The sequence below is a fragment of the Sciurus vulgaris genome (assembly GCF_902686455.1).
Source record: "Sciurus vulgaris genome assembly, chromosome: 4".
Classification (NCBI taxonomy): Eukaryota; Metazoa; Chordata; class Mammalia; order Rodentia; family Sciuridae; genus Sciurus; species Sciurus vulgaris.
In genome coordinates, this window is record NC_136464.1 from 113,180,138 (window position 1) to 113,252,226 (window position 72,089).

The window sequence follows — 72,089 nt, forward strand, 5'->3', positions numbered from 1 at the left end:
CATTCGACAGTGATATTTTAACTACTTTTCAGGAAGCAGAGTTAAAGCTCTATCCTTAGGCAATGGATTTGAGCACTGATGTCATCCCCACTTCTTGATCTGGTTTTCAGGTAGCTTCCCTATGCCTCACTAATCTTCTCTGTGGGGCTCTCTCTTTGGTGGTAGAGTCTGTTTCATTCCTAGTCTCTAGCACTTCTCTTCCTGGATGTTGTTCTGGTTCATGGCTTCCATTCTTCTGGATGATTAACTTGCACTCGTTCTATTCTCTAACTCCAACACTCTCTTTTTCCTACTTATGCTCAACTAAGGACCTTGTTTCTTTTATCTCTGGGAAAGTAAAATCTATAAGAAACGAATTTCTGTTCTCCTTCAACCAAATCTATCAATCTGTATCCATACCACGCACCCTGTATTCTCTCTTGTTGCACTGGATGAATATCCCTTCTTCTAACTTAAACCAACTCCACCTAGGCCCCTGAATCATGGAACTTTTTGCCTACCTGAGGACTATGGTATCATCATTTCCCCCCTCTCTGTTGAAATATTTCTATAAATATACATTGTGATGGTATAATATTTTCCATTTTCATTCTGCCTTAAATCTTGAGCCCCCCTATCTTTCCCTCTCTCTCCTTCCTTTTAAAGAAAAGTCCCTGGCGTTTACTTTTCTTCTCACATTATTTCTCAAATCTTCTCAAATTGGTATTGTACACTTAGCCACTATACTGAAACTACTTTCATCAAGAGAACCAAGAATTTCCCTGCTACCAAGTCCACCACATGAGTCAGAGTGCTTACTTATTCGCTTACCAGTGGAGTTTGGCCACCTTGTTCCCCTACCCACTTCTAGAAACACCACTGCATTCAGCTGTGCCTTGCTAGAGATTTTCCTCTTTCAAGGTCATTCATTCCAGACTCCTTTCTCAGATCTTCCTCTTCTTCCTGACTGCTACATAATGAAATGTTTAAGAGCTCTACTTCTGATTTTTTTCTTATTTTGGACATTGATTTCTTAGTTGATCCATCCATTCTTGATGCTTTAATCTTGATGTGCTGATGACATCAGGATGTGTTTCTTCCGCTTGCAATTTCCTCTCAGTCTTATACTTGGATATTCAACTATCTCCTCCACATCTTCACTCAGTTGCTTAACAGACTTCTGAAATTCAACATGCTCAGTGAAACTATCGAGTCCTTCTTCCATACCGATTCTTCTGTTAGTGTCCCTCATTTCTGTAAATGGCTCCTATTTCATCCAAATTTTTTAATCTTCAAAACTTGAAGGTCATCCTTGACATCTTTCTTTCTCTCACACTCCACATCCAATTCATTAGCAAATGTTGATGCCTTTACCTTCAAAACAGATTCCACGTATAACCTCTTCTTACCACTCTGATGATTAACACTCTAATTTGAGCTGTCCTTGTTTCTCATCTTGTGTGAGGCAATAGCATCCTAACCAGTCCTGCTTCCATAGTTGCTTTCCTGTAGTTTATTCTCCACACAGAAGCTTGATATTTTAAGAGTGTAAACCAGATTATTCCATACTTTGCCTTATATCGCTTTATTCTTTTGTTCATATCACTTGCCTTTAGTGGGCATTGCACCACTATTTGATAATTTACTTTCTTTACTTCCAGACTCTAAGTTCTATGATAGAGGGACACTGTTGGTCTTGTTCACCTTCATATCACCTGTGTCTAGGAGAGGAGCCTGATGTAAGTATTGAATGAATGAATAGATGAATGAGTGATCTCAGAAGTGGCCTCCTCCTGGGATGATGTAATCGTCTATTTCCACTGCTTTCTCTGTCTTCTTGCTTATAGTAACTTTCCCACAGATCTTTTAAATACATGAAAATTTAATGTCATGTACTTTGTTCTATTGTCCTTTTCAATTCATTTAAATATAGTTTAGAATGCTGGGTAATGGAATAAAGTATATAATCAGTAGACAATTAAATGACTTAATTTGTTTAGGAACAAAACTCTATCATCACTGTTTTACTGGGGGAAATAAATTTGAGTTAATTTCATCTTTCAGAAAATTTTCTTTGAACGTGAGCTATGGTAAATACATAGGTACCTGCTTGTACTGTGTGTGCACATGTGTGTGTGTGTGTATGTGTGTGTGTGTGTGAGAGAGAGAGAGAGAGAGAATAGGTATAGTGTATTTGGGAGCTATCACTTACATAATGAAAGATATAATTTCTGCCATCAGAACCTGTGTGACCTCGTATGGTTTGGGTAAGTGTTCCTGAAGGACTCATGTGTTAAAAAGACTTGATCCCCAGTTTATGGCCCACTGGGAGGTGATGGAACCTTTTAGAGTGGAACCTAGTGGGAGGTCTTATCATAGGGTGGGGTGTGCCATTGAAGGAGATATTGTAACTCCATCCATATTTTAGTCAGATTTTCATTCCTGGGACCAAAAGACCCAACAAGAACAACTTAAAGGAGGAAAGGTTTTTTTTTTGGTTCATGAATTCAGAGGTCTTAGTCCATAGATGGCTGACTCCATAGCTCTGGACCTGAGGTAAGGAAGAACATCATGGTGGCATGGTGTGGCAGAGGAAAGTGGCTGAGGACATGGTACCAGGAAGCAGAGAGTGAGAGTGCTCTGCTCATCAGGAACAAATATAAACCCCAAAAGCATGCCTCCAGTGACCAACTTCTTCTAGCCATACCTTACCCCCTTACAGTTACCACCCAGTTACAATCCATATCAGTGGACTGGGGAAACACATCATATCTAAACCATAACAAGACCCTTCTTTTTCTCTGTCACATTCCAACTATGAGGTGAATGGGTTTGTCATGTGCTGCCACCATGAAGTGCTCCCTCATCATGGATCCAAAAGCAATGGGACCAACCAATCAAGGACTGAAACCTCCAAAACTATGAACCAAATATAAACCTTTTTCTCTTTATAAAACAGGGAACATGTTCATTGTGAGAACATAATCAAAGGCAAGTACAAAATATAATTCATGACCCAATTGTGTTGGGCACAATATTTGCTTGTTATGTTCATGTGTCACGTTTCCCTCTTTTTCTTGGAACTGTTTGTGCAATGGGTTGTTATACACATTTACAACAAAATGATGACTTTTTCACAGACAGAATTCTATTGGTTTAACTTAAGAACATATGGCAATTTACATATAAACTGCTTTATGTTTGGAATAATAAAAATGTCAGGACAAATAGGAAATGTTAAACTTGGTGATATTTTCATACCATGTTAATATATTGCCCCATTTAAAAATTAAAATTATAAAGGAATGTGATTGATAGTGCACAATGAAGTTGCCAGAGATACTATGCAACAGCACTGGAACTGTATGTTCACTTTCTGGCTGACTGCTGTTGTATTTGGTAAATAATTCGATGGCTGCAATGTATTCTTTCGTCTTGTAACCCCACATGAAGCCTACCTAGAAGGCTGGAGAATGTTCTGGATGTATTGACTTATGTGTAAACATGTTTCCTTTGCAGCCTTCCTCATAGGAATGGAGTGAAATATTGGTTAGCTTCTTCCTTCTATTTTGCTTCCCTCTGCAGAGTTTCCTATGGTTTGGTGCTTCTGAGGTCCCCAAAGAGGGCTCATTTTCAGATCGCTTTCCCAGGTTATACAACAAGAGTACAAGGTCCTTTGAGTGCAGACTGAGGAGACTTACACGGGCCTCTTCAAATGGAATAAAATAGACTAGGCCAAGAAGGAGATGCGGCAAACAGACATGTCTCAACAAAGAATGCGTCAGACAGGCAGTAGATCTTGTATGATTTACTCAAGGCTCGTGTTTTTATTCCTTCTAAATTTTGAAAGAGGTAAAAGATATGTGTGAACACCTATGAGTATATATAAAAACAAATGTGTGCATAAAATTTTGTATCTGAACCATCTGAAATAACTCAGGCCTGTCAGCTGGATTCCCTTGAAAAAAGAATTGGTGAAGAGAAATTCTTTAAAGTAGTTATAGTCTCTTTTGGGATAAGAGAATGAATTTTGACTTGTGTTTAGAGACTACATTAATATGAGCAGTACAAAGATCTAGATAACATATACCAGCTATAAAAAAAGAGATAAAACCAGAAAAATGGAAATTTTTGCATCAACTCAAAACTTGGACAGGGGTCAACAGGGAGTCGTTGAGCTGTGCTTTCCAGGCACAGAGGTGCCTGCTGCTCTTCTTGATGAAATGCTGGTGTGGAAGTAAATCATTTGCATTTAATGCCTTTGGAGCAGACAGATAGGTGTCTAGTTCTGGTGCTAATTATAAGTAATACCCTCCTGGAGCTGCTCAGTACTTAAGTCTGGGCAATTACTCACAAGTGTGCTGTCCCTCACAGTCCAGCTAGGCAAGGTTCAGATTCTGCACCTCATTGCTGGGAGGTTGCTCAGGACTTCAAATAGTAAATTCCTTCCTGCAGCTCCTAGTCTTCTTTACAACCTTTTTGCCAAAACATGGGGGCTAAGCCAACTCTTATGGTTTAGACGAAGTGCCCCCAAACACTCGTGTGTGAGACAATGCAAGAATTTTCAAAGGTGAAATGATTATATTATGAGAGATGTGTAACCTAATCAGGGGGTTAATCCACTGATATGGATTCACTGGGTGCTAACTGTAGGCAGATAAGTTGTGGCTTGAGGAGGTAGGTTACTGGGGGCATGGCTTTGGGGTTTATATTTTGTCAGGATCTATTAATTTAAACTTCTCTCTTCTTCCTCCTCTTCTCCACTACTACAGGCAACTGGCTGCTTAATTAAATATTAGGGATATAACTGAGAGCCTGTATAAAATCAATGTCATGGCTGTCTTTCAAGAAAGAAAGACAGATGAACAGAAAGCAAACAAGCAAGCATTTATCCTTTGGTGCTTTTCCCCTTTCCTATGGTGCCTGTATGTGCGACATCCTCAGCTATGACTTAACAGGGCAACTGTAGGGCAGAAAGTGAGAAGCACATGTCTTGGGGCTGGGACAAGGTGCTGTCGGGTTGTACCTGTGTGAAGCTGGTTGGTGCTCACGTAGATACTGTCACTGCCACAGCAGCAGAAATATGGGACAAGTAGGGCAAGAGACTCAGAAGTGATATATAAATTCAATACACATGAAATAACAAATAAGTAAACAGAAACAAAATAAATCCAAAAAAATCTAGAAGCATTAAAAATGGGACAAACAAAAAATACAGAATATATACAAATGGTCCAAGTGTCAAATATCACATGTTCTCACTCTTTAATGAAAGCTAAAAATGTTGATCACATAGAAGCAGGAAGTAGAATAGAGGTCACTGGAAGCTGGAAAGGACAGGGGGATGTGAATAGGAAGGTGGATAGTGCGTACCAGAGTACGGTTAGAGGAAGAAGAGTTGTTGTCACATTCCATAGCACAGTAGGTTACCCAGAGTCTATAACAATTAACTATACATTCCAAGTGACTACACAAGGGTTTGAAGGCTCCCAACACAGAACTGAAAATAGTTGAGCAAATGGAAATGCTGATTAGCTGGATTTGATCAGTACACATTATATGCATATTTCAAATTATAATATTGTACCCCACCAAGAAGTACAATATTATGTCAATTTAAAAATTCCAACTATATCACACACCTGTATCAGGCATGCACCTGTAATCCCAGGGACTTGGAAGACTGAGGCAGAAGTGTCAAGTTTGAGACCAGCCTCAGCAACTTAGTGAGAACTTGTCTCAAAATAAAATAATAATAATAATAATAATAATAATAATAATAATAATAATAATAAAGGGGGGCACCTGGGGATGTGGCTCAGTGGTTAATCACCCCTTGGTTAAATCCCTAGTATATATGTACATATACATACATATATATATTTAATATACATTAAACACACTAGCTAAAGATGAGACGATCACATTACATTTAAATTTTTTTTAATCTTTACCAAAAGTCTTTATTTTCTTTTCACAATGCTTTGAATTTCTTTCTAGTAATTCATTCCAACCTGAAGCATTTCTCTTTTTTTATCTTTTAATTTTTTTTTCAGACTGCATTTTGATTCATTGTACACAAATGGGGTCCATCATTTCATTTCTATGGTTGTACACGATGTAGATTCATACCATTTGTGTAATCATACATGTACATAAGATAATGAGATCTGTCTGTCTCATTCCACCATTTTTCATACCCCCCTTCCTCTCATTTCCATCTACATAATCTAAAGTTCCCCATTCTTCTCTCACTCCCCAAAGTAATAAGAGAAATGCAAATTAAAACAATTCTAAGATTTCATCTTACTCCAATTAGAATGGCTATTATCAAGAACACAAGCAATAATAGAGGTTGGCATGGATGTGGGGGGAAAATGTCACACTTTTACATTGCTGGTGAAGTTGCAAATTGGTTCAGCCACTCTGGAAAGCAGTGTGGAGAATCCTCAGAAAACTTGGAATGGACCCACCTTTTGACACAGTTATCCTACTCCTTGGTTTATACCCAAAGGACTGAAAATCAGCATATTACAGTAACACGGCCCATCAATGTTTATAGCAGCTCAGTTCACAATAGTTAGATTGTGGAACCAGCCTAGATGCCCTTCAACAGATGAATGGATAAAGAAACTGTGGTATATATACACAGTGGAATATTATTCAGCCATAAAGAAGAATAATATTATGGCATTTGCAAATAAATGGATGGAATTGGGGAATATCATGCTAAGTGAAATAAGCCAATCCCAAAAAACCAAAGACCAAATGTTTTCCCTGATAAGTGGAGAATGACATTAATAATATTTTGCCTCACATCTAAAATATGAAGGCATGGAACAGTTTAAAAAATGGAAAAAAATATATACCAAACAAACATTAAGTAAAACAAAAAAGATATAAATGTATTATTATCACACAAAATAGACTTTAATCAAAAAAGAGAAGAAATACAGAAGGACCCTAAATAATAAGATGCTGAAATAATCTGGAAGATAATATCAACTTTAAGCTTGTATGCTTCTAACAACGTATCTTAAATACATGAAGCAAAAACTGATAGATCACAGGAAGCTCAGACCATCATAAATAATGAAAAAATTATTACATCTATCTCAATTGATTATTATGTCCATGACAAAAAATTACTAAAGATATATAAATTTTAGCAACACAATGAACAACTTTGATCTAAGAGAAACCACCACCAGACTCTTAAAGCCCACAAGGGGCATTTGTAAGAAAGAACATGAACTACATTAAAAGCAAATCTTAATAAATCTCACATAATTGGGGTTGATAATATATACATTGACTTATTTTTTATTTTCTTTTTCTTTCTTTCTTTCTTTTTTATTTTTATTTTTGTAGTTCTTGGGATTGAACCCAGGGCTTTGTGCATGCGAGGCAGGCACCACCAAGCCACATTCCTAGTCCTATGTACACTGATTTGTAACAATTCCCGATCTTCAGAAGTTCTGGAGCCTTGTTGCAATATCCCTGAGCAAAAACAACTTTTAGGGTCACTCCACATGGAGCGGCTGTGGTCATGCCTGAATATTCAGCCTTGGGTTAATGGTGTTGGCAAAGGGGATAGATAGGCTTTGCTGCAAGCTCTCTTATGACAATTTACTTCCAACAATGCCTGGGTATAAATATGTAAACTTCTTTTGCAGAAAATGCAAAGGAATTAAAATTGGAATGTGTAGGCAAGGGCTGGAAAGAATTCAGTTAATCAACAGCTTTGGGTGCCCAGCTTCTAACAAGAAGAGTTATTGGGAATCTAACTGAGTCAATATGAAAAGATATTTAGTTTGTTAGAGAGGAATGAAAAATGTTTAGGTGTTGAACTGTGTCAGAGGAGGTCATATCGTATGAGTTAATGTGAAACTAACCAACTCTGCAATGGCTGTTTCATGCTGTGTCTACAATTTAGGGCCATTTCTTCCAGGTGGTATATGCTGTACGTACAGCCACATACAATTTTAATTTTCTGGATAATATTCTCATTTTGGTTCATTTCACTGCTTTTTCTTCCTGTCCAATCTGTATTGTTGATGCAACACTTTAATTCTCACTCCTCTACATTTTGGTTTTTACCTAGATAATATAAAAGTGAATTGACATACATATACATCAGGAACCTTCTTTGATTATTCTTCCTTTAAGGAGGGTTGATAATTCTGAAGGCAGGGAATATTAAGTGCTGGCTGGGCACTAAACTTTACTACTGACATTACCTGTTAAGTATCTGTAAAGGAAATAATAAAAATGGCAGCTTTTTAGAGCCCATTTGTGACTCATAAAATATGGGTTAAAACCTCCCATTTTATTACACTTTTACTTCTGTAATTATTACTGTAAGTGATAGAACAGAGCAGGGCAATCAAGAAATCAAGTCTCTCAACTCCTACAAAGAGCTATGTATTCTCTGAGAATGACACAGATCTTACATTTGAAGACTAGGTATACATGTCTAAATAATAGAGGGTGGAAATAAAAAGTAAACAGAGATAATGAGAAACTGTGAAGTAGAGATAAACTCTGGATAAAGTGAAGTCATAAAAAATATGCCCAAATCAAAGATCTGCTGAAGTCCTCAATCATGCAACCTACTCATGCCCTGCTTCACACTTAGGGGTGACCACAGGAGATTTGCTCAAACGTCTCCACACCTTAATTTGCTTAATCGGAAAATGGGATAATCATTGTACATAACAAAGTTTGTGCTGTGAGGACTAAGTGATCTCCTGTGTGTAAATAGATAAGCACGTTTTTGAGATAGCAAGTGGTAGGTAAGTGCTAGTTAACATCAATTATTATCATGGTTTTATTAAAATTAATATTGATCATTGTTTTCTTTTCCATGATCCATTAGATTGTCTTGTGTGGATGTCTAATGTGATATTTATGAAGCTATTTTCGTAGTCCTTCTGTTTTCTTCTCAAGTATCTATATATACTTGAACTAGTAATCACAACTGTCTCTTCACAGTAAAAGCCTGTTTTCTCTCACTGTTTTAACTGGGAGTGGATGTGAAGAGTGTAAATCTAACTATTAGTTCTTTCAAGTACTGTGTGAATGCCTGCTAACTTCTAAGCTTTGTCTTTTAGTTGTAAGAATAAGCCATGGGCCCTGATTTCAAGAATTTATGGTGTAATATGGTATACATATATAGATACATATATTGTCAAACAATAGAGAGAGCTACAAAGAGGTTGCATGGGGAGGGGAAGTGCCTGGATTAAGATTCAGATTTAAATTAAACCAATATTTAACCAATAAACTACTGGATTTCAGACACTTTTCTCAGCATTCACTGCTGTTTTGTATTGAACCAATCACCCACAGCTTTAAATTGGAACATTAGTTATTGTGATATGCAGTAATCACTTTAAAATCCCATTGCAGCAGTGTTATTTAAAATAGTTCTGTCTGTGTTTCAAGTCAGGAGAAGAGATAAAAGAGATTAAAAAAAAAGTTTGCAGTGCTGCTTAATAGAATTACCTTACTTGGCTCCTCCCAGGTCTTACATTATAATTCATCTATTCATCCACTTTGTTAACTCATTCAACAAATGCTTATGAAGCTCCTTTTATGTGCCAAAATCTGCTAGGCTTTGAGGAGTTAAAGATGAATGAGTTACATTGCCTAGACTCAGGAGGCTCACAGTTTAGTGAAAACAACAACAATGCGTTTGGGTACCTGATACCTGGATGCCTTTGTAATTCTTAATTTTCTACTGTACACAATCCAGGCTCCTGGGCTAAATATCCACACCCAGGGTGTGGGTTCTCTTTTCTATTGTCATCTCATCTATTTCCCCAAATTAATTACTGCTAGTTTGAGATTGTTCTTCTTTCAGGTCAGAATTTCAATAGGGACATCTTGAAGAAGCGATCGCTTAAATACAAAATGAGGAATGGATGTGCTGGAAGACTTTAGTTAGGGTACCTGCCTGGGCTCTACCTGTTACACAACAGAGGATCTGTGTCATATGGTGAAAACAAATGGATCTTGGCAATGGATAGAACTATTTTATCTCTTGCTCCTGCATATCCTGGTGGCCTTGGACAAGTTGCTTTTCCTCCCTTTGTCTGTTTCCTCATTATTACAAAGGAATAAGGATTGCCATTTCAGAGAACCATTGTGCAAGTCAAATAAAGTCAACATATGCAAATTGATTAATGGTATGTTCTACATGTTGCAGACAATAACAGATCACAATGTGGAGAGAGCAACAATAGATAAGGCTAATAACTAAAATATAGAGTGCTCTGGGGATTGAGGTTGTGAAGGAGGAAAAAAGCAGGGACAGGAGGAGGGTAACTTAAGGATGATTCATGATTTTAAATACTGTGGTCAGAGAATGCGTTGCTATAAAGGGGATGTTTGACTAAAGCCATGAAAGAAGTGAGGGAAGGGAGTTCCAGGAATAGGGAACAGCAATGCAAGCCTGGTGCATTTAAAATATGCAAGAATACTACATGGCTAGAGAGAAAGGAGGTGGTGTGTGTGTGTGTGTGTGTGTGTGTGTGTGTGTGTGTGTGTGTGTGTGTTAGAGGGGACGAGGTAGGAAGCAGTGGGAGATGGAGATGAAAACCAGTCAGGGGGATTTCGGGGATGGCATTTTGCAGATCTGTTGGGCCCTTGTCAGTCATTCTGAATTTGGCTTTTACTCTGAAGGAGACAGGAAGCATGGAGAGGTTCTTGTGCAGAAGAACATGATCACCCTTACATTTTAAAAGGGTCTTTCAAGAGGGGTAGGTAGTATGATCAGACAGTACATGTTGAATATCTTTAAAGTAAAATTCTTGGGGGCAAAAGGAGAACTGTTTTGGAGTTCAGATTTTTTTTTTTTTTTTTTTTTTTTTTTTTTTTTTTTTTTTTTTTGGTACCAAGGGATTGAACCTAAGGGTACTCAACCTCTGAGTAATATCCCAGCCCATTTTTTTGAGACAGAGTCTTGCTAATTTGCTTAGGGCTTTCCTAAGTTGCTAGGTGGGTCTAGAACTTGAGATCTCCTGTTTTAACCTCCTGAACTGCTGGGATTACAGGCATGTACTGTGCCTGGCTTCAGATTTTTTGGGAGGGGGCGGGGTAGATTTGTATATATATGGTGACACACATAGATGATGGGCTCCAAGTCTAAACATAAAATTTACTTATGTTTCTATACAAACATAAAACATAGCCTAAAGGTAATTTTATGCAATCATTTTAATGACCACCTGTCACATGAAATCAGGTATGGAAGTGTCCACTTATGGTATTATGTTGACACTCAAAAAGCTTTAGATTTTGGAACACTTAAACTTTCAGCTTGGGAATGTTCAACCTGTATAATCTAATGCAATGGTAGAACTTAGGTTGTAGATATAAAAATTCAACTTTGATTCTTTTCAAACTTAGATTTGAAAAATTTTGTAATTAAAGGTTGGGAAAAATTCATTCTGGTTGATGATCTTCTGAAAGACTGAAGGGGTCAAAAGCAGAGCAGGGAGATCAGTTAGAGCCTATAATCCTGGGGAAAGGTGGTTCCTTGAAGAAAGTGGGGAGAGTAAAGGTGGGAACAGAGTTTTGAATCTGGCTGTCATTTGGAGGGAGAGTCATGAGAATTTAGTAGAGGATTGGTCGCAGGGTATAACAAAGAGAGCAGTTAGGTTTGACGTCATGTTCTTCAGCCTGAGTAACCAGACAGATGTAGTTGCAAACAGTAGACAATAGCCAGACTGCTATAGTCTGTGCTTTAATTGCAGAAGAGCCCTTGCCACACTGTAAAGCAGGTGAATTTATTTGTCTTTGGGTTGTCTTTGCCCAAGGATCTTCTTTGTCTTCCTCAGCCCCAGGCATCTAGACACCCTGCATGGTCTTTCCTAGCCTGATTCACTTATGTTGCTCATTGCATGCTTCCATCCAAGACTTGATATTGCTATGGAGCAGAAATAGCACTGAACTTGGAGTCTGAAAACCATAGTTCTGTGCCTCAGATACATAGCTGAACTTTTCTGAACCTCAATTTCCTTATTCATAAAATGAGGCTAGAGATGCATACATCAGTGGGTGTGGGAACTGAGAAAACAAGTGAGAGAACATTTAGTTTGAAAGTCTTATGTATAGTAGGGTTCTTCTTTGCTGCTCTATGTTCCTCATATTTTACTCCCCACTGGAACTTGCCCATTCTCTCCCTCATTATCCTCAAGTCCTTGATTTGCTGGAAAGTTGCATGGAATTTCTGAAATTCTATAGTAACATCCTCGAGTGTGCAGCACTGGACTAGGAGCTAAGATGTGAGTTCAAACCTTGCTTCTTCTCATCCTGGGCCAAATGATTTTCACAAGTTTCTCACACTTACTGCAAGTTAATTATTGCCCTGATAGTCTCTAAGTTGCCGCTCTTCCAGATATTGCCTATTAGGTACTTGCCCTCAGATACCACATTTAATTCTTACAATGACACTATGATCTTCCTATTGTGAAGGCTCTATTCTTACTTGTTTGGTCTAAATAATTTTGGATTTAAAGGTATGATTTTCAGATCAGTGTATTTATGCTTGAGATGTATTTAGGAATATATTCCATTAACAGATATTGATCAAATGCTTAGCTCTGGCTTTGAGTGGAAGTGGACTTTTTAGAGACTCCATAGTCATGCAATTCCTGTTTTTCCTTAAGACTTTCCATGAATACTCACCCATGACAGCCAGTGTGCAGAGCTGGACAGGGTTTATAGACATGCCTAGAAGCTGGTGATGGGCTCACAAACTGAGAGAACAGTGAGAGAAAACTAACAGTAGAGTTCTTCGATTCTTCAAGGGTTGGGGGTGAGACCTGACTGGAAAGGGTGTTTTTAAAAGAGATCAAGAGCATCTTTTTATGAAGACTTGAAGACTTTTGTAAATTATTAACATCTTTTGGGATTGTTTAAAACTTTTTGTTGAGATTGAGAGAAATGGGTTGAAAAGTTTTCATGCCTCATAAGGGATTTATGGTATTACTGCAATGCTGTTCTAATTAATTCTTCTTTTTTTTTTTTTTTTTTTTTTGGTAATGGATTGAACCTAAGGGTGCTTAACCACTGAGTCATGTCAGCCCTTTTTATTTTTCAGGTTGAGACAGTCTCACTAAGTTGTTTAGGGTCTCCCTAAGTTGCAGAGGCTGTCTTTGAACTCGTGATCTTTTTGCTTCAGTCTCCTAAGCCTCTGGGATTTAGGCATGCACCACTGAGCCTGGCTGTTCCAATTCACTTCTAAACTCCTTTTTAATTTTTAAAAAATATTCATCTTCTTCATTGTTTCAGTTTTAATGTTTTTATTGGTATATTATAGTTATATATAATAGTGTGTTCATTGTGACATAAATATGTGTATAACATGATTTGCTCCCTTTTCCTTCCCCTGACCCCCTTTTTCTACTCTACTGATCTTATATTTATTTATTTATTTATTTTTTAATTGGTGCATTATAATTATATAATTTTAAAATGGGATTTGTTCAAAAGAGTTGAAATTAACATACCATAGGTGATACATGCATTTAATGTTTATAGCAGGCAGTTCACAATAGCCAAGTTATGGAAACAGTGCAGGTGTCTGTCAGCAGGAAAATGGATAAGGAAAATGTGATACACACACACACACACACACACACACACACACACAAAATGGAATTTTACTCAACCATAAAGAAGAATGAAATTGTGTCATTTGATGGTAAATGCATGAAACTGTAGAACATCATGCTAAGTGAAATAAACCAGAGGCAGAAAGTCAAGGGTTGAATGTCTTCTCTTATGTGGAAGATGGGGAGATATAAGGGAGACAAAAGTGGGGGATCAGGGGTGCAGGAGGACTCTGTGGAAATAGAAGGGAGATCAGTGGAGTAGAGGAAGGGGATGCAGGGGCAGAGGGAGGAGGAGAGGGAAAGGGGAGGAGCTGCAGAATGAAATTGACCAAATTATGTTAAACTCTCCTTTTTAAGCTCATTTTCACTTCTCATTTTCATGTTACTAAAGGGAGAATACTGTCATTCTGCTATTGACTTTATTCTCAGTGACAGGAAGAAGAACCAGTTGCCACTGGAAAAGAAGAAACTGGAGAAAAATTTGATAACTTTCCTTTGATTCTGTTAACATGGCCAACTGCAGGTAGGCAAAAGTAGCTTTATTTTTCTACTCACTTAACTAACAATCATTTGAGGTTGACCTGCATACTTGTGGTTGGTTTTAATAGGTACAACAGGTTTGTTATTAAGAACCTTTGAGTTGTCAAATGTTGCGTTTTCACATCTGTTAGCTTAGATAATAAAAGAAACCGTCAAATTTAATTGTAGAGATAATCTGTGTGCTCTAATTTGTTTATCAAAAATATAGGTAATTGCAATGAGATTTTGGGGAGATGGGAGGGCGTGTCCAGCTAATACATATGATTATGCACTCTGTAGCTCTATCCTGTGTACAGATACATGAGTACAAGGCCTGTTATACTTCATTAACAGTGTCATTCACAAAACATCAGAAATACCAAAGCAAAACTAAAATTCTCAAAATAAAGAGCAATCAAGAAGTTAAAAATGAACATTTTATCTAATCTATTTATGGCTACCACTGTATGATATAATTTTTACAGCTTCATTGAAGTATAATTGACATATAATGAATTGCATATATTTAAAATGTATACTTTGATGAGTTTTTAATTTTAATTTTATTTTGATTCATTGTACACAAATGGGGTACAACTATTGTTTCTCTGGTTGTACATGTAGTAGAGTCACACTGTTTGTGTAATCATACATGTACATGGGGTAATGATGTTTGTCTCATTCTATTATCTTTCATTCCCCCCACCCACTCCCCACCCCTCTTTTTCCTCTATACAATCCATTCTTCCGCCATGCTTCCCTTCCTCCCACCCCCATTATATACCATCAACCAGTTATCAGAGAAATCATTCAGCCTTTGAGTTTTGGGGATTGGCTTATTTCACTTAGCATGTTATTCTCCAACTTCATCCATTTATTTGCAAATGCCATAAATTTATTCTTTAAGCCTGAGTAATATTCCATTGTGTATATACCACAGTTTCTTTATCCATTCATTTTTGGAAAGGCATCTAGGTTGGTTCCATAATCTAGCTATTGTGAATTGAGCTGCTGTAAACATTGATGTAGCTGTGTCACTGTAGTATGCTATATCCTTTGAGTATAGGCCAAGGAGTAGGATAGCTGGGTCAAACAGTGGTTCCATTCCAAGTTTTCTATTTTTTTTTTAAATTTATTTTTATTGTAAACAAATGGGATACATGTTGTTTCTGTTTTACATGGAGTAACAGCATACCATTTGTGTAATCATATATTTACATAGGGTAATGATGTTTGATTCATTCTGTTATTTTTTCCTTCTCCCCCACCCCTCCCACCCCTCTTTTCCCTCTATACAGTACCTCCTTCCTCCATTCTTGCCCCCCTCCCACTCCCCATTATGTGTCATCATCCACTTATCAGTGAGATCATTCATCCTTTGGTTTTTTGAGATTGGCTTATCTCACTTAGCATGATATTCTCCAGTTTCATTCTTTGCCTGCAAATGCCATAATTTTATTATTCTTTATAGCTGAGTAATATTCCATTGTGTGTGTGTGTGTGTGTGTGTGTATGTGTGTGTGTGTGTGTGTGTGTACATATATATATATATATATATATATATATATATATATATATCACAGTTTCTTTATCCATTCATCAATTGAAGGACATCTAGGTTGGTTCCACAGTCTGGCTATTGTGAATTGAGCAACTATGAACATTGATGTGGCTGTATCTCTGTAGTATGCTGATTTTAAGTCCTTTGGGTATAGGCCAAGGAGTGGGATAGCTGGGTCAAATGGTGGGTACATTCCAAGTTTTCTAAGGAATCTCCAAACTGCTTTCCAGAGTGGCTGCACTAATTTCAGCCCCACCAGCAATGTAAGAGTCTACCTTTTTCCCCACATTCTCTCCAACACTTACTGTTGTTTGTATTCTTGATATTCATCATTCTAATTGGGGTGGGATGGAATCTTAGGGTAGTTTTGATTTGCATTTCTCTTATTACTAGAGATGTTGAACTTTTTTTATATATCTGTTGATTGCTTGTAGATCTTCTTCTGTGGTGTCTGCTCATTTCCTTAGCTCATTTATTGATTGGGTCCTTTGTATTTTGGGTGTAAAGTTTTTTGAGTTCTTTATAAATTCTGGAGATTAGTGCTCTATCTGAAGTGTGTGCGGTAAAGATTTTCTCCCACTCTGTGGGCTCTATCTTCACATTGTTGATTGTTCCCTTTGCTGAGAAAAAATATTTAGTTTGAACCTATCACATTTATTGATTCCTGCTTTTATTTTTTGTGCTTTGGAAGTCATATTAAGGAAGTCCAGTCCTAAGCTGACATGATAAAGATTTGGGCCTACTTTTTTGTTCTATTAGGTTCAGGGTCTCTGGTTTAATTCCTAGGTCCTCAATCCATTTTGAGTTGAGTTTGTGCAGCGTGAGAGATAGGGGTATAGTTTCATTTTGCTGCATATGAATTTCCAGTTTTCACAGCACCATTTGTTGAAGAGGCTACCTTTTCTCCATTGGAAGTTTTTGGCACCTTTGGTTATCATCCTGATACTAAAACCAGACAAAGACACATTTAAGAAAGAAAACTTCAGTTCAATATCCTTAATGAGCATAGATGCAAAATTCTTAACAAAATTTTAGCATATTAAAAAGATAGTGCACCATGATTAAGTGGGTTTCATCCTAGGGAAGCAAGGTTGGTTCAACATCCGGAAATCAATAAATGTAGTTCACCACATCGACAGAGTTAAATTCAAGGATCATATGATTATTTCAATAGATGTAGAAAAAGCATTTGATAAAATACAGCACCACTTCATGCTAAAAACACTAGAAAAAATAGGGATAGTAGGAACATACCTCAACATTGTAAAGACTATCTATGATAAGCCCATAGCCAACATCATTCTAAATGGAGAAAAACTGAAAGCATTCCCCCTAAAAATTGGAACAAGTTAGGGATGCCCTCTTTCACCACTTCTGTTCAACATTGTCCTTGAAACTCTAGCCAGAGCAATTAGAACCAAAGAAACTAAAGGGATACAAACAGGAAAAGAAGAACTCAATCAATCCCTATTTGCTGATGACATGATTCTATATTTAGAGTAGCCAAAAAATTTCACCAGAAAACTTCTAGAACTTGTAAATGAATTCAGAAAAGTAGCAGGATATAAAATCAACACTCATAAATCTAATGCATTTTTATTCATTATTCATAAGCGATGAATCCTCTGAAAGAGAAATTAGGAAAACTACCCCATTAACAACAGGCTCAAAAAAAAAAAAAATGCTTGGGAATCAATCTAACAAAAGAGGTGAAAGACCTCTACAATGAGAACTACAGAACACTAAAGAAAGAAATTAACGAAAACCTTAGAAAATGGAAAGATTTCCTATGTTCTTGGATAGGCAGAATTAATATTGTCAAAATGGCCATACTACCAAAGGTGCTATACAGATTCAATGCAATTCCAATTAAAATCCCAATGACATACCTCATAGAAATAGAGAAAACAATCAGGAAATTCATTTGGAAGAATAAGAGACCTAGAATAGTGAAAGCAATTCTTAGTAGGAAGGATGAAGCAGGTGGTATCACAATACCAGATCTTAAACTATACAACAGAGCAATATTAACAAAAACAGCATGGTATTGCCACCAAAATAGATAGGTAGACCAATGGTACAGAATAGAGGGCTTTGATGAGTTTTGATACATTTATACAACTATGAAACCATTGCTATAACCAAAATAAATAGAGATATTTATATGCCTAGAAGTTTCCTTGTGCCTTGTGTAATCTCTCTCTTTTTCCACTGTCATTACAGTCTGATTTGCATTTCATAGCAATTTTTGATCACATGTGGTCTTTCTTTCTGGCTTTTACTTAGCAGAATTAGGTTGAATTAATCTATACTGTTGTGTGTAGCAATAAAGAGTAGCAATAGCTTACTCTTTATTTCTGAATAAATTAATTTCTTTTTATTGCTTAGTACTATCCACTGTATGGATACAGAACATTCTATTTATTCGTTCATCTGTTAGTGGACTTTGATTGTTTTCAGTTTGGGCCATTACAAATTAAACTGTTATTAACATTTCTGTATAAGTCTTTGTGTAGAACTATGCACCTAAATGTATTTATTTATTTATATTTATTTTTAATTGTTTTATTTTATAAGTTTTCTCTCTCTTTTTCTTTTTTTATTTTTACAGATTGCATTTTGATTCATTGTATATAAATGGGGCACAACTTTTCATTTCTTCTGTTGTACACGATGTAGTCACACCATTCGTGAAATCATACAAGTCCATAGGGTAATGATGTTTGTCTCATTCCACCATCTTTCCTTCCCCCACTAAGTGTATTTAAAATACACAAGATGTCGAAGAATGGAATTGCTGAGCCATGTGATATGTGTATGTTTAACTTTAAAATTGTCACTATGCTTTCCAAGTTGGTTGCACATGTTTATATCCCTTCCATCAGTATATGAAAGTTCCAGGAACTCCACATCCTCACCAACACTTAATATGGAGAGTCTTTTTCCAATTTTCATCATTCTCCTGGAAATGTAAAGAGCTTATTGTGATTTTAATTGGCATTTCCTTAGTGACCAATAACATTGATCAAATTTTGATATGCTTATTTGTTATCTGCACATTTTCTTTGACTGGATATCTGTTCAAAATTTTTAACCATTTTAAAAACCAGTTGTTTGCATTCTCTTTGGTGAGAGTTCTTCACATATTCTAGACATTAGTCCTCTTTTTCACATAGAAGACATTTTGCAAATATGTTATCCCAGTCCGAGGCTTGCCCTTCATTCTCAAAAGAACAGAAGTTTAATTTTGATGAAGTCCAATTTGTTATTTTTTTCTTATAGATTGTACTTTTTTGTGTTGTTTTAAGAAAACTTTGCCAAATCCAAAGTCACTAAGACTTTTTTCTGTTTTCTTTCAGAATTTTTATAGTTTTAATCATTGCATTTAGGTCTATTATGCATTTGAACTATAAACCATTGCTTACCCAAATTTTAAAAAGACCTAAATAAATGAAGAGATACACCGTGATCATGGATCAAAAGACCAGATATTATTAAAATGTCAATTCTCAGACTGATTTAGGAATTTAACATAATCTTAATTAAAATCCCATCAGTCCTTTTTATAGGAATTGATAAACTTATTTTAAAATTTATATGGTACTGGAAAGTGCTTAAAATAACCACAATAACTCAAAAAAGAAAAACAGATGGGATGACTTAAAATACCTAGTATAGTATAAAGTTGTAATTATCAAGAGAATGCAGAACTAGCATATGCATAAACATATTAATAAAACAGAACATAAAATTCAGAAATAAGCCCACACATTTGGTCAATTAGTTTTTGACAAATGTGCCAAGGCCATTTAATAGGGAAAGGATAATCTTTTCAACAAATGGTGCAGTAACAATTATATATTTATATGCAATTAAATAAACATTGATATTGTGAACATTTTAATGAATTGTTATCAAGAAAATGATAATATATTCTGATTTGAATAGAATTTTGAAGTAATAAGTGATTAGTAATAACACTTTAAAACATAGAATATTTGTATTGAACTATCAGCCAAATGAGAAAAATTCATATGAATAATCAAATAAATGATAATCAATATTGACAAGTATAATTCATCAGTTCTTGGTTTGCTTTCTATAAAAATATGCAAAAAAATTCCAGTACAACTCCAACATACAGAAAATGTAAACAGCTGTCTAGTAGTCACACGTGCTATCATTTTGTCTACATAGGCAAACCAATTTGCAAATTCATTTTCAAAAACTTAAAAAAAAGAAAGATTAGTTTGCTTAACAAATAAGTAAAAAAAGAATTCTTTGTGTCATTATGTTTACCTCTATTGTGTCTAAATGGGGCCTATAGCAGCAAATACTACAAAATTGAGATATGAAGAAATAAGATTTACTAGTTAAGAAGAAATTTATTTATTTATAATGAATTCACTTAATACTGCTTATATTTAACTTTCCAGTCTCCTGTGTATCTGTGTATCATAGCAAAATAATAATCTCTTTTCGTTCTACATCTTTTCCCCGTTTAAACTGAATTTATTAGATCCTCGACGCTTTCCACACCAGTAGATGGCATTCTTATTCTTGTTTTTATTTTAATAGTCTTAGGTTCATGATAAATGTAATGCTGGGCTAATTCCTTTAGTTCAAGCTCAGGATGACCAATATTTGAAGTGTGTTTTGAGCTTTATTTGTGGAAAGGAAGGAGCATTCTAAAGGGAAAGATAAAAATTTCATAACTTGGCCAACTGAGATCTGTCCAAAAAGTTGATGCTTCTTTCTTTTTCACTTTGTTGGTTGGCGTCAGGTTGAGTAGGGAGGAAGTTTTTGGCCAGAGGGGAAGATGAAACTTGGTCATTGAAAGTATCCCCATCTCTGCAGGACAGCACATCTTCTAATAGGTTAACTCTGTCCCTTCTGGGAGCTGACTCCAGATTTCAGACTGACTATGGCTCCTTGCAGGTGGCTTCTTGGTGTAGGGGATAGTGACTTGTGTGCTGGGGTTGGGTAGTGGTCTCTGTGCTTGCTGCATGGGTGCTGTTCCCGGTTCACCTGGCTGCTGTGGTTCCAATTACTCTACTACTGTGATCTCTTCCCTTAGCACTATCAGGGTTTTCTGCCTAGCTCTGTAGGTGCTGAGTGTGCTGATCTCAGCCACAATCTCCATCCTGACCTGGTTTGATCTCTCCCTACCCCAGACTCTGCCTCAAGGTCAGCTCACCTTCAACAGGCCAAGCTGTGGCTAACCTGGTTTGCTATTTTGGGTTGCCAGGGTTGCCATTCAGCTTCTTCACTGAGAATGTCTGTGAATGTCTGCATTCTTTCCACATCTTCCATATGGAGAAGGAATCTCAAAGCCACCTTTTTGCCTGCTGCCTACATATGCCCACTGCTGTGTCTGTTGTGCTGTGATTACCATGTTCTGGGGGCTTAAGGCAAAGTAGCATCTTCCCAGATTCAAATGGAAAATACGCCCTAAGGTGCCTACCTTCCACTTAACCTTCCATCTCTGTGAGAATGGCTACATATTCACTAAATCTTCTGGAGTCAGGCATATCTCTGCTTCCACTCTCAAGGAATTTTTTATTCCTATTTCCTGGTCACAGAAGGGACCAATATCTTCCCAATATGTCTGTCAAAATCTTCCACTAATATTTTTTCCATATAGATTATCTTTTCCCTATATCAGTTAACATTGTCTGATATAGGGAAAAGATAAAAGGGACAGAGTTAACCTATTAGAAGTTGTGCCCAATTCTCCCTTTTACTTAACAAGTATTTTGTAATGCCTTTTTTACTATAAGTATTGAAACAATGCCCTAAGCGGGTATTGAGGGCATAAGAGAGAATTGAAAAGAAAGAAATTTGTTCTAAAATAGTATTTGACCTATATGTAGAATAACTATGAATCCCTCAGCAATGGATTCAGACTAATGTAAATGTCTAATTGTTGCCTTGAATTTCACAAGGAATATGATTTCCAAAACTGTGAGTACTCTTGATAAAAAGTATGAACATAAAATATTTCCTTGATTGGTTTTGCAACTGCCATCCTAGAAAGTCAATGTATATTAAAATTGGGCAAATAATATTGTGTGTGCATTTGTAAAACAATACTAGATAATTATAGGCATAACTACATTAATGTGATGAGGTACAAAAGTTTTGTGGGAAGTAGAATATTTTTCCCTTTTTCAGAACCGTCTTGTGCATTGCAAGATGCAAAGGACCCCTAGATGCCAGTAGTATACTCAATAATTGTAGCAACAAACCTCCAATTCAATTCCCAAAACCTTCACCAAGAGGCAGCAGCACTTTCATTGAAAACCATTGTTCTTGGGAGTCTCTTCTCATAAGTTTATGATCTTACCCATGTCTGCAGGTTACAGATTTGGTAACACTCTGTAAAATTAGCCTTTTATTATATATTTTTTAGTATCCTAACAACTATGCCGTAAGAATTATTGGTCAAGTCTTTCCATTATTGATACATCTTGAGATCCTGCATGGTCTAGATTTGTTTGAAAGCCACAGTACCATACTGTACTGTATTTTATTCCTGTCTTTGCCCATTTTTCTATTGAAGTACTTACTCATGGATTTGAATTAACTCTTAATACCTCTCAATTAGGAAAACATAAGGAAATTCTAGAATCAGACAGAGCGATTCACTCAGAGTCACAGGGCTGGAAGCTGGGTAGACCAGGACCAGAACCTTAATCTTCTGTCCAGAACTTCCTTATAATGTCACATTATTATCTTATAAATTATACTTATAAATTAATACTTTTCATTTTTATTAAGAAATCATTGTCTGAATTTTTTTACGATTATTGTTGATGCAAATCAATTGAGCAGGCCTTAATGAAAGTGTGGATCAAGCAACACAAATTGAGTTTCTCAACCTGCAGACCTATAAGGTGGGGATCCTGCTAAAGCTGCAGCCACTCCCTAAGCCCAGGCCAAGGAAATCTTTCAACTGTACCTGTAACTCCTCTTCAGACTCAAGGCATCATAATTTTCCTTGGTTTCCTATTCCATATTTTATCATGTATGTAGTCAGAATCTGTTTACTGTATTGTCTGAATATAAATAAAAATGTTCACATAAAATGTATATATTTATATAAATTCATATAAATAGATATTAAATATATTTAATACATATAAATATAAATATAAATTCATATAAATATATATTTAATACATATATATTTAATATATATTTATGTAAATATATATATTTAATGTGAATGTTTTTATTGTCCAGATCTACAAATGCTGACTTGGAAGAATCCATTTTGCCTGGAACCAGATTTTTAAAAATGAATCAAAGATATATAAACTAACAGGAATCAGTTTTACCTGCTTCTCTTGATGTATCAAGTCCTGTTTAAGGGGAGAGAAATTAGTGTCTTCTATGCAAAATTAGAAAAAAAATTCTGTGTCAAGAGCAAATCTTATAATCTAATCCTCCGATCCTCTCAATTTGAGTACTTTGGATCTACTTAAATGTTATCCTTTCTAAATCAAGAAAAGAACATTAGGGGTAATGGTTGAATTGTGAACAGTTAAATCTGTATGTGTATTAGGGAGAGAATGCATATGTAGCAATTGACTTAACAAGGTATGCAACCCTGTGTGTGTTTATGTCTGAGATCCAAATCAAGCCCTTAACAGGCAAGATTCTTTAATATAAATGAGAAATGGGCTTTATTCTGCCATAATGACCTGCAGCCTCTCAGACATGACTCTCCACAGACCGATCACTCCACAGAAAGGTTGGCCAGCTCACTGAAGCCATTATCTTTTATTTATGCAGATCAGATTGTGACAATCCTTGGAATTTTTTGTTTTATCTCTCCCTCTCTTTTAATCCTCTTGGTATGCTCCTTTCTTTCTGTTTCTGCATAGGCAACTCCCCAGACAAGCATTTTCATGACTTTCTAAGTCATTGAATGAAAATATTAGAGTATAATTTGGTTAGCTTATATTACTCCACAAAGAAAAGAAAACTGTTTTAATTTTGGAGGCTACTAGATAAAGGAAGCAAAAAAATCCTTATTTTTTTTTTAAACCACACAGGGAGCTATGCACTGTGCCAACATACTAACCAGACCAAATCCCAATAGTTTTACACTTTCATTATTTAATATGCCCTCTGGTGTTTTGGACGTGACTCAGAAAGAAAAGTTTTAAACAAATTTCTTACATACGACCTTAATTTCAATGGATTTGCCTTAAAAAGTCTTCATTTTATGTTTCCCATTAGTCAATATTAGCTACATATTCATGAGTGAGAATTTAAATATCATACTTCTTGTTAAAAAAAAAAAAACCCACAGTGGTGACTTTTTCTTATGACTGTGCTTCCAGTGATCTCCTCTGGGGAGGGGTGGTTGGTGTTCAACAGTAGGAGTTGAAAGAAAAGAAGAATATTACTTTTGAGTGTGGCAGTTTAGTCTCCACTGCGTATTACTTTTGTTTCTTCTCATGTATGCTGTTCTCTCTAGCTTTTATCTGAGCCAAGCAGCAAGCAAGAAGCCCACTGAGAGATGAGGCAAGAACCAGGATAGGAAGAATTTTCCCAGTTGATTTGGGCTAGTGCTGAATTCAGCTGACATCCTTAGGGTTCTTATTCCTGTATTTAATCCGTAAGCATTTTATTGAATGCTAATTATATTTCAGTTACTCTGCTAGATATTGCAGCAGATTCAAGAAAGAATCAAATACTATTCTTGCCCTTATTCCATGTGATACACATTTGCTATCTGCTGCAAAATAAGAGTGAACCAGCAGCCCCAGTGGTCTTTCCAGTCTGGTGTGGAAGTCAACTTGAATAAGTGGTGGTGGATGTTACAGAGGAGGGTAAGTGTGCTGACTGTCATAAAAGTAGAAATACTGGGTGCTGTGGGAGCAGTAACGGTAGGGCACAGTCTTAGTGTGTATGTGCAGGGATTAGCAAAGTTCTCCCAGAAGCAATAATGTTTATGATGAGACTGAAGGCATGAGACCAAGTTAGACGTTGGGGTGGTAGGAAATGGAAAGCCCCAGGAAGATGGGACAACAGCTTTTATAAAGGTCAAGTTGACTGAGGAGCACCGTGCAATGAAAGAACTAAAAGAAAACTGAAAGGCACGTTAAGACTCAGTTCCTTTTTCTTGTTCAGATGGTAAGTTTGCAAGGCTGTTCCTGAGTGACTGCTTAGGACTGTCTTCAGTGACAAGAGAAGATGAGTTGTGCTAGGAGCAGCTCACCACCTGCAATTTGCATCTCCTTAGGAGTAGGGAAGCCCCTCCCTCCAAGCAGAGCATGAGGGGAGGGAGAGTTCTTAAAGCAAATCATTTGGGATGGAAGTAATATAAAGAATCAGCAACCCATCAAATATTAATTGACAATAAGAGGAAAATGGCTCTCTACAAGCAAGGAATCATTGAGCTTCTCAAAGTGGACATGAAGTGTATCATAGGCTCCTTACTAGTCATTATTTACAGTTTACTAGGAATGAGTTTTTAGTTGCTGATTTAAGGCAAGGGATTAAGAGTGTGGAATTTGGGACTGCACTGTTTCTTTGGAGAATGGAAAAAAGGTGGAACTAAACTGTTGAGTTAGAGAAGGGTAAAGTGTTAAAAGATCCAGGCAACCAGAGACTCCAGGGAGATCAGGCCTCATAGTGAGGGCTTTACCTACAGCTCTCATTCATCTTGTATCCAAAACCAATCAGGGCAGCAACTGATATCTCCATTTGCAACTAAAGGTGGAGGCCACTTAATTTACTAAATATGAAATTTCCTGTTGTTTCCTCTTCTATGGTCATCAAAAGCCATTTCTTACCACAAGACAGGAAATTGCAGTGAGATGTGGTTGGGATTGAGAACAAGGTTGTGACAGAATAGTTGTGGAAGAATATCACCTGAGTATCAAGTAAAGATTTTCCCAGTTACTCAGGAGGCTGAGGCAGAGGATTGCAAGTTCAAGGTGAGCCTGGGCAACTTATCAACACCATCTCCAAATAAAATAAAAAGGACTGGGGATGTAGTCCACGGGTAGAGCACCCTGGGTTCAATTCCTAGTACTGCAAAACGTTTACAACTGTCATGGAAAGTTGTGCTAACTCGCATTGCATTTGAGAGGAGATTCTTATTATTTGAGTTAGGGTGTTTACTTTTTTATTCCTTTTGTTTAAACTTTAAAAATTCAGGAGTAACTCTAGAAAAACTATTCTCTCTAAAAAAAAAAAATCCTTTGTGGCTTTAATTTATGGTGGATTCAGTTTATCATCTAATTTCTGAAGTGAAGAAATTATTGAATAGAACACATTTGGCTACATTCATGCAGAAGACCAATGCGAAGTCTGCAGTGCAAAGTGAAGATGCTAGCAACTCAAAAAACTAGTTTGGCAGCAGAAACAGGGGAAGCTATAAATTAAAATAATAACAATACTAAAAATACTCCCCCAATCATCTTTGCAATAGTACTTAGATGCTCTGAAGCAGAGCTTGCCATTCTGTACTGACACTATCCTTTCATGCAGCTTTGACAAATAAAGGCTAATTTAAGATGGATGAATTTCATATTTATACAAATTATTGAAAATGGTTGTGGAATCTGAAAGTTCTATGTTCCATGATGAGAGCTTCCACCATAAAGCCCATCTATGAGAAAACAGTCCTTATTTATTGTAGTCTGCGTAAGGCAAGCTATCTTGTTCACATGCAAGAAACTATAATGCATCTTTCACATTTAAAGTGCCCTCTGAAGCTTTCTGCTTCACAACCTCTCTCCTTCTTTCCCTGTTACCTCTAAATTTTTCATACCATCTTGAACATCTCTCAAAGAATTGCAAATTCTAGCTGGAACATGATTAATTTAGCATGTGGCCTCCTCCGATGGAGTGCTGTGCCGTCCATCCTCCTTAGACAAGGCTACCTCTCCTCTTGGCTCTTAGCAGGAAAAGTGAATTAAGGCAAAGGCACAGGTTGTTCGGGCATGCTGCTTGGAAATGAATTTTTACTGGTGGTGCCACAAAGTCAAAAGTGTGGTGTTGCAAAAGTGAAATTACAATATACAGTTAATGTTACTTTAGTTGGGAAGCTCAGTCACCCCATTTCCCTCTCTTGGTTTACCAAGAGAGTATCTATTCTTCTTTATTTGCAGGTGAAAGGTAAACTGCAGGTTTTTTCTGCCTTAAAGACTCTCTACCTTTATTTTGTTTGTCTATCATATATCCAAAGCTTTCTTATTTATTTCGTCAGCCAATATTTTCTGTGAGAAGGTCACCTCCCTTTAATATTGCAAGAAGAGGCATATTTGCTTCCATTGTTGTCATTATTTTAAGAGAATTCAGTAGAACTAACTCATGGATGCCAATGTCACAGTGATGACAAATGGCTCTCAGTGTTACTAAACAAGGAAATCCACTGCAGAATAACTTTTAGATATAGGCCTGTTAGGCTCACATAATCTTTATGAAAAAGGAAAATGTAAACCTCCTCTTTGGAAGACATTTTGGCTGTCCCTCATGTAATTTAGCTACTTGTTTAAAAACACTCTGTGTAAGGGATAAACTCATCATGTATCTCAAGCATTTAGCAACTGCTTAGTATACAGTTTAGGTCTAGTACATATTAACAACGATGATGATGATGATGGTGATAGGATGTAGCACTCCAAAAATATCACAACCTGTTGAGAAGACAAAGCTAAGTTTATTTTTATTGAATAAGGGAGAGAAGTACCTGTAAGGAGTCCTAGTATTGAGTGGGTAGAGTCAAGTCAGGAGGTCTGGAGCCAAGGATTAGTGAAGATAGGAAGTGCTGGAGGATAGGAATGTTGGGAGTGTGGGAAAGGGATGTTAATTAGGACCAGATAAAGCTGACAAGATAATATGTTATGATTGATGAAGTCAAGAGTTTTGGGAAATAAACAATTAGCTGATTGCAGAGGTGAACAGTGCAATGTTTGCTTAAGTGAGATTTTTTTGAAGTTACTGAAACTAATAATGAACTTATTTGCAACTTTTATCAAACAAGAATTTCCTGAAGTGGTAAAGTCAATGAAGCCAATGGAAGAGTAAAAATGGCTAATGGTGAAGTACCTCTGTCAACATGGTGAGTGGTGTGGATATAGATGGCTGTGGTTCTTCCTCCTCCCTTGCTCCCCGCCTCCTCATTCTCCTTTTTCCTTCTCCTTTTTCTGGCCCTTTGACGTTAAAACCATTTAGTATTAAGGAATTAGTTACTTAAGACTAGTTTTGTGCGTGTGTGTGTGTATCTGTTTTATAATATGGTAAAAATTCTGGATTAATTTGGAAAGATACAAGCTGTGCTAAGGAAAATATTTTTCAAAGAGTTTTGAAAAATACAGCAGTTGCTCGTGAACTTCTAAACATCCTTGAAAGTCTAACTCCTCTGTGGCCACGTGCAGATATCCCTGAGAGGTGTTGGATTTGCATTTTCTTGTCTCCTTCTCCCCATTCCAGGTGATCCTCCAAGCAAGAGTTGCATCTTTTCCTTGATGCTAGGGACACTATGGTAGGTGCTTGACCTTTAATGTTCTCATTCTGTTAGAGAATGTAAATGAAATCATCGTCACTCCTATACTTTTTAATGTGTCCGTGTGCCTAACAGCATGGTACTAACTGTGACCCAATATATCCATGATGGGTGAATGAATGAATGACTGCACATTCATAAGCAGATGTGAAATGATATTTTATCATGGTTTTGTTTTCTTGAGAAATGAGAGCACATGTACACACATACATCACCTATTTGTTGTTCCTCTTCAGAAATTAGCTATTCATATGTTTTTTTCTTTTTGTAATTAGGTAGCTGTATTTTTAAAAATAGATTTTATTTTATATTCTGAGTAAAAATTTCCTCTTGGTCTTGTGGATTGTAAATATATTTTCTTTGCCTCTGGTGTGTGTCAGTGTCACTTTTTATATATTGTCTTTTGTGATCCAGAAAGTTTCATTTTAGTGTGTACAAATGTATTAATCCTTTGCTTTATGGCCAACATTTTCTGGTGTCTTGTTTAAGAAGAATTTCCTGCCTTGATGGATAGAGGTGTTCTTCTCTATTTTCTTCTGAAAGTTTTCAAGTTTTGCTTCTGGAATTCATTTTGTTTATCTGGAATTGTTTTTCTGCGTTTGGTATAGGTAGACAGTTGAATTCATTTTAGTTTCCTCACATTTATGTGCTGATCAGAATCAGATGAATCTCAAGAGGGACCCTCTGCAAATCACAGGGTGGTCTTCCTTTGTGCTGCTGTTTTCTCTTGTATTTTGTTCTTCTAACTTTAGCTTCCATGGTCTCCTGAATTTTTAGCTTCATCTCCTTAACTCTCAGTGTCCACTTAGCTAGTCTAGTTCCTCCTCCCTACTGTGTCTTGGAAATACTCTAAAGGCAGTGGTCTGTGATAATCATAGAGCTCAATTAATTCATTTTCTCTCTTGGGACTACCATCCTTAGTTGCCTGATCTTGGGTATTTTGAGAATATTTTTTGAACATTTTGTCCATTCTTGACTGTTTCAGATCACATGGTAAATCTAGTCTCTGTTACTTTAAAGTAATTGGAAGCAAAAGTCTGAAGAGGGGAACGAGAATAGAACTAGTTAAGATCTCAAAGTGGAGAAGGCAATGAAGAAGAGCCAGTTTTATGGGTTAATGACCCAAGAATCCACAGTGATCCATACTTAACTAAAGAGGAAACTGAGGTTTTCAGAAATGAAGTAACTTTCTGGGTGTGATCTGTGTCCCACACAATTACTATTATCCAGGAAATAAGATGGGGGCATTTTTCTTGAGTCCTGGTATTATGTTTAGAAAGACAAGATAACAAAGCTCTTTTTTCTTGTGTTCATGGTTTCTAGGAGAGAAGGCTGTGGTTTGGGCTAGGATGGAATCAGAGTGGTCTCAGAAAAGAAGCAGAGTTCCTGAAGGGGGAAACCTGAGAGCCAGACTTCTCGTGACTTCACCTCCTAGGTCCTACAGTCTCTGTATCCAGTTCACTGTGGTTCTAATCAGAACTACATATTGCTACTGGGCATTCTTCCTAAAGCACTGGTCTTGCTTCCCTAATAATAGGCAGAACCTAGTTTCTTGTTGCCTCCACGCTAGCATTCAAGTTTCTTACCATCTGCTCATATCCTATCTTTCATACTTCATTCCCCATTTCTCCATTCAGAATATTTAGTGTGTTACTGTGGTAGCTTGTTCCAAAAATGTGTTTCTCAGTAACCATGTTGATATTCATACCTTTGTGTTCCCTCATTTGCCTCTGAGCTGGTTCTGTTTTCTTTTTAACCACAGGAACAGGAGAAAAGACTGTCAGGAAGAAGAGTCAGGTAGAGCGGTCAAGAAGAGGTAGGAACCAGAGACACTGTTTCCAGCTGAGATGATGGTGAAGAGGGTGAGGAGGGAGATGAATTAAGTGAAATGTGGAATGAAAAAGAGAGTTGCAGAGAACACATTGGTTTCTGCTTTTCTTCTTTTAAATTCTCATAGCGTATTTTAGTATTGTGAATAAAGTACGATAATACTTTTTCTTTTGAAAAGAAACATTGACAGGCAGGAACTGTGTATTTGTGAACCATGATTTATAGCATATTGTTGTTAAGTTTTACTCTTTTTGGCCTAAGCACTGGAAAGAGAGCTCTTGCTGGGACACACATTCCAAATTTGTGTTTCTGTATCTTACAAGGGAATTGAAATGCACCACTTCAGAGTGAATTAGGAGTGAGTTTGTACATTTTCTGTTTAGTGGAACTCAAATAGTTTCCCAGGGAATACATTTTCCATTTTTTTCTAACACCTTTCCCTTATTCCCCCAACAGATTAGCACATGTCTCTCATATATCCCACATTGTCATCAGAGCAAGAGAGCACAAGGGAGAGATTGGGCGTAGGGCATGATAATTTTACACTTGAGACAGATGTATAGGATCTGAAGTTTCTAAATCCTGGAAGACTCTTGGGTGTAAGGTATCTTTTTGTGTTCCAGCAAAAGCCAACACAATACAGAGAGTAATCCCTGTAGATGCCTGAGCCCATAGACTCTGCCCCTGAAAGCTCTTATTGTTCAGCGTTTGAAAACATTTTCATATTGTTTCCTCAATGCCCAGTTTTGCTTATAACATATGAAAATTAAAAAGAAAGCCTTTGTTAATATTCAACAGGACCAACACTAGGAAATGTAGATGCAGTTTCTCTCACCTCTTAACACTATTTTCCCATATTTAATCTCATGGGGGCCCCTTTCTCCTCTCCTCCATCCTCTGTTCTACTGCCCACAGGTCTCCAGAATTCTTAACACTCTAACTTCCCTAAGCAACAATGAAGATTCTCTCATCTAAACCTGGTACCATCCGAAAGAGTTAGCTGATTGATCTCATTCAGAAGAGGAAGCTTCAGAAGTGATAAATAAATTTATAGTCCACTTGTATAGGAGGAATCCAAATTTACATACCTTCCACTCAGACGGGACCAGAAAAATAAGTAAGTAAATCTAGAATTAGAGGAGGAAAAAAAAAAAATTAACTCAAGGTTTAACTCAGTTTAAACCTGAGTTTGATACAATTTAAATAGCCTTTCGTGTATGCTTGCTCTCCTTCCTCTTTACCCCAAAAGGCGGTCTGTCTGTTCTGGGATGTTTTCTGATATAGAGAGGAGCACTGGAATTTCCTGCAGGGTCAGCCTATCCTTGCCTACTCTTCCTGGGGCATTGTCCCTGTCCTGCGAATGACTGCTGCCATAAATGGGGTGCTGTTCGCCACATGGAAATCTTTCATATCTGACTCAGTCTCTCCATGGGCCTAGGCAGGTCCTGGTCAGACTCACTCTTCTTTTTGTGCCTTTGGAATTTCCTTAGAGAGGAGGGGAAGGCTCACAGGGTAACAAAGAAAGCACCATTTCATTACTTTCTGCCTGTGTACCTGTTTTAATCAGTGTTTTTGCTGCTGTGACTAAAAGATCTGACCAGAACAATTTTAGGGAAGAAAAGTTTATTTGAGGGCTCATGGTTTCAGAAGTCTTAGTCTGTAGAAGACTGGCTACATTCCTTGGGGCTCAATGTGAGACAGAACATCATAGTGGAAGAGTGTGCCAGAGGGAATCAACTCAAATGATGATTAGGAAGCAGAGAGAGAGAGAGACTCCACTCTTTAGATACAAATATATACCCAAAGCTGTGCCCCAATTCCCACCCCTTCAGTCACATTCTACCACTTCAGTTACCACTCAGTTAATCCCTGTTAGGGGATTAATTTGCTCATTATGTTAAGACTCTCAAAACCCAATCATTTCCCCTCTGAACCTTCTTGCATTGTCTCACATATGAGCTTTTGGGGGACACCTCACATCCAAACCATAACAGTACCATAGTTTAGTTGCTGTGGTTGAGTGTTGGGTAGATGTGAGTTGACTTTAGGAATGATCTTGTGACATAGGGGAAAGATGAACATGTTTCTCTGTATGGATTGGGGCCTTCTTCGTCTCATTACACATCATCAGGTAGGGTGACATTGTGATTTAGTGTCCCATCCTGGGATGCTTTGAGGCTGAAAAGGGAAGCTAAAATAATTCCAATTACACAATATTCTGAAACATAATTTGGTTGACAGAGACATTGATTTTATAATTTTGATGGCAATGTTAAATACTTCTATTAAAATCATTTCAAAATAAAATGCTTTTGACCAAAAGTAAAAGTTATATATATCTGTGTACAGGTGAAGATAGGAGCAAATGAATACCTATCCATAAGCTGAGCTTGGAAGATTATGGGGTTCATATTCCCAACAGGGTCTCCATTGTAGGAGCTGAAGGGCACCAAGGGCAGTTCTCTGAGGGGTCTCCAGGCCAAGGCTGAGTCATCCACTAGAATTTGGTCACATCAAGAGACACCAGGTCACACAATTTGATTGCCTGCAGAGTACAGGTCACTCATTAGACAAGAGATACCACTATAGAGAACAAGGGGCTGGTGCACCTAATACTACACTGTGTACTACACTATTGACCCCATGTGTCATTGAATAAAGAAAGTCTAGAGATGCTTGGATTTGGGGTCTTTTACTGTCTTTGTAGGAATTATCAGAGACAGAAACCATGGATTGCAAGGAAAACACCTACAGCAATGGAAGAAAGGGGCCAAATAAGGAGCCCTCCCAGAGAGAAAAGCACTGGCTGTAGTTTCTCAGAAAGATTGGATCTTCTAAAGGCAGTGACACAGCAGAGTTGATGATAGCCATGATCCAGGAAATACTGCCTCAAAGAAAACACAGAAAGGAGATGACACAGGTTGACATAAAGCAAAACAAATCTAATATTCAAATTTATCAGATGAAGGAAATAAAACAAAGAAAGCTGTTTTAACTATTTTCAACTGAGTTGGAAAGACTTTCTGAGCACTGACATTGACTGCCTGCCTCCAACTCTGAATAAAGTTTTCAAAGAATTAGTATGTGTAATTTTCCCCTAGATGAACCTGAAAATGGTAACTTTCAGCTTTCATCTAGGGGAATGCAGAAGTTCTGGAAGGGGAAATTCAAAGCACCAAACCTAGTTTCATGTGAGGAGCTGGATCTGCCATCAGTTAATGGTGACCTTGCATGACTCTTTACCAGGAGCTCCCAGTTTCCTCAGGGAGGTGGAAACTGAGAAGCACCTGAATTAGGACATTTCTAAGGACACTGAACTTTTTAACCTCAGGAAGCTAGGGAAGGACCATAGGGACTCAAGAAGTGATTTGGGAGAATTTGGGTTGCAGGAGATCATCCTGGCGCCTTTCTGAGGCAGAATAGGGCAGTGACACAAAGCTGATCAATACTTCTGGGCTTATGGCCAGAGGAGTCAAAAGCTCCAGAAAACAGTATTTATCTGCAAACAAAGGGCATCAGACCATTACAGGAGAGGCTTTGTGAGGTCAAGTCTTACCAAAAGGAGTCTGATGCTTTTGAAGATATCAAAGAACAGAATAAATCTTTGCTTATGTGGAATTTCTCTAACTAAAGGGATTTTTTTTTCTCTCTCCAGATATAACTCATTTCATAATCTTCTGGTTTATTCTATTATTGTTTCAAACAGAGAGTTTTTTTTTTTTAATTTAGATGCAATATTGCTATATTGAACCTCTCAAGTGATCATTCAGACAGATACTTTGAAAAGACTCATTTTTATTTTTTTAAAGAAGCAAGCCTTTGTTTTCTAGGACTAAAAGTAAAAGTCTACCAAAAGCAATAATGTGTAATGTACATAATTTTGAAACCAATGGCAATTGGGTTACAAAAATGTAAACATTTACAAACATGGTTCAGCAAATTATTTTTTTCTCCTGGCAAAGTCATTTAAGGTCAACTAAGGGCACTACTGTGTTTTATGATTCCATATCCTGAGGAGCGTTGCTCTTTTTCCACTGTCTCCTAATTGCATCCTTTCCCCCTGGTAAACCAAAATCTCATAAAACTGGACATACTCATGGTAATCGGCTAGCATTAAGTGCAATTTACATTCCTATTCTTTGTTGATGATGTTTTTAAAAACTAGACACACACAGAAATCTTTTTTTCTAGTTCTTTTTTTTTTTTTTCTACTGGATTAGTCCACATGGTGGAACTCTGCCAGGGGAGATTCTGCAATGAGGATGGGTATATTTAAGCAGCTGTATTCTGTTCTGGAGCATCTTGTGACTTGCCTCGAGGAAAATATCTGTATTCCCTGGACTGTGTGATTGCAGCTCTTGTTTTCTGACTCGTTGGGGCTGGTTGTCTCTTTATGTTATCTGATGCCAGCTGCAGCAAGCAGTGGGGGCATCTCTTTTCTGTGGCTCTCTGATGTCAGGGTCACAGAAGGCTCAGATGCCAGGTCATATGCCTTGTCAGGAGGATTTTATTTGTATTGCTTGTGTATCCCACGTTTCCCAGATTAGAATTTTGGGAGTCAATGTAAAAGCTACAAAGGAGTATTTTCTTCTCCTTAGAGTGTCCCAGTGCATTCAGAGAGACCCACAGCCCTTGTCACATTTTTTTTTTTTTTCCCCCAGCAATCCTGGGAGTCCTCAGGGAATGTCTCCTGTTCTCTAGTCTTACCCTTCATCAAATGTGTCCAGTGTTTTTCTCTCCTCTTCCGACTTGGTGTGATAATGTTCCTGTTTCCTGGGAAACTACACGTGGCTACCTTGTCCCTATCTCTCACCAGCAACACCATCTTTGAGGCTGATGCCTCCTGGGGAAGGCCTGGGTGGAAAACACATCCTGCTTCCCCATCTGTGCTGGTGCCCCTGAGGGGGCCATCTCAGCAGAAGGCAGCTCTCTATCTTATAAATGGAGGTGGCCATACTGTGAGTGCTTTGCTCTCAGAGAGACATTGCCCTTAGACTGGATTAACATTTTTTTTTTTACTGTCAATGCTCCCAATTTAGCGTAGCCCCTCAGGCCCCTCTGGTAATCCCTGCACTCCACAGTTGCAGGGTTCTGGGTCTCCAGCCTGTGGTCTAAGGTGAGTGAGGGTTGCTCCCTACTCTGTCCTCCCTTGTATTTTTCCTGCCCCTCCTCCCTTAGGAAGGTGCCTGGAGTTCTCTTCCTAAAGAGCTTCCTGGTATCCTTCCAGCCCTGATCTCTCCAGACATAATGAGGCAGCCTGGAGAGTTGGGGTTCACGAGCTGGAGCTCAACCTGGGATCCTGCCACACGCCATGAACAGACCAACCAGGGAACTACAGGTTATAAACCTCCTTTTCTCCCCAAGCATCTGACTTTGTCTTTCATCTAACATTTATGTCCTCCTAGTGTTCAATCAAATAGGGTCAAATTGGTCTTTTTATTGCCTCTAGTTTTTCTTGCCTCTTCCCCATTTTCCTTTCCATTCTCTCTCCTTACATGAATACTGTCTCCCCTTTTCTGCCGGTTCAAGTTACTCTCTCCTCCTGTCTCCCTCCATCCTTCTTTGTTTTCTCTCTCTCTCTCTCTCTCTTCTTTTCTTCTTCCTTCCAGAAATATGAGTTGTGTGAATACTGTTTAAGGTATACTGTTATGTGCTGGGAACATGCACACTTTGTCATACTTTCTTCTTTTAAAAACTTAAAATTTAACCTTATCTGATTTCTTTAATTTGCCCTGTTTTTAAAGTGTCTTTCCATCTCTGAATTCCTATAGTATACATGATACGTACTGAAAGTCTTTTTGTATTTTATTATTTTTTAAATCTTTGACTTAAACCTCTCATATTATGCCTCCTGGATGGACTACAAATAACCTGTAAGGTATGGAGGCCATGCCCCAACCTCCTTTTGTATCTATTATGACTGTTACAACTATTTAACATACTCTTCTTAACTTGACTGTCCCTATTTGTAAGTGTGTTGTGTTTGGTTGATTCAATAAGTAAATTTGCCATGTTTTTTTTTTTTTTTCAGTCCTGGAAATGCAACCCAGATCCTCATGCATACTAGGCAAGTGCTCTACCAGCAAACCAAACTCTTATCCCTAAGTCTGACAACTTAATGTGAGCACAGAGCTTAAAGCTGCCAGTGTGGAAACCAGAGTGGAGGCTTGGGATGCCTGGAGGTTGCCGAGGGTTATAGAAGAGCTCTGTGCAGAGGCAAAGGCAGGAACTCACTCTCCCCTACAGCAGGACTGTGCCAGCCTGGGGTGGGCTGAGTTGGGAGAGGTGGTTTGGTGGATGAGGTTACAAACATCTTGGGAGATGGCGAGTAACCCCAATGAGTAAAATGTTGCTTTTTTTGTTCCTGAAATTTCACAACTGAGCTCTTTCTCATTGGGTTTGGGAGAATTATTTAATGAACTTGCTTTTAGGGAATGCCAGCAAAATGATAAAATTTAAAGTCTTTAATATTTAGGGCAGCACAATATCTATATCCATTCCCCCATTTCATGGTACTACTTTCTTGTTTAATCTTTTGTGAAATTCTTGTCCATCATGTCCCTCAGTTATGGCTGCTGTAACAAAATACCACAGACTTAGTGGCTTAGAAAAAATGGGCATTTTATTCTCACAGTTCTGGAGGCCAGAAGTCTGAAGTCAAGTGTCAGCAGGACCATGCTGTCTCTGCAGGCTCTAGGCAAGAGTCCTTCCTTGCCTCTTCCAGGTTCTGGTGTTCTTGGGCCTTCCTTCCTTTATGACAGTATGAGTCCAATTTCTGCCTCTGTTTTCACATAGGCGTCATCTCCTTGTGTGCCTGTGTTTACACAGTGTGTTTCTTCTCTTAGAATGATACCAGTCATGTTGGATCAACAAATCTAACAAACATGTGCTCTCATCTCAGTTTAACCTGTTTTCATCTGTATCAACCCTATTTCCACAAAAAGCTCCCATTCTGAGGTACTGGGATTAAGACTTTTCAACATATCCTTTTTTGGGGAACCATTCAGCCACAACTCTAAAAGGGAAGGGGAGAACATGGGTGGTCTCTCAAAATTAAGTCAAATCAGTGCCCAGCCAGGATGCCAAGTTGTTCTCCAGAAACCACGTGGGGAGAGCAGGTAGAGGGTGTTCCTAGATCCAGTGCCTTAACATGCTAGGTGGAAGGCTTCCTCAGGTTCCACAGAGGAGATCCTGTTTCTGTGGGCAGGCAGAAAGCAGGGGAGAGTCAGAGGGGAAGCTCAGGATAGCTGGCCTGAGTAGTGAGGACACAGTAGAAAGCTAAAGGCAATGGGGGCTGGCGGCAGGGACTGAGACCCGACCTAGGAGAACTGTCAGCCTAACTAGGAGCTAGCCTGTCTAGAGAGATTCAGGATGAGCTCTCCCCACCCTGTCTGTTCTCCTGTCTATGAGACTCCAAGCAGTGCTATGTACACCCTTAACAGAGTATGTGAGCACCTATTCCATCATAAGAGATGGTTCTCGTATGAACCTTGAAGCTGCTCATTTCCATTCCCAGGACTCTCCCCACCACTGCTTCTCCTTGCTTCATCTAATGCTTTATATTACTCTTGTATTTATCTGTGTGTTCTCTTAGATTTTAATTTTTTTAAGGGTGGAAATGATATCGTCTCCATTTTTACTCCCTTCTGCATTGTGATTAACCTGTAATAGGTATTCAATTAAAATGTTAAATTTAAAGAAGTTTAATGAGTGTGGGAACATTTCACTTATTCCATCAATGTGCCATGGACTACACATGGTGAGAAATTCTTGACTTAGCTCCTACTACATTTGCCATCTGTAAAATGGAGATAATGTTAATCCTTCATCATATTAGTAATGTTATCAACCTTAGGAAAAAAATCTGTTAAGAACATACACACTGCTAATGTTTACTAAATGATTTAGGTAATGGTTAGCAATTTCTTTTCTATTTGGCAAACTAACCAGTCTGAGAATGACTGAGGTCAAAGTGCCTGTGAAAGTTCTGAACTCTGCTGATTTAATCAATTTAACTGTATCAACCAGCCACAGGAAACTTATGTGAACAAATGGGGTTTTCAGTCTGCTTCATATGCAATACAAATATTCCATAATAATCAGGTCATAGCCAGTTTAACTTGACTAAGTTTAGCAGGCTGGGGTATAAACTGAAGATCAAGCCAGTCAGGTGAAAGGAGAGAAATGTCTCTTGACTACTGAGATTGATATTCAACTTCTCATGCAAGTCCCATGAGAACTGAAAAGGACAGTTTTAATCACCATTGAATCCTAAGCCCACACAAAAGTATCTGCCCTGAAAAGCACTGAAAATATTTGATAAAAGAATCAGTAAATGGTCCAAGGTCAAAAATTCTTGATAAAACTGAATTATACAAAAATATATCAAATATATCACATGAGAAAGCAAAAGTTATATGTATATGACTCTGAGGTTTGGATATCCATGTCAAGGCACTTATTTCTAATTGTAAACTTGCAATCAAAGCAGTTCAGCTACTTGTGATTGAACATATAACTAGAGTGAGCTGAGTGGAACCAATCTAAGAAATTCTATAAGGGGCAATGATTTGGATGTTTGGATGAAAATTTTTTTTGTGACTTCAGTAGGTAGGAACACTAAGCATTGTAACACATTAATTTAATAGGTTGTGAAAGAATCCTCACATAGACCTGTTTTCAATATATGTGTGTAGAAGGAGTTTCTGTCTGGGGCCCTTAAAATAAATCTGCAGCTCCTGCTGCCTTTGCCTAGAGAGGCTGCTCCACCATATCCTATTTGCTTTGCTGCATAGCACAGCCATGTCAGATACCAACCCATGAAAGGAAATGGTTGAAGAGGGGTTTTATATAAACTGTAAACTAGTAAGGAACTTTGTCCTCCAGCACAAAGCATCAGGTTTCCCCAGCTCATGAAGAGTATTAAATGAGGCTGTATTAAAATGTTTTTGCTAATGCTAAATTATTACTTCTTTATAAGTTACAAAATAATTTTGTATACTTGATCTCATTTGATTTTCACAGTAATAAGGGTGAGCACTATTATCAACCACCAAAAGATAAATGAATGTATTAGTAAGCTTTCCATTGCCATAATGAAATACCTGAGACAATTAACTTATAAGGAGAAAGGGTTTATTTTGGCTTGTTTCTAGGGGATCCAGTCTGAGTCAAGTGGTTTTCTTACTTTGGGCCTTTGGGCAAGGGCAGCATAGCATGGCAGGAGTTAGTGACAGGGCAAATCTCTTACATCACGAGCTGGAAAGCAGAAAAGAGGAAGAGACTGAGGTTTCACACCTCTTCAAGGGCATATGCCCAATGACCTAAGGACCTCCCAGAAGGCCCCACCTCCCAAGAGCACCACTCTGGGAAACGAGCCTTTTACACATACATGGTCTTTGTGGGGGAGCATTCAACATCCCAACTAAAATACTGATACTAAGAGATCAAATACTTGTTGACTCCAGGGGTGCTGTCTTTTTCCCTACCTGAGAATAAAATTTAATGCTGTAGGAGTTTTACTAAGTGCTGTGTAATAACTGCTATTGAGATTTTGGCAGAGTGGGGAGGGGGCTGCACTGCTAAGAACAGAAGACCCCTTGGAGACTGAGTGACATGGAGGCAGGGAGTGACTTGCAGTTTGATGAACCTCCATATGCTCACACTTGCACAGCCGGTTGAGGACTCCATAAATACCATCTTGAAAGTGGAAGTAGTTTATGCTCCAGGATACTACCTCAAAAAAAAAAAAAAAAAAAAAAAAAAAAAAAAAAAAAAAAGATCTAGAGACAGAGGTTTAAACTGCTATTTAATTGTTGGGGACACGTCCACAATGTAACAAATGCCTTGAGAGAAGCAATTTCGAAAAGAGTGAGTTGGAAACCTTAGGGGAAAATCAGAATCTTAGTCATAAAATACCTGAACAAGACATAATTATTAGCCCTGAGCTTTATTTTAATGATGTACTATGTCTTAAATATAATACCCACACTTCGCTGAAACACGCCAGCTACTCAGAATGAATGAAACAAAAAGAAGGACCATTTGTAACAGTGTGGATCCTTTGCACAACCTATCATTTCAGTCACCTGATGCTCTGATGCCCTAAGAGGATGACATACACAACGTACTGGCATTTGCCATGGGACATTAGCTGCTATGCCTTGGGTTGGGAGTGGTCCCTACTTTGATCTCTTGCTCAGGCATGTGCCTCAGTGCATTTGTGGGGGTTTCTGGGGCTCATTCCCAGGGTCTTGCACATGCTCAATAAGCACTCTACCACTGAGCTACATTCCAGTCCTTAATGCATTTTCAGTATGAGAGGTGGTTGGGAGAACTGTCCAGTGTCTGGTCCTTGGAATTGAGTGGTCAACTGGATTTTTTCCTTTGGTGCCTGGAAAGATGAATTAAATTCATACTGACAAATAATTTGACTTTTCGACCCCTTAGTTCCTCATTTGCAAAATAGGATTGCGCCTAGAAACTGGAAAAGATTATGGAGAGAAGTAAGTAAATTCTCTGTGAAAATGCCTGGAAAGTAGCAGAAGCTCTTCTGGGGATGGAAAGATGATGATCTGAAAACCTCCTGGGAAAATCAAATCCCATGTTATCAGCTTAATGGTAATCTATACAGTGCTTTCCTTACTTCTAATTACCTATTTCTTTGCATCATAAGAATATATTCTCTGCCTGGTTCCTTAGCCCATTTATTGATTGGGTTTTTTGTATTTTTGGTGTAAAGCTTTTTAAGTTCTTTATAAATTTTGGAGATTAGTGCTCTATCTGAAGTGCTTGTGGTAAAGATTTTCTCCCACTCTGTAGGCTCTCTTTCACATTATTGATTTTTTTTTTCCTTCGCTGAGAAAAACTTTTTAGTTTGAATCCATTCCATTTATTGATCCTTGCTTTCATTACTTGTGCTTTAGGAGTCTTGTTAAGGAAGTCTGGTCCTAAGCCAACATGGTGAAGATTCAGGCCTACTTTTTCTTCTATTTGGTGCAATGTCTCTGGTCTAATTCCTAAGTCCTTGATTCATTTTGAGTTGAGTTTTGTGCAGGGTGAGATATACAGGTGATTAATAAATACATGAAAAAGTATTCAACATCTCTAGTGATAAGATAAATGCAAATTAAAACCATACTAAGATTTCATGTCACTCTATTAGCAAGAACACAAGCAGTAATAGGTGTTGGTGTGGATGTGGGGAAAAAGGCACACTTGTACATTGCTGGTGGAGTTGCAACTTGGTGCAGCCACTTTGGAAAGCAGTATGGAGATTCCTCAGAAAACTTGGGATGGACTCACCCTTTGACCCAATTATCCCAGTCCTCAATTTATAACCAAAGGTCTTAAAAATTAGCATACTACAGTAAAGCAGACACACCAATGTTTATAGCAGCTCAATTCACAATAGCTGAATTGTGGAATTCAATAAATGAATGGATAAAGAAACTGTTGTAAGTATACACAGTGGAATATTATTTGGCCATAAAGAAGAATAAAATTATGGCATTTGCAGGTAAATGGATGCAGCTGGAGAATATCATGCTAAGTGAAGTAAACCAATCCCAAAAAGTCAAAGGCAGAATATTTTCTCTGATAAGTGGATGATGATACATAATGAGGGTTGGGGGGGTAAGAGGAGAATGGAGGAACTTTGGATTATGTAGAGAGAAATGAAAGAAGGGACTAGGTGGGGGTAGGAAAGATGGTGGAATGAGACAGATATCATTACCCTATATAGATAAATGATTACACAAATTGTGTGAATCTACATCATATACAACCATAGAAATGAAAACTTGTACCTCATTTGTGTACAATGAATCAAAATGTAGCCTGTAAAAAATATACATATATATGTATATATAAATTAAAAAAGAATACTTCATTATAAAAGAAAAAAGAATATATTCTCAGTTGGGAGTGGTGTTGCATGCCTGTAATCCCAGTGCCTTGGGAGGCTGAGGCAGGAGAATCTCAAATTCAAAGCCAGCATCAACAAATTGAGGCAATAAACAACTCAGTGAGATACTGTCTCTAAAATACAAAATAGGGCTGGGGATGTGGCTCAGTGGTTGAGTGCCCCGGAGTTCAATCTCCTGTACCCAAAGGGGAAAAAAAAAGAAGAAGAATATGTTCTCCAACCTAAATTCCTTGAGACAATGCACCTTTGTGACCTAGCTGAGTGGACAAATAATTTCATTAAAAGAATGGAATAGCTGGGTGATTTACTTGGGATATTTTTAAATAAAATTAATTAGAATTTTTCAGTCTTTTGGAGAAGGACAAACTAAGGAACAACCTTTGGGGCATTTAAATATTGACTCAGTATTGTTACTTCCAAGAAGGTGTTCATGAGCACCCGAGCTGAGTTCAGGTACTCCTTCATTGGTTCATAGCAGGTCCTTACCCACACTTCTCTCTCCAAAATGCCTACACACAATTCCATCATCATTCTTACCATTTCATAATACAACTAACTTTTTGTAGGTATCCTCTCCCCGACTAGATTAATGTGAATATTTGTAATAGCAGCTAGAATTCATTCTAGTTTAGAAGGTGCCATTTCATATATTGCCTCCTTTTGAGTCTCATAAGAACACTCTGAAGAAGATAACTATTATTACTGTTGTTATTATTGTTATGCTTACTTTATAGGAGAGGAAGCTCAAGTATGAAGAAGAAATCACAGGCTGGGAGAAGATACTTGCAGTGAACCTTCACTTAGAGGTGACAAATACGATCCAGCATTTCTCTACACTCCTTCCTACAAAAACCACAAGAACAATGGGGGGAAATGGCCAAGGGCAAGAGACAATATTTGGAAAATGAAACTAGAATAGTAATGAAATATGGATACAATGCTATAGAAAGAAAAAAGAATGAGAAAGGACTCCTAGAAATATATATGTGTGTGTGTGTGTGTGTGTGTGTATGCTATGGAATGAATGTTTATATGCTGAAATCCTAACTGGTGATGTTATAGTATAAGGAATTGGGGTCTTTAGGTCATGAGGATAGAGCCTTCATGAACAGAATTAATGACCTTCTAAGAAGAGAAATGAGATTTCTTGCTTCTGACTAACTTTTCATTTGGACTTTCTCTTTTTCTTTCTCTTTTTCCACTATGTGAGGCTACAGTGAGTAGCTGGTCATGATAAATCAGCAAGTGGGCCTTAACCACATAATAGATTTGCTAGCATTTGGGTTTTGAGCTTCCTACCCTCCAGAACTGTGAGAAATAAATTCGTTGTTTAAGTGACACAATTTATGTTATTTTATTATAGCCACCTGAAGTGACTCAGACATTCATTTCATATATATATGAAGGATAAGTTTAAATCTTTGGAAAGTATACATAAAAAATATTCCAGGAAGAAAAATTAAAACATAGAGATAGAAAATATAAATAAAAATTAAAGCATTTCAAGTATTTGAACATAAAATAAGTACAAATTCCAGAGAGAGCAAGCAAACAAGAGGGCATGCATTGAGATAACGGAGAGAAGGAAATTATCAAATAACACAAAATAATTTCCCAGAATTAAAGAATCCAAATTTCCAGCTTTAAAGAAGCCCAATCCTACCCTCCCAAATGTTAGGCATCATGACAAACAAAATATCAAAAAAGGCACAGATATTATTATAAAAATTTAGGATAATGAGGATAAAAAGAAAAATTTGAAAACTCCTAGAGAAGAAAAAAAACAGGCCAACTATGGAGTACAGTGATGGGAGTTGCATTAAACTCTTCAGCAACATTGGGTGACCGACAAAAGATAAAAAGTGTCAAAAAGTGAGAAAAAATAATGCTCACCTTGGAATTGTCAAAAGGTGTGAAAAATGCCTCATAAACGTGCTGGAGGATGCACCCCACTGAAATAATGGAAGACACCAAGAAAAAAGATGTAATTCAGAAAGCAGAGGACCTCACATGGGTAGAAGCAAATGGAATTCCCAGGGTGAAAGTAGGAAGTCTCAGAAACTCAGAGAGTTATGTAACCAGTTAAGAGAATGAACGGTCCAAGCTGGAGCAGGACAAAGGTATTCAGAGGGAAAAGAGAGATAATGTGATGTTTATATGGAAAACAAGACTGAGAGAAGTTGGAAAGTTGAGGGAGAATTCATGAAAGAAAAGCATATGAAGAAATGAGGCAATTATTAATTACAGAAGCAACAAAGTTGTGTTAGAAAATACAATAGCAATAGTAATGATCCAAGAGTGATCAATATTTATATAATCATAACACTCTAAATTATAATATTTTAAAGAAGAAACTAGTTATAATTTCATTGGGAGGGTGAGGTAATCATGCAAGAATGCTAAATCCTTATTTTCCACATTGGAAATCAATAATAATAATATAAATGATCATATTATTTAGAAATATAGAGATAAATGTTATGATAAAGAGTTAAAAGTATAAAAAATGATTGATTCTCAGGAGAAGAATTCAGGAGTGGGATGACAGAGGATTTCTAATTTTCATTTCATTAAGCTTTGTAATATTCAACTATTTAGTATAATTCCTACAAACATATAAGAGAAAAACAACTCACTAGAAAATAAGCAAATATTCACACAGGAGGAAATTCAGAAGTCCAATTATTTATGGGTAAAAAATTGCTCAATATCACAAGTAAACAGAAAGCAAATTGCAAATTAAACAACAATAGAATACTATTTCATATCCATCAAAACAGCAAATGCCTAATTTTGACAACAAATGTTGACAAGGATGTGGGGAGTTAGAACCCTATCCTGTTTATGAGCATGTAAGTTGTGACACCTCTTTTGGGGAATAATTGGACATTATCTTATAAAAAGAAAGATGAACACATAACATGACCCAACAGTCTCTGTTCCAGGTATAGACTGTCAGTTTAGTTTGGTTCTCTCTAACTTCCTTCAAGACTCATTCAGAACAGGTAGGAGAGTGAAGGACTTAAGAAACATGAATCTTTCTAATTTTTGCTTTGGAGTTTATGGTTTGGGAAGACTGAGAAAAAGGTTGGCATTCTGTATTAAAGAATCTTTTGAATGTGTGTTCAAGGCTGTGTATATTGTTTTTAACAGCTGTAATTTAGAAACTACAGGAAATTATTAAAAATTGATTAAAGGTTTTAAGGTCTTAAAAAAACTCATACATCTATGCACACATGAATTCAGTAGACAGTAGGATGGGGACTGAGTTCTGTTTTGTGTATGGGTCTCATTGGGGAGTTCAGTGAGTATCCATTTATTGGGTGTACAACATTGATTTTGGATTCTGTATGATTTTCAGTTTGGAATTCTTTAAAGTAGAGCAAAAAGTTAAAAACCCTTGGAAAGTAATTTGACAGAATACCAAGTTCTCAGAGTTTTACTGTTTTGCTCTGTGTCTTATATTTCTTTAAATTCCAAAAGCGATTTTAAAAGTAACTTTGTATTAATAAGTTTATTCAAAATATTCATCTTAGTTTTCAAAAAATTTATTCACTTTAGACATTTAATAGGTTTTTGTAATATTTAACAAAATTAAACAATGTAATAGACACTGAGATCACAGATATGTTTGTGAATACACGCAACTAACTCTTGATGGATTGTGCCACCCACCTGGAAGAGTAAAAATGAGTGGGTGTAGCAGAGAGTAGCCTGACCTTCAATAGTGTTTTGCACATTGACAACAATTTTACAGAGGTATGTTTTACAGAGGGAATGTGGTGAATCTGATAAATTAGTAAATTAGAATTTGGTTAGAGTATCTTTTATGTTTTCATCTCTCTGAGTATAACTACAAATAAGAACTATGAACTTTTAGCAATTGAGTTGATCAAAAATATACTGTTTCTAAAGTACAAGTAGGCTTGTGTAACTTTACAGATATAAAGGATTTTAAACAAATCTCCATTTTATGCTATGTGACAGTGTAGCAATGTTCATAGTCACTTAGAGAAGATAATGTTTTATGTGTCACTGGAGAAAAGTGTAAAACAAATATTTTACAGTTTTTTGCTAGTCCATTTATTGTTTTGATTTGACTCAAATAACCTTTTCTTGTTATTGTAATCGACTTCCTAATGCATCTTCTCAAATCGCGTGGGCAGAAACACTAAACTTTATATGCATGAATAATATAAGTCGAAGGAGCAATATATTTTCTTTGTTTTCACATTTACAAATCCAGCACAAATCCTAATAAAACTAGACTGGAATATATTACAAATTCATTTGGTTAGGATTCAGTTACTGACTGAATGAATAAATATATATGATTTAAATTAAGAATGTGCAGTCCATTACTTACATGCCACCTCTTCTACTTTTTGACTTTTGCACTTATCATGTTTTATTAACATTTTGAAGTTGAAAATACGAATAGAGTGAAAGTCATACCAGAGTTGAGACTAGGGGTTTCTTATATGTTGGAATATGAAGATCCTGGGAATAACTATAGAGAAAATTATTCTCAAATGCACTGACTAAGAATATTGCTGTGTCAGTGGTGTTCTTAGCTTTCCATTGTTAATGATGTGTGCTGATGGTCTAGTCTAGTATATCTCAAAGGTGGTCAGCAGACCACTGAAATGAATCCATATTCAGTACTTTTGTAAAGTATCCACCCCTAGGCTTACCATACATCTATTAAATTTACTTTCCTGGAGGGTCAAAGAATCTGCATTTTATTAAGGATCAACAAACCTGCACTTTGAATTAAACTTCCTATTGATTTTGACACAAGATGAAGTTTGACATGATCTGCTTCACTAGTGCAAATGGTATGAATGTGATGTTCAGTACATTCCTCCTGCATCACCCATTTCTGACTCCCTGACCCTCATCAATTACTTCAGGTTTGTTTAGGTGGCTTGTCTTTAGGGTTACTTCATCTCTGAGGAGGCTGAGTCCCTGGTTTCCATTCCTTTTATAAACTGGGATTGCTGTTCTTGCCCACTGATGATCACAAATGGGCATGGGGGTACCAAGAGACGTTCCAGCTGATGTCCCAGACATGAATTGATGTCTTCAATATTAGGTGGGAGTTCTCTTCCTTGTGATGTTTAGTGTTGATTTTTGTGGTCATTACGGTAGCTCAGTTGTATACCTTAATGACCTACTGGCATACAGAGTCCAATTCAACTAAGAGGCAGTCATTGCTTTGAATTTATTTGAAGTTTTAATGCATCCTTTTGGTGGGAATATTTCTCATCTTAAATCAGGACCTCTAAATTCATAGACATTAAATATATGGAGATGGAAAGCATATATTTTTCAAGTGAATTGGGCTATTCCTACTTTTCTACTTTTTGACACCTACTTGAAGATATTCTATCTATGGGAACATTGCACCATGTAATATAACTCAGTTTAGGGAATTTATCAAAACCTGGGATATTCAGTGAGTCCTTGGGCAGTGGTGCTGACTGAGAAACTGTGGGCATGAAAGACACAGTCATTCCTCATCAGAATGCATTGCTGTGCTTTCCATGATGGGAGAAGTCTGAGGCAAGAAATTTAGCATGAAGTAGCCAGTTGATCCTTTTGAGAGATGAGTACATTTTCCTTGAAAGGAAAAATCTCAGCCAGTTACCACTACTTTTATCACAAGAGATTCACTGGCCTTTGCTTTCAGGGAACAGTTTAATTCAGATTTAATACAAAGGACCAAGTTTAACTATATTTATAAACCAATTTACTGATTGCATTCAGATTATTTGATTAAACCTAAAATCTGACTGCACGTACAAATTAGTTGAATTTGTAGTTATTTTATGTTTAGTTTGTTTGAGTAAACACAAACTAGATCAGCTAACTTAATAAACATCCACCTTAGATACTGGATGTCAGCAAATTAATGGAGGAAATGTGCAGAACCATTTTGGCTGTGCTGACTTAACTTTTGAAAATTTAGCAGCTATTCACAATGAAAAGACTCAGTAACAGGGCTGTAGAGAGACTGCATTGAAAACCAAGTATTCATCTTGATTTTGGAAAGTACACTTTATAGACTACTTTTTAAAGAAATTTATTGGTCTCTAACTTTGAGGTAGAAGGAAATAATTACTAACTTTATTTTTTTCCAATTGGCAAGTTACTTAAAAAATTAAAATATAGAATCATAGAGTTATGGAATCTCAGAATTATGAGGACATAGGTCCTTACCTATTTCTTCTTTCTAGAAAAGGAACTTCTTTTCTTGTCTTGTTTTAAGACAGGGTCTCAATATGTTACCTGATTTGGCTTCAAACTCAATATCCTCCTACCTTAGCTTCCTCAGTAGCTGGGATTACTGGTGTGTACCACCATCCCCAACTCAGGAGCCTTGTTAGGATGAGCTGAGGATCAAATAGCTTCTACTAGTTATGTGATTGAAAAGACACAGAATTTACATACTTTTTCACAAGATAGTCTACTTAATTTCTTTTAATCTTTATTTAACCATTGAAAGGATCATATATATATATATATATATATATGCGTGTGTGTGTGTGTGTGTGTGTGTGTGTGTATAATTTTTTTAGTTGTTGAAGGACCTTTATTTTATTTATGGTGCTGAGGATGGAACCCAGTGTCTCACACATGCTAGACAAGTGCTCTACTACTAAGCTACAGCTCTAGTCACATGATCATATATTTTTTATAATTGAAAAAACAGAATCAAAAATAAAAAATAAAATAATAAAGTTGCTTACCTTCTGTATTTAAAAACTACTATTAACATTTTGTTTTCTTTTCAGTATTTCAATGTTTCAAACATCCCTCAAAGTATTTGTAATCATTATATATATATATATTATATATATATATATATATTGCCGTTTTTATCTAAATTATACTAAGGGCATTCTTATGCTATTATAGATAACTGAAGATTTTTAAAAATATTGATATTCATGAAACATGATATTCTTTCTTGTGGTTCAAACATGATCTACTTATTCCTTCTCTCATGACTAGAAAATTAGGTTGTTTCTGCAGGTTAGATTGAAGAGTGATAGTGAATTTACCTATAGATGCTTAAAAAACCCCAATAGATTCTGAATAGATTCTGAATCTGAATAGATTCCTATAACACTGGGATCTGATGAACAACTATGTCTTTACTTATCTGGGAACCATAATGAGATTTATGCTTCATGCTCAGTTTCAACATAATTCTCCTTGATGTTATATATGCAGATATGAATTGGATAATTCCATTTTCTCTGATGTTAATATATACTTCAGAAGCATAGGTACTTCACTTATTTTGTTCTTCTTACTTTGAAAGAGTCAACATGTCCTCTATTTCACTTAGTGTGTGTGTGCATGTATATGTGTGTATATATAGATACATTATATACATGTGTGTTTTATTAAGCTTTTAAAATCTATTAGTAGATATTTTCTATTCAATTTGGAATATTTACAACCATATTCTCACCATTCCCCCATTTTTTCTATTCCAATAATTCTCTCTTCTCCTATGGTTCTAATTCTGTGTATATATTAGACTGATTCTTACAGTTCTATAGGTCACTGACACTTTTTCATTTTTTATAGGCATTTTCTTCTTTGTATTTCAGTTTGGATAATCTCTATTGCCCTCTCTTCAGGTTCACTGATTTTTCTACTGTGGTGTCTAATCTACTGTAATAATATTTCTTGTGGAAAACAGTAAAATATTTTTGATCTTTACTCTGGCTTGTGAGAAGACAGAACTTGGGTGGCAGATACCCATAGAGGAACTGAAAGCAATCTGAGGAATTAAGACCAAGAATTCATAAAAGATACCAAGTACGCACCCCCTTTGAGAAAAAGCAAAAATAAAAATCTGAAAAAACTCATAGGGAAGAAATGTGATTCACATGTACTATAAAGCTGGGCATTCTGAATCAATATCCTAAGGGGTAGGAAGCCCCCTGCAATTTGAGGATCATATTTTCTGACAGAACTCAGCATTTAACCATGTGGTAGTTGCTAAATTCGTATGTCAAATTTCTGACCATAGGCAACATAGAAAAGAAAGAGCCAGTATATGCAGGCTACTATTGAGGGCCTACTATAATGGGTCAATAAACAAGGTGTCATGAGGTGTGACTTGGAAAATTAGATTACTGGTTGGTGCAAGATCTGGGGAAAGCAGTTTACAGAGGGGCATACCTGGAGAAACATAGACTAAGAGAGGTAAGGTCTCATTCATGACACCTTACCTTCCCTAATTTTCACAGTTGATGGAACTGATCTGTAGAGACGAAAAGATGGAGGTGAAATTGATTAAACTGAGGGAGCAAGACTGAACAAGAATGGCAAGTCTGGGTACCATCTCAGACCTTGAGTTGGAGTTAATGCAAGAATAATTTAGTTTCCACTTCCTCACCCCTATCACCAAACTAATGGCATGTAAGAGAAATAGGGAAAAGGGGAAGAACAGATTCTCACACCATTGGTGGGGAGATGGCCCCAAGTCAGCCAGGCTTTTGAATAGAGATTACTCCTACTTTTGTGATTCCCTTCTGAGGAGTTGTTCTGTCTTAAATTTATAAATACACAGGAATTTATTTACTTGTTGGGTGAGAAGTGATGAATCAAATCATGGCCTCTGACTCTCATGGCTACGTTTGTGCTGGGAGTTGCCTGTGTGAAGGTGCAGATCAAGATGCCCCGTTACTATGGTGATGCTGGCCTGAGAAGGCTCTGCAAAAGTGCAGAGCTGTTATCAGGCGAGGGCTTGAGTTCATACACCAGCTCCCGGGGATAGAGAATTCTGAGCAAAACAAGAGGACCCTAATGTCTCACCAGTCCTGCATCCTTCAGATTGCTTGCTTTGCTGAAACTTTCCCACGAATAACCTTTTGATTAAACCTATATAATAAACATGCTGAGCTAGCTCTGATTCAGTCTTCCCCCATCAAGGGTTGGCTGAACCACCTGATCCCAACTTTTACTCTCTATGTGTGTCTGTTTGTCTTTGTTTCATCTCCCATCAACCCTTGTCTGGTTTCTGAGTTAATGGCCCAGGCATGGGGCCTTGGCACGCCTACACTTGAGAAGGCTTCAGTGTAAGTAGGGTGAATTCATGAAAAAAAGAAAAAAAAGAAAAAAAAAAAAAAAGAATTAACCTGCTTAGGACTTCAGGGATGAAAAAAGCTCAATTGGCAGGTTAATTTGTGCTTAAGGTAAACATCATGTTGTAGATTGTCCTACATATGATCTAAAAAATTAATGTTTGGAAATTAGTAAAAGGAGTGATGAGCTTACTGTCCTGGGCCCAAAGAGGAGAAGTTCAGGGAATGCATTATGTTCTTTCTCAAAAAGCAAAGCAATTCTGGGCTTGGGCCTCAACCAGAGTCTATGCCACAAATAAGTAAATGACTCTCCTCATCCTCTCTTTAGGGAAGATTCCCCAGGGAAGATCGTAGTGAGAGCACAGAAATTTTAATCCCCAGAATTCCAGACTGAAATCATAGGACTGCTTTGTGTCCCAGAAGTAGAGACTGTGGACCATGGTAGGCATGGACATTTGTCAAGATCATGGTTCTCTGAGTGGTGGATGAGCAGTAGGCAGACCAGTGGACTGGAGAAACCTGTGTGGGGAGCCATGTTCCCTCTTTTGTTTATACTTGGAGTTCACATACAAGCTCACAGTATTCATGAGTGTGATTGGCTTTCCCTTGGACAATTGTGCAGGGTCAAACTGAGGAGGTAGAGCCAGATAAGAATGGAAAATACCAGGTCAGGAATATACAGAACACATAGGCAGGGTTCTAGACTGACACAGAAGTGGAACCTACTGAGTCAGCCTGATGACTCTGAGGGTCAAGGAGGTCCAAGAGTAGGTTTATGATAGGTATAATTTTAATAAGATTTCTGATGGTTACTTATTTTTGCTTTCAGTAAACAATATAGATTATTGGCACACTAATCCCTCTTTTGGGTCTTTAAACCTCAATAATTATCTTTTTGGATTCTCTACTCTCAACTTGATTGAAGAGACATGGTATTTAAAGGAGGGAGTCATCAGGGTAAGTTTTTTCCTAATTTGGATCAAGTTAGGCCATTAGAAAGTCAATTCACGGGCTATGTTGTCTTATTTATGTAATAAATTTCACATTTATATAATAGTCTTGGGTTTCAGATTTATTGCTAATAAAAGTGATTTGAAAAACAATAACAATAACAAAAACACTGTTATTGAAGACTATTGTCCATTACTTTATTTAGAATACTCAGTATAACACTGTACTTGAGAACATTATTTGAAGGTTTAATGCGCAGAAATATATTGTAACCTTAAGGAAATTAATGTTTCCTCTTGGAGATAATTTAAGTGAAATGTCTTATGCTTCCTTTCTGTCCTGGTTCAATGAATGCTCAGAGCCAAATTTGTTGATTAGCTATAATAACATATATTTCACTGATTAACTTGTCTGCTACATATAATTCTAGATTTCTACTTTTCCATTTTATTAAGCTTATCTAAATAAACTTTGATGCAAATCACCACAAATACCAATTATTTTTATAATCCATTCGTTTGGGATATAAGTAAATTTGGTAAATTAAATTACTATTAATATTCCATTAATATCTTAGAGATTAACATATTACATACTCTTCACCATAATAGCTTAGTTTTCCCCACTTGACATAAAAATAAGTTAATTATTTTGATAATTGATTTGGACCTCATGTGTTTTCTAACTTCTTTGATTACAGAACTAAAATCAAATATATGAATAGAAAATATGGAAAACATTGGTATTTTCATTTGCCTATATATACAACTTATTGTTTTATTTTCCCTTTATTTCTTTTCTTCTTATGGTTTCTGTGTAAACTGAAAAATTACATTTTCCATTTACCTCTTTTTTTTTTTCTTGTCCAAAACAGATGCATCTGGTCTGTTATACTTAGTTCAAGAATAATTATTCTTCAGTGCAAGGTGACAATTTAATCTATTTTATTATGAACTGAATCAAATTTCCTAGGCAGTGTATTTATTTGAGGGGCTTAATGCACTCCATTGACTGCCAGTATAAGACTCTACAGTTAATTTATTCTTTTTGAGGAATTGCACGTCTGCAGTGGTTCAGGTTTGCACTGAAATGCTCCTTTAGGAAGGGGCAATGTGGGACAACTTTTTAAGATAAGATAGATTCACAGAGCTGGAGTTTCATTGTTACATCAATTAGAATGAAAAGTATTATGTAAGCCAGTGTTATTTGCATAGCTCCCAGTGACAAGAACAAGCTCTATTCTGAATTCTCTTTCTTGGTTTGTTTAGCAAGCTTCGCTTCAGGGTATGAGCAAGAGTTGAGACTAGATTTAGTGTAGGAATCCCTGAATGAGATGATAAAGTCTGGAATACTTAAAAAAAATGATGGGAAAAGGAATTTTCCCTGTTTAAGGCTCTCCCGAATGAGGAAAGATATGTATAAAACAGGCAAATAGGTGGCAGGATGCTGTTAAGTTAACCATCCAAGAAAGATGCTTCGAAGAATCCCCTAATATTTGAATATTTCTGCTTAGTTATGGAAATGATTTGCTCAGAATTTTTGTCTCTATTTCTCTGCATCTACATTGGTGGAATGAGGATGTGTGGGACAGAATGAATGTAATTGTAATTTCAGAGTCCATCAGGTTTCAAAACTTGCACATTTGTTATTTAAAAGCATTCTAATAATCTGTCAGTAATAAAGGTCACTGATACCACTCATATAACCAGTTGTTTGTTCTACAAACATCTGTGTCCCCCTTCACTGGCACACTCCTCTGATTAAGATCCCAATCCTACATGTCATGGACTCTTTTCATCCACTGTCATAATTATAGCCCAGGTATTTCCAGTATTTCTTGGGCAAAACAATTCATTAACTCTACTACTCAACATATTAATTAGGGCTATCACAGTGGCCTTTCCTAACTTGTCTACTGTTGCAAATAAAAATTCAATATGGCGACTCCAAATTCAAACTTTGGCTCCAATGACCCTGAATTAAATACAAAGTTGAACTACTTAGCTGAATATAAAACATAAATTCACATCAAACTATATATCCTTATGAAATCTTCACAAAGTAAATAAAGGGGACAATGGAGTCTATTTTATTTCTTACCTGGCCCTTGCTGGGTTTCCTTTCATCCTAGTGATCCTGAACCTAACTGTGTGAGAGAACAATGCTTAAGACCTGGAGCAGGAGACCTGGGTTTAAACTCAGTTCTGAGACTCATTATTCAGTTGACCTTTGTTATATCATTCAAACTTTCTGAGTCTCAGTGTCCTGATTGTGGAGGTTCAAATTCCTTTAGCATTGGGTAGCTAGGAAGATTAAATGTGTACAAGTTTTTATAAACTATAATGTGTGCTAGTCATATGAAGAATATTAATAATTATTACATGATGCCATAATTTATCTCTTATAAGATATTCTGATAAAATTTGGCAGAGCAACCGATCAGATTTATTTCTTTCAAAGGTGTCCCGGGTGCCTATAGTGGTAAATAAGTAATGATGATAATAAATAAATCCAGGAATTAAGTATTTATGTATAATACTTTACAACTTCATTTGGTGGAGCATCTTTCATGCCAACTATATCCCCAAACAGATTACATTCAATAAAGACTTACAGTGATAAGCAATAAATACTAGCAGTGAGAGACAGACATTGAGATAAACAGGCAGGGGGAAAGTGCTTTTCAGCTAAATTCTGAAAAGAAATGAAGAATTTAGGGGTGAAGAGACCCAGGAGAGAAGTCACAATAGGCTGATACTACTGGAGATCAAGTTCTCATCCTCACTTTCCTTAGCAAAAGGCCTGATGCACAAAATACCAAGGACTTGAACCTCTGCCTGGGTCATCTCAAAGGCAGTGGGTCTTCATTTTCAAGATATTAAGTCCAAGAATGGTGAATTCCAACTTGGTGGAAACTGAGAAACAGGGAAACAGGGAAAGCTTTTCGTAAATGTCTGTCCTCTGATCTACATGAACCAGAAGAGAACTATGTATTGGCATTTTATTGTTTGTAATCCACGTAACACATGCAGCTGCAAAGCTGGAAATCTGATTTTCAGTCTAGAGTAAGGATTTTCAAATTAATTCAGAATAAACTGATTCCTTCCTGTTTTTCTTTTTCTTTTGGTGCTAGTAATTAAACCCAGGGCCTCTATTATTGAACCATACTTCAAGCCCCTAAGAGAAACTGATTTCTAAACCTTCCATACATTTGCCTTTCGTTCAGCCAGTTTTAGCAACACATAAGAGTGATTTCCTTTAATGTTTATTTGGATTTTTAGTAGCCATGTGGATAACATAAGCTCTTCATGTAACATTATGAGTTATGTTAGATGTGTGCATGTGGATGTTTTTAAGTAGGAAATGATGGCATTTAGAAGGAAAAAAGGAAAAAGAAGGAAATAACATGTTATTAAGGCCTAATTTTATAAAAAATGGATTTTATTCGGCTCTGATTTTTGACTCTCCCTCATTCAGACAATTTAAATTTTCACTGATTAACCCCAAAACAACTTTGCAAAGAAAAAACAAAAGAGAACATGTTCATAAGTTTTTATTGTGTAATTTTTAAAGTGTTTGCTTTAATAAGTACATAAAATTATGAAGAAAAATCCATTATAGGAATATCTATGTGACTTAATTGAAACATGTTCTCTTTATAAAGGAAACTGAGTTTATTTTCATGAAAGAATTATAGTCATCTCTTCTTATCTGCAGTTTTGCTTTCTACTATTTCAGTTACATTCAGTCAACTAAAGCCTAAAATAAAAGTGAAAAATTTTAAAAATACACAATTCATAATTTTTTCAATGGTACACCATTCTGAGTATCATAATGAATTTCATTTCTTCCTGTTTTGTTCTGCTAGAACGTTAGCTATCCTTTTGTCTAGAGTATCCATGCTGTATACACTATCCCATTAATTACTTACTGTCTCTGTAATCAGATAGATCTTCATGATATTGCAGTGTTGATGTTCAAGAAACTCAAGTAGCCTAATGCTACATTATAATGCCTACGTCATTTATCTCCCTTCATTTCATCATATAGACATCATCGTATCATTTTTCATCAGCACAGGAAGCACAATAAGATATTCTGAGAGAGGAACACAGGAACCACATTCACATAACTTACATCACAGCATATTATTATAATTGTTATGTATCATTATTACTTTTGTTGCTCTCTCACTGTGCCGAATTTGGGAATTAAACTTTGTCATAGGTATGTATGTATATGATGTATGTATATATAAATTAATATGTACAGAATTCAGTACTATTCTTGGTTTTTGGCATCCACTGAGGATCTTAAGATGTGTCCCTTACAGATAAGGAAATTAAATTTAATGTCCTTTTTTCCTTCTCATTTAAAGGAATGTAGACTTATTTTCATTTAAGATCCCTACATTAAACTACTTATTTCAACCCTAACTTTAAATAACATTGATACACTAAATTCTATCAGAGCATAATGGATTATAGTTCAAGGCCATCATATAGTTGAGATTGTTAAAAGTAAGTGCCCAGTATGAATACCTGATTAATGCTTGAGTTTGAGTTTAGGGTCATTTTGTATGTGTTTGTGTGTATGTGTGTGTGAGAGAGAATATTGTATCTAAATAAAATTAGGACAATAAACCAGATTATTTATTTTAATGATAAATCAACTAGTATCACTGGTGCTTTTCAACCACTGTGTTCATCAACACAAGTGCTATGTGCAGTGGTAATTGGTACATGCATAGGGAATCGATCAATGCCTTTTTAAAAAAACTTGTTTTATATCAAATTGTTCTTATTTGGAAAAAAGAGACCAGAGAACAATTTAAGAAAGGTTGAGGGCACTTTGGACTCCATAAGTTCTCTAAAGATAAAGCTGTACATAAAGCTCATCCTCATCCTCATTAGCTGAATATACAATTGCCTTGCGATCCTCAAAGAACAAGAAAGAAGTCTCCACTTTCTATTTAAAATTTTTAAAATTTAAAATATTTAAAAAATATTTTAAGAAAATTTTTTGTATTAGAGAAGAACCACATGATGGGAAAATCTTTGAGTAGACAATTAAAAATCTATTTTGATCTGAAAATGCATTTGATGTTTTTTGCAGCACACTTTGTCAGACAACCTGGGCTGTTTCTATACTGAGTCTACTTTTGTACTTGTCCTGACTGAGCTTGGGCAAAGGCAAGAGTGGGAAAGATCAGCAGGCTCCAGGGCTGAGGAATGCAGGCAGTATGAGAATCAGTTCAGGTAATCTCAAGAATGCATGAGAAAGAGTGACTATATTTTCATTATCAAAAGTGTTTTTGTTGTTGGTTTGGCTTAAAAGCAAACTACCATCTTCCAGAGAAAGATGACTTTACAAACCCATTGAATCATTTTTACTTTTTTATTTTTATTTTTATTTGCAGTACTGGAGATGGAAACCTCCGGAGGAACTCTACCACTGAACAGGGTCTTGCTAAGCTGCTAAGGCTGGCCTTGAACTTGTGATCCTCCTGGTTCAGTCTCTAGAATTGCTTCTGGGATTACAAGTGTGCACTACCATGTCTAGCATTATTTTATCATTTTATAACACATTTTAGATATAGCTCAATAGCAACAGGGTACCTTTGGCTAGGTGAGCACATATTGACAGCTGCTAGGAGGATCACAAAAATACATTTCCCACCCCCCTTCCTTTCTCTCTCCCCTACCTCTCTCTACACATACACACACACACACACACAAACACACACACACATTATTTTTTTCCTGTGCTGGGGCTTGAACCTAGGGCTTCATGCATATTAGTCAAGTGTTCTACCATTGAAACAACAAACCCAACCTCAAAATTCCTTTTTATTTTTGAAGTGCTGGGAATCAAACCCAAGGCCTTGTATGTGCCAGACAAGTACTCTACCATCAGACTTCATCCTGAAGCCCTACAAAAGTGTCTTTCATGGTGCTAAAAATGAAATATTTTAAAGAAAAGTATATTCAGAGTAAAAAAAAAAAAAAGCCTAAACAAAAAGTGATTTGAGGAGAGACAGTATATAAATGAATGAAGAAGTTAGTGCAGAGTAACTAAAAGAACAAATTGGTTTCACAGCTGCTCTTGATATGGCAAATAGAAAAGATCAAGAATAAAAAAAACCCAATCCCTATGAGAGGGTTGGCTCTTGAGGGCAGGCCCCCTGTCTGCTTATACAAGATGAATCCCCAGTGCCTGGAATATGGTAATATATAGTAGCTTTGAACTAGTCCACAGAACAAAACAAAACAAAAATACTAAATAAATAAGAATAAATAATATATATTAAGAAAGGAGTAATTTGACTTTTTTGTCTTTTTTTTAGGTAGACTACTATTTGAGCTCCCTGACTGAGACTTCTTTTTATAGTTTTCTTTATTTTTAAGTTGTCTTCTGGGTAGCTATTTTTGTTGGTGGTGTTCTTTATGGCTCATAGGTACAGGAGAAATGCCTCAAGGGACAAAGTGATCTGAAGTTGTTACATTAAAAAGGTTTCCCAGGCAAAGAAAGAAATGGCCTGGAGTCTGCTCCTGGTTACAACTTTAATCATTCCCCATCAGCTGACTGTGAATATTTATCTGAACGATGAAGAAAATGCTTGAATGTGGACTTTATCAGGTTCCTTTTGCAACTTTGGAGTTCTGAATTTATAATAATAATGTGAGAATATTTACATGCTTTTGAGTCCTTCCAACTCCAGTAAATCCAAGGAAGGATGTATTGCATCATGGAATGGATGGGAAATGGAGAAGACTGAGTCAGGCAGGGAATCAGGAATGGGAGAGATTTAATGGGAGTGAGGGTCGGGGATCAGTGCAGATTCTAGAACATTAAGTTCCAATGGTTAGTGGGATTTTGGAAAACAGTAAAGCATATCAGAGGTCATCAGATGATAGTAATCAAGTAAAATAACACCAAGTGTTTGGAGGAGGAAATCAAACTCATATCTGAAAGTCTGTGGTATCAGGTACAAAAGGGAACCAAAGACAGTGGTCTTGAAGTGAGTCAAGGTGAGAAAGAACTTTCAGAAAAGGTAATGTAGATAACAGATTGGATTCCAGGTAGATAGAACAAGAGAAAGACATCATCTCTCAGAAAATAGCATTTGTCTATTAATTCTGATAAAGGGATGATTGGATGTTTGGACCATTTCCATCCCAACACTATAGGGTGGAATGAATCCTCTTTGCAGAGCACTGTGGTCAGCTGGGCACACATGGTAGGGTGAAAAGTCCAGGGATGTTCTTGTATATGTTTTCCTGTGACCTAAGCAAGTTTCTCGGCTCAGAGAGGGGGAACTGGGAGTGGCTTTGCCACTGAAAGGAAGAGAAAGGAAGAAATGAGAAAGTTGACCTTAGAGAACAACCTATTCCAGGTCAACTCTGGGATATATTATAGGAAGATGGTACTTTTGGCAAATAAACAGAGAACTTTCAACATGTGTCTTCTATTTTAAAAGAAGAGAAACTCAGTTTATTCTCCTTAATCTAAACCTCAGATACACAAAGGAAGTTGTCTGTAGTGAAATATTTTCAGAATTATTGGTCCCAGGAGCCACAAAAAGAGTAGCACCTAGTAGGCCCCCGAAGAGAGCAAGCACTGTAGATGTTTCTCTGTGGTTGGACTGACTGTCCCAGTAATCCAGATGTGACACATTTCTTTGGTGATGCCTATAATGTCTAAACCAAAACCTCCAGCTTCTCTTTTTCCTTTTTTTTAAAGATCTTGTGATAACAGTACATTTGAGTATACCAAAAATATTCAAGTAGTGCTGTTGGCTATAATTAAGTTCTTTCAGCCTTTCCATTACAAATTCTTCTTTCCAAGGCTTAATATCTCAGAGACTTCTAATCCCACTGGGCAAAACATCATAGAAATTGTCAGCATGAATGCAAATTTTTCTGTTCTTGACTAAATATTTCCAATCAAACAAATCAGTTTTTTCCCCTCTCATTATAGCTTAGATGTAAGGAAGTGAATTTGGGGCACTTTTTAAAGGCCAAGAAAAAAAAAAGTAATCTAAGCATAAAAAATCTGAGACAAATGTACACAAACAGAACACTTAACTAGTTTTGGAGTGTGTGGGAAAATAACTGAATACTTCTAGTACCACAGAATTTTTACCCTGTGGTTTTTTTTTTTTTTTTTTTAACAAAATATATAAACATGAAATAATATGAAAGTATACTTGGACTTCTGAACTTCTGTTTGTTTTAATTTTTTAAGAAATACTTGCTATTTTTGTGAAAATTTATGATCAATATAGTAATCTGACTCAGGCTACAGTTGAAATGTTTCTATTCATTTCCCTGTATCTTGAAGCTAATGGAATGAAAATCATCTATTACATTTATTGGTTTATAAAAGTCATGAAACTTGAAAGTTTTTATTCTGATATTTTATTGGGTAAAAATGCATAATATGAAATATAGCACTTGATCATTTCTAATCGTACAATTCAGTAGTATTAAATATGTTCATGTTGCTGTGTACATCATCTCTAGAACTTTTCACCTTGCAAAACTGCAATTTTTACTGATTAAACAACATCCCATTTTCCCATCTGTAATAGTTAATTTGAATTGTCAACTTGATTGTATTAAGAGATGCAGATGATTAAGAGTCTTCTGGGTGTGTCCATGAGGGCATGTCTAGAAATGACTGGAATGTGGGATAGTGAACTAGAGTGGAGACCCTCCCTAAGCCTGGGCAGCACCACCCAATAGGATGGTGACTTGGATGGAATAAAAGTTGGAAGAACAAGGAAGCAGATGCAGATGCAAGTTTGGCTCTTCTTGAATGGGTTCCTGATTGCTGCTTCAATTGTCTGAGGATATTGGATTCTCACTTTTTCATTCTTCCAAATTGAACTCTGGTAGAGAGTAGCAGAGTCTCAGACTAGGGTAGCACCATTGATCCCTCTTGTTCTGGGGTTTCTGCCTCTTGGACTGCACAGCTACTGGTTCTTCCAGCTTTCCAGTCCACAGATGGCTATTGTGGACTATCCAGCTTCTGGCCATGTAAGTCAATCTAATATATTCCCTTTTTATACTCATACTTCCTGTTGATTCTGTTCCTGTAAAGACCCCTAACTTCAACACCTGGAAACTATCATTTTACTTCCTGCTTCTAGGAATTTGCTCATGGAAACCTTATACAAGTGGAATCATGTGGTATTTTTTTGAATTCAACTTATTTCAGTTAGTATAATGTCCTCAAGATTCATCCTTGGTGTAGCATGTGTCAGATGCTTTTTTTTTTTTTAACAAACTCAATATATAAACATGAAATAATATGAAAGTATTATTCATATTCATATTATTATTCAGAAAAGTACTGCTTTTTTCTGGTGCTTCTGGTGATCAAACCCAGGGCTTCACACATGCAAGGCAAGTGTTCTATCACTGAGCTACATCCCAAGTCCCTGAAATTTCCTCTCTTTTTACAGAGGAATAATATAAAAATTACTAATATTTGATTTTTTGTATGCTTATTCAGTGTTTCCTTTGTTTTTTTTTTTTTTTAATTAAACAAAAGATACAGTTCTTTAAAGGGAATATCCTGTTATGTTTTCAAATTCCTTACCAAAATTCATTTTTTGGGTTTTAAGACCATTTAAAGCTATAGGTCCATTGGCTATATGACTTGAGAAAGTGAGCAGTTTTCTAGATAGTGCACGATAGATTTTTAAGGTCCCTGGCAGTGGCTGTTTGCTCCCAGGTCAGAGTAGCCCTAGTCATCCATCTTGTCTTTGTTCCTGTCACTGCTGCTATTGCACAATGGTTTTCCATTCTGTCCCTATGAGGAATTTTCTCTCTGCTGTTGCAGTTCTGAGTATTCAAACCCATTTTATACTCTTAAATGTGGCTGTCAGGCACTCATCTGCCTCTGTAGTTATTTCAATGTGTTTTTCAACTTTCCTCCTCTTTCCATTCTTGTATTTTCTTCTGCCTCCTACATTCTCCACAATGCTTCTTATTTTTCAAAAAGATTTATCTTTCTTACATAGACCATTAGGTATTATTGTATCCAACCCCCAAATTTTATGGAACACTTCTAGGTGTCAGACTGACAAAGAAACGTCTCAGACAGTGCTTGAATTCATGATGGTAGATAGATATGCATAAAGTTTCAAGGCAATATGGAAGTGGGAGAAGAGCCTGTCTCCTTTGTGAGGAGCATCAGTGAGGAAGAACCTTGGTATATGTGAGAAAATGAGATCAGATCTCATCAACAAGGTGACATTTAAAATCAGTCTTAAAGAATGACTACAAGTAGACTGGAAAAGAATTTAGTTTTGACCTAGTCTCTCTTTTCAATTATTTACTACCTGGCAAAAATACTCTTTAAAATGCATAGACCTTCCCAACCACAAAGACACATTGGATAAAATCAGTAACTTTTCTCAGGTACACTTGTTAGGTCTGGTTATCCTGGTACCACTGCATTTTCTCTAAGCTATTAAATTTATTTTTGAGGTCTTATTTTGTTATGTGAAAGAATCTTGAGGGATCTAGAAAGATGAGCTAGCAAACTTGAAGTTACTATGAGTCATTTACACTAGGTGTGAACAAAGTAAATAAAAGCAAGGTTGGGTAGGTCAGGGAAGACAGCAAGAGGGTAGGAGGAACTTGGGAAAGGGATGGCTGGAGACTCACTAGTGGAAAGGGAGGGGCAAATTTGAAGCATAGGGACCTTGAACAAGAACTGATTCTCTCCAGAAGCAGATGTATTAGTGGAAGAATGCCCTCTGAGTCATATTTTGTAACCAAGTTTTAAGGGATCTTCTGTCAATCTCCAACAAATAGCTACCTCACCTGGCTTACAAGCAAGTTGAGAAGTAAAACAAGGAATGCATGTAAGGAGAAAATGTCCCTTTGTCACTGGTAAAGTTAAGATCAAATGGGCTCTAGACTGTCACTATAGTGAACTTGCTGATTTTGAACCCAGAACTGGGTGGACTTGCTTCCCATCCCCATCTTGGCAGCACTAGACTGAGACAGACCATTCCATAGGGTAAGTTCCCAAACTCTTCTCCAAATATGCCAAGCACTTGTGCCACTCCTCCTGCCCTGGAGTGGAGAGAGGAAACTGGCAGGGAGTCTGGAGTGATGCTAATGTTTGTTTTACAGGAAGGAAATACGAGAAACATGAAAGAATAGAGCATTCCCCTCCAACTAGCTGCCCCACTTAATTTTTTTCTTCTTTTTTGGGATGGAATTCATTATCAGTATGGACGACACTGCCTTTTTATTCTTTCTAGTTTCAACTTTTGTTTTTGGCATTGAAATTTTCCCAGTTTTCTCAGTAGTGAATCTAAGCATGATCCACCTATATCCATTCCAAGTTGATTATGAAAGTCTCACCTTAGTTCTCTGAATTTTTTTCTCTTTCTTTCCTTTTACTTTTCCACCTTCCCTTTTCATCTTCTTTTTCCTTCCCTCCCTTCCTTCTTTCCTTCCTTCCTTTTTTGTGGATAGATCTCATTTCTTGAAGCACAATCCAGAAAAGTCTGGCAACAAGATGTGTTGGGGTCATTGATGCTATTACCATCTTCTGCTTCGGTACCTTTTAGCTCTTTGGTATTCAGAGTAGGGGGTTTTGTCAGGTGCAAAGCTGATGAGTTTATCTATTGATACAGTGAATACAAAAGTGATGGCCGTTACCTGGTTCCAGTGCTTTCAGTGGTCAATGATTATGAGAATTTAAATGAATCTTTACACTAGTTTTTGGGAATCACCTCCTTTATATTTCAGTTTCCTCTGTTATAGCACTGCCTGAGGTGTATGGGAAATGCAGGGGCTAAGGAAATGGAATTATAGTCTTCTAAGGAAATCTCCCTAGGAGGTGTGAACCACTTGGAGTACATGAATGATTGGAGCTTGAGTAGTAACATGAGATAAAAATCAATGTGAGAATGAAATGTAATGAAACAACACCTTGTTCCCAAGAGTAAAGTCGAATTGGGGCAACTAGGTAGTCTGATAGTCAAATTTCATAATCTGAATTGATTTCTAGAGAAATTTAAAAACCATCAATTGCTACAATGCTATGAATATGTAAAAGTACCAGGAGAGGTGATTCTAATCTAAATGAAAGCCAGTGCCATCAATGCTAATTTGCTTTCTGTTTTGTTCATAATATAATAAAACAGCTGAAGATGGTTTTTGCTGTTGTTGTCCCTCATCTTTCAAATGTAGTTTCAACATCATGATTTTTAAAAGTAATTTCTGCAAAGATATATGTATTTGGAAAGCGTACTGAATAGTGCTTGGCAGATAGTGAGTGTTGCATGAGGATTTTGTTAAATAAATAAACCACATTTGCCAAAATTCACAAATGACTTGGCACTGTTGATCATTTATAGTTTAGGTAATCATCTTTTAGCAGTAGGGCCTGTTCTGGTGTTGCTGGGTTAAGGAGTTCTTCTGCAATATGGATTAAACATTTATGAATGGCCTCCTTAGAGATACACAAATTTAGAAACCATTGTACATATAAAGAATTATACAGAAGACTAATGAGTACTCTATATATTGAGTAATGAGAGTAAAGTAAACTATTAAAAAGAGTCAGCCATAACAATGCTTAAGATACCTGTGAAATTCAAGAGTGGAAGAAAAGATGGTTGATTCATGCTCTCTGTTACATGTCTCTGTGGATATTGGTATGACCACTTGGGAGTTTAGGCTATATGAAATTGATGAATCAATGGGCCTCAGAACCCTAAGGTTTGGCTAATTATCCTATAGTTCTATAATATAAAGAGTTAGTTTCTACTCTGTGCAGGTTTCCATATTAGTAATCTTGTAAGAACAGACTACCATGAGGAGAGGGGAGATGGTTTCTCATTTAGTGTGTTTTGTGGAAGTTTTGAACTTTGACTTGAACAATGCTTACTATTGCCTTTTGAAATCTTTTCAGTTATAGCTGTCTATTTGGTTTTTTTAAATCTCTTCCTAGGGAATCCTGAAACTTAAGGGAAGTGTAGTATTTTTGTTTTCCATAAACAGAAATTGGTCATTCAATGATAAGAAGTACTTTAAAATGTATCTAGAAGGTGATGAACTAAAAAGATGTAATGGGAGAAAAGATGTCTTATCTACCCAACAAGAACAACATAGAGGAAGAAATTTTTATTTTGGTTTAAGGTTCTGGAGGCTTGGTCATTGGTTGGCTGACTCCATTGTTCTGGCCAGAACATTGTGAGGGAAGGAGGAAGAGTGCTGCTTACTCATGGTGCCTAGGAAGCAGAAAGAGGGAAGGGGGAAGGGGCTGCAGGGAAGATGCACCCTTCTAGGGCATGCCCTCCCTCTAGTGACCCACCTTCTCTAACCACACCCCACCTGCCAACATTACCACCAGTCAGTCCATTCAAACTAGGATGAAATGTTGAGGTTACAGTTCTCACAATCCACTAATTTCACCTCTGAACATTCATGCATTAACACAAGAGCTTTGGGGGATACCTCATACCTAAACCGTAACAAGATGGGAGCAGGAAGAAATATGAAAGATGAGTTTGGGAGTGTCTTGGCTACCTTGGACTCACTTGATCTGGTAAGAGTATGTGTTAGAAGCTCAAATTAATTTGGGGAATTCCTAGTGTGTATACTCTAAATGTTTAGAGTCCTTACTCAGAATGGCCTATAAAAGTCCTCTTTTTGTGTATTTAACCAAAACACTTTTTGACTTTTGGGTCTAAGGTAGGATGTGTCCTTGCTCTAGGAAGATTTGAAGTTGGTTTTCAGGAACTTAAGTTTATAGAAGTTATTTATTTGCTATTAGAATTTAGGTCACCACAAACTATTTCTCCTCAATTCTGTGACATCTGTGCTTTTGGACATTCCTCTGCTTCACACTTGTATCCATTTCAAAGAAAGGAGAGAAAAGTGACTATAAAATTTGGAGTTTTTAAAATCTGTGCCTTGAGCTTCCACATATATTATCCCATTGAATCTCACACCAGCACTTTTAGGAGTATTTTATCATTTCCAGTTTGCCTGTAAAGAAACAGAAAGTTAGTGACATGAAATGTGTTGCTCATTTCCACGTAGCCAGGAGTTCCACATGTGCCTAATTCCATACTCTGGATGTGTATTTTTTCTGCTGTTCAGACTCTCACTGGGCTCTTCACCATCACCCTCCATGTTGCCTGGTGCTCTGTGATGCTTCTGGCAGAGAGGAGTCCCAACTCCTCTTCCTCAGTGCATTTCTTCCTGCCAGTTTTTTGATAATCAAGTCATGCTATATTATTAGTGGGTATCAGTGATTTAACAAAGGCATACGTCTTGGTTCCAAAGAGAAAAATTGGCAGAAATTCAGAGCTTCTTGCTATACTTTACATTGCCTGTACAATGCTTGTGGGCAGAACAACTTAGGCTGTAAGGATATTACACACAGTAGAATTGTGTGTACACAGATGATTTGCAAAACTGTATTGTGTGGATGAATGAGTGTGGATGACTGAAGTTGATATGCAGCATCAAATTCAACAGAAGGGCAGTTTAAGTAGTTTTCCACTGTGACATTCTTCTTTTTTCTTTTCATGACTAGCAGTACTAACTGCACAAGTGCAGGGTTTGAACAAAGTAAAACATGATGGAATTGAAGAAATTAAGTATGATGAGTATATTCAGTGCATTTTAGACTTTGAGCAACTTATAAAGTCATACTTTCTGATTGCAGATAAATTCTTTTGTCCCTGAGAGTGCATTTTGATATTTGAATGAAGATGGTGGTGTAAGGTGGTTGCTGAACTCAAGCTGTGTTAAACTGCCTGACTGCTCTGCTTTATTGTTTGTGACGAGAGGTAAGGCTAGGTGATAGCAGAATAAAATATTGATGAAAATGCACTGAAAATGTGTTAAAGCAACGCATTTTGAAATGTATGTAGAGTTCTTTGAAGTGAAATAATGGTTTTAAGTGAATTCATAAAGATGTTAGCACATCTCTTTAGTTATGAAATTGTGGTGACAGTGAAATTTCTAACCTCACCCAAGAGCATAGATTAATTATAGGGCTTATTAATTTTACAAATTTAAAAATAATTTAATAATAACAACGTAGGACATATATGCTACAAGGACTGATTTTTTTTCTTGTAAACCTCTTTAATATTGGCATGACCTAATAAAGATGCATGTGACTATCATAAGATTTACACAATGCTAAATATTTTTAGATTGATTTCACCAAGAGAGATTGGAGAACACTTCTTCAGAAGCCTCAGGAGAACTGTTTTAGCATTTTTTTGATAAAGACTCATATGCACACAATAAACAACCTCAAGTATAATATTATTTGAACAGTTAATCTGGTTACCTTTTAACCTTCCTGAAATGTTAGACCTAGATTTCAAACTTAATAAAGGAGGTGACGTGTATGTGTCTGTGTATGTGCTTTGATATAATGCAGGTCTTATAGTCTTTCCTCAGAATAACCAGCTCCAACTATTCTCAAGGAAGACAAAATGGGAAAAAAAAGTAGAAACAAATGGATAGGCATCAATATTTTTAAAAGTATTTATATACGAGTTCACTCATCTGTACAATTTTCAAGGATCTATTTGAGAAGAAGCTGTGTTTTGATGATAGCTCATACACACTGTTTTATATTGCTAGAACATGGACAGAGGAATGGTCCAAGATGGACAGCTAGATGGAGCTGGCTTTCCATTAGTTACAAACTTTTACGTTGCTAGAAAAGCAAACTCTGATGGTTTGTTTAGATTTGTTTTGGAGAGAGAAATAAAGAGAACACTCAAGTATTCTCTCCAGTGGACTGGTAATGACAGTAAATGATGAGTCCCATTACAAACAAAAATGGAATAAATTGTCACTTAATTGAACATGACAATGCAAAGATTGCCAAGGGGCTTGATTTCCAGCAAGAAATGTTTTGTTAGAAGCATCCAAAATTGCAACTGAACCCTAAATTTGCGTTAACCCTAAATCTTCAGTGTGTAATTGCCTTACTACTAGGTAAGTAGATTACATTGGTGAAATATTTTAACTGGAATATCTAGGGATAAGGACAGCACAGTCAATTTTCTTTATTAAATGAATTTATTTTTGGTTGTTTTCTATTTCATGATAGTAACTGTAAACTTATTTTTATACATATTAATTGAGAGATTTTCTTCTGAAGTAAGTTAGACCCCAAACTAGCATATTTAGATTTAGAGATCAAATGCTTAACATGGTTTTGCTAAAGACAAAATAACCAATAAAATTCCTCATTTCCTCTTCTTCTCTGCCCTTGAATTTCAATTATGTTGGGTTTCAAGTTCTAAGAATTTCTATGGGTCTGATAACATGGCTCAAATGACAACAAGTCCATGATTTTCTGTTGAGACCACACTGCTCTGGATGTTGCCCTTTGCGTTCCAGAGAAGGGTCTTAAACACTTCAGGGCTTTGTAGGGGAAACTGTCAAAGACATATTGCCTTTGAGAGAGGAAGAAAAAAATGTATTACCCTGGACACTTATATGCATAACTTTTACACATTTTTTATGGTATTTTTAAGAAAGAAATGCAGAATCAAGGACACAGGAAATTCACTGGGCTCTCCGTTCAGGTATACAGGCTGCCATTGGTGGGTTTTGGATATATCTCTCAATTGTTGTCAAAGCATGGTCTGTGAACTCCTGGGGTTCACTGAGATCCTCTGAGGGGTCCACATGATTAAATTTATTGACATGCAACACTAAAATCATCATTTGCCTTTTCCTCTGTGTTGATAATTTGCACTGATGGCAGGTGTCTCAGTGTGGCGGTGTTGATTGCTGCAGCAGTCTTTGGATTCTTCACTCACTTGCAGGATGTCTTTGATGAAGAAGTAGAAATTACTGATATTATTAAACCTCAATCCTAAGTCTGCCTTTTTAACATTCTGTTAATAAAGTGTGAGGTATCCATAGAAACACTGTTTTATACTTTATCCAAATATCATGGATATCTCAAGGAAAAGAGCAGTTGTGATGGTTTGTTTGCCTTGTGAGCTGAACTAGTGTCTTTCCCAGGAAAATATGTTTTTACTTGGAAGACTGACTGACAGATATACCAAGTTTATTCATAGTTGGATATTTGGCAAACATTTATTGCAAATAAATAAAATGAATCACCTCTTCAAGGAAAATAATTGATAATATTTTATTTTCAATGATATATTCAAGGCTTCAAGCAAGACTTAGAATTTTGCAACGCTTTCATATGCCACCATAAACTTGACTGCTTCCTAAAAATTAAGACTTTTTTTTTCTGGACATGTGGTTATGCCTGTCATCCCAGCTACTTGGGAGGCTGAGGCAGGGGGATCACAAATTCAAGACCAGCCTTGATAATTTAGCAAGACCCTGTCTCAAATTAAAAATAAAAAAGATTTGGGGATGTAGGTCAGTGGTAGAGCCCCCTTAGTTCAATCCCTAGTGCTGGGGGCAAAAAAAGACTTTTCTGATAAGAATGGTAGTAATATTAACACATGTAATTTTTCTATACATTATTATTTGTAGTAGACTGTGTGAGTTATAAGGCATGTACAAGTATGTACGAGTAAAAGATCCATTTGAAATATAAGATGTATAAAATGTTTTCGTATAACAGAGTTGTAATCAGAGTTGTAAAGTTCTTTGATGTGGTTTCAGTTTCCGTGTTACAACAAGCTTTTAAGAAATTACTGCTTGTTGAGTTTTAGTATATATCAAAGAAGAGTATTCACAATTTCTTTATTTTTATTTTTATTTTTACAGACTGCATTTTGATTCATTGTACACAAAAGGGCTACAACTTTTCATTTCTATGGTTGTACACAAGTAGATTCACACCATTCATGTAATCATCCACATACATAGGGTAATACTGTCCTTCCCCTCATCCGCCTCCCCATTTTCCTTTACACCATCCACAATTCTTCCATTTTTCTCTTACCCACCACCACCCGAGTGTTCACAATTTCTTGAAAGACTGTTAAAATATTTCCCCCATTTCCAGCTGTATGCCTATGTGAGGCCAAATTTTCCTCATGTACAATTAAAAAGGTGTTAGAACAGATTGAATGTAAAAGTAGTTAAAGTATACAACAGTGTTCTGCTAAGCCAGACATAGGGATAAACAACAACAAAAAAATGCAAACAAGGTCAGTATGAACACTAATTTTTTGGAAAATATAAAGGGTTTTTTTTTTGAGTAATAGATTTTATTTTTTATTTTGAAACAATAAGTATATGTTTAATTTTTTCTCAATTTTAATTTTTAAGGTAAATATAATTCACATAAACTTTCTGTGAAGATCCTCAATGGTTTCTAAGAGGGAAGAAAGATCTTGAGATAAAAGTTTTGGCACTGGGATTCTGTCTTCTAAATGGAGGTGCACTGATCGTGTGTCTCTAGATCTTTCATGTGTGATACCGAAAGGTGCTGCCTAGAGGCCCCCTTCAAGGGACAACATCGTGTTATAGTTGCTAGATCAACCTTCAGTTGTCGATCCCTTCAAAGATTGTCTCCACTGGGGAGTCACTTCATGGAGGTCACATCCCTCCCAGGCTGCCCCACATCTACTGATTGATAGGTACAAGAGTATAAAGGCCTGGCCTTCTTGGTCCAACCCAGGGCATCCCTGGAGGTCCACTCTAGCTCCAGAGCTCCCTGTAGAGTCAACTAATGTGTCCGTTAGGCTGTATTAGGACTTGACTTCTCTCTGTTCACTACTGTCCCCTTCCTCTCCTTCCCTCGTGTGTTAATCCCAAAGGCTCTGCTTAGTAAATGTTCTGCACAACAAACTCTAGCTGAGAGCCTGTTTCTGAGGGAACTTAATCTGCAGCAGCCTGGGAGCTGAATCATCCATTAAAGTCAATTCTCTCTATAGTTTGAGTAAGCAGTGCTCCTGAGAGGATACCTCATGCCAGGTCGTAAATTCCTTATTGATAAGCCACACAAATCCATTGGCTTAGAAAGTGCTTTAGATAACCTGGAGTGCAGTGAGAATTTGGAGTGCTGCCAGAGTGCATGTCCAGAGTGCATGTCCTGAAATGGGCTAGTTCTGGATCACAGAGGGCTAGTTCAGGGATGTGCAAACAGGAATTTGGTATTGTCCTCTGGAGAACACAGAAGAGGAAGGTGATGCTGCTTCTTTTATGCTCTTGGGGTGAAGCACCTTTTGCATTTTAGGCATGTGGTGGGGAGACAAGAGTTGAATAAAGGAGGCCAAGAGGATCAGGCCAATCTCTTTACTTAATCCATCTGCACATTCAGTAAATACCGACAGCCGAGACCAGGTCAATTTAGTGGCATGTGGACCAGTTGTTGTATTGTCTAAAGTGGACAGTGAATCCCCAAGTTGTCTTTTTTTCAAGCCTTACTGCCTGCTATGGGAAACGGGTTGGGAGTCTGCCTCATTTGGGTTGGGGGATGTTTCAGACTTTCTCCTTCTAAAGTACGAGGAGGTTTAGGGGACTTCTCTAGCCCCATCTATGTGATGAAGTGATCACAACAGAACATCTGCTTTTGCTTCAATAAGGGTAGTTTTCATACTCTAGGAATTGAAAACTGTCTAATAGATCTTATAAATGCAAAGGGCATGTGAACTAAAAATAAAACTAAGTTTTACACTGTGTCACTTGAAAATCTACTTACTGAACTAAATTTTGTTTCACAAATTTTATTGAGCACTATTAGGTACTTTAGAATTCTAGTCGATGACTAAGACAAAGTCTTTGACATTAAGAAGTCTTAGCAGCTTACTGTCTATTACCTATGGAAACATAACCCAGCAGACATGAACAGGTTGAAAAGTGCTTTTTAAAAAATTGTTTTCAGTTTTATTAATACATGATAATTGAATCCATTTTGACATAATAATAAAAGCGTGGAATATATCATGTTCTAGTTCAGACCCACGTACTTCTCCTTCCCCTCCCCTTTCCCCATTCCCTGCTTCCTTCCCTCGATCTTTTTGCCATTTTACCCATGGTTGTTTTTTTCTAAATTAATATTTGTACTCGATGGTGATATTCACTGTGGTATATTTATGTATAAACATAGGAAA